Source organism: Macaca thibetana, chromosome 2 (genome assembly GCF_024542745.1).
Source record: "Macaca thibetana thibetana isolate TM-01 chromosome 2, ASM2454274v1, whole genome shotgun sequence".
In the NCBI taxonomy this organism is placed as follows: Eukaryota; Metazoa; Chordata; class Mammalia; order Primates; family Cercopithecidae; genus Macaca; species Macaca thibetana.
The window spans coordinates 90722859-90783806 of NC_065579.1; the positions used below are offsets into that span (position 1 = coordinate 90722859).

The 60948-nt window shown below is 42.8% G+C and overlaps 1 protein-coding gene and 1 pseudogene across 1 annotated transcript; one reads left to right on the top strand and one right to left on the bottom strand.

The window, feature by feature from the left end:
• The first annotated feature begins 1372 nt into the window (after window positions 1–1372).
• On the top strand, window positions 1373–3461 carry LOC126947573 (endogenous retrovirus group K member 113 Gag polyprotein-like; annotated as a pseudogene).
• A 29610-nt stretch (window positions 3462–33071) lies between these two features.
• On the bottom strand, window positions 33072–60397 carry DCLK3 (doublecortin like kinase 3). Its single transcript, XM_050778341.1, has 5 exons — window positions 60334–60397; window positions 57747–59623; window positions 42257–42389; window positions 38679–38846; window positions 33072–36163 (listed from the first exon to the last, which is right to left on the bottom strand). Exons 2-5 carry the CDS (start codon window positions 59196–59198, stop codon window positions 35970–35972), a joined length of 1947 nt encoding a protein of 648 aa, XP_050634298.1. The 5' UTR covers window positions 59199–59623; window positions 60334–60397; the 3' UTR covers window positions 33072–35969.
• Between the last annotated feature and the right edge of the window lie 551 nt (window positions 60398–60948).

Consider the following 60948-nt stretch of genomic DNA (forward strand, 5'->3'; position numbering starts at 1 on the left):
AAATCAAAGGACTTGAATTGACATTTCTTCAAAGAAGATATGCCAATAGCCAATAAGCATATGAAAAGATGCTCCACATCTTTAATCATCAAAGAAATGTAAATAAAACCACAATAAGATGTCACCTCACACCCATTAGGATGGTCACTATCAAAAGGATAGAAAATAATAAATGTTGGTTAGAATGTGTAAAAATTGGAACCCCTGTACAATGTTGGTGTGACTGCAAAATGGTATGATTGGTCTGGAACAGTACAGACACTCCTCAAAAAATTAAAAGAACTATCACAGGACCCAGTAATCCCACTTCAAGGTACACATCCGAAACATTTTAAAACAGGATCTCAAAGATGTATTTGTGTACTCATGTTCATTGCAGCATTATTCACAATAACCAAGATGTGGGAGCAACCTAAATGTCCATGACAGATGAATGGATAAAGAAAATGTAGTTGCCAGGGATTGCAGGTGGGGGAAATAGGGTGCTGTTCAATTAGTATAGAGTTTCAGTCATACAAGATGAAAACGTTCTAGAAATCTGTTTACAAAAATATGCATACAATTCACAATAATGTAATGTACACTTAAAATTAAGAGGCAGAAAACTAGAAAAAGAAAACCAAATTAAATTCAAAATTGTGGGGAAAAGAAAGAGATCAGCCAGTTACTGTGTCTATATAGAAAGAAGTAGACGTAAGAGACTCCATTTTGTTCTGTATTTGAGATGCTGTTAATCTGTGACCCTACCCCCAACCTTGTCCTTGCAAGAGACATGTGCTGTGGTGACTCAAGGTTTAATGGATTTTGGGCGTGCAGGGTGTGTCTTGGTTCCTAGAAAAGCTAGGTATTGTCCAAGGTTTATCCCCATGTGATAGGATGAAACAATGTTGCTAAAAGGTTTATCTCAAGGCACAGGATTTTCCTTTAAACTTATTCATGTCACAGAGAGATCCTTGTTCTTATGTCTTACTGCTAATTTCCTCCCTAAAAACGATCCTATTGTCCTGCCACTCCCTTATCTTTAAGATGGTAAAGATAATTATCTATAAATACTAAGGGAACTCAGAGGCCGGTGCCGGCGTGGGTCCTCTGTAAGCTGAGCGCCGGTCCCCTGGGCCCCCGCTTTTCTTTCTCTATACTTTGTCTCTGTGTCTTATTTCTTTTCTGAAGTCTCTCGTTCCACCTAACGAGAAACACCCACAGGTGTGGAGGGGCAGGCCACCCCTTCATCTGGTGCCCAACGTGGAAGCTTTTCTCTAAGGTGAAGGTACGCTGGAGCGTGGTCATTGAGGACAAGTCGAGGAGAGACTCCCGAGTACGTCTACAGTCAGCCTTGCGGTAAGCTTCTGCGCTCGGAAGAACCTAGGGTAACAATGGGGCAAACTAAAAGTAAATATGCCTCTTATCGCAGCTTTATTAAAATTCTCTTAAAGAGAGGGGGAGTTAAAGTCTCTACCAAAAATCTAATTACGTTATTTCAAACAATAGAGCAGTTTTGTCCATGGTTTCCAGAACAGGGAACTTTAGATCTAAAAGATTGGGAAAAAATTGGCAAAGAATTAAAACAAGCAAGTAGGGAAGGTAAAAACATTCCGCTCACAGTATGGAATGATTGGATCATTATTAAAGTAGCTTTAGAACCATTTCAAACAGAAGAAGATAGCGTTCCAATTTCTGATGTCCCTAAAAGCTGTGCAGTAGATTGTGAAAAAGAGGCAGGGATAGAATCCCGGAAAGGAAAGGAAAGTTCACACTGTGAATGTGTATCAGAGCCGGCTATGGCTCGGTCAACGCAAAATGTTGACAATAATCAATTACAGGAGGTAGTATATCCTGAAAGGTTAAAATTAGAAGAAAAAAATCCAGAATTAGCAGAGCCATCAGAGTCTAAACCACGATGGCCAACTGCTCTTCCAGCAGCTCAGATGCCTGTAACTTTACAACCTCAAATGCAGGTTAAACAAGTACAAACTCCAAAAGAAGATCAAATAGAAAAAGATAGAGTCTCTGTCATGGCAATGCCAATCCAAATACAGTGTCCACAATATCAGCCGGTAGAAAATAAGACCCAGCCGCCAGTAGCCTATCAATACTGGCCACCAGCTGAACTACAGTATCAGCAGCCCCCAGAAAATCCGTATGGACAGCCAGGAACATTTCCAGTGCCACAGGGCAGGGCACCATATCCTCAACCGCCCACCATGAGACTTAATCCTACAGCACCGCCTAGTACACAGGGTAGTGCGTTACATAAAATTATTGATGAGGCAAGAAAACAAGGAGATATTGAGGCGTGGCAATTCCCAGTAATATTAGAAGCAAGACCACCTGGAGAAGGGGCCCAAGAGGGAGAGCTTCCCGTAGCTGAAGCCAGATATAAGTCTTTTTCTATAAAAATGCTAAAAGAAATGAAAGAAGAAGTAAAACAGTATGGACCCAACTCTCCTTACATGAGAACATTATTAGATTCCATTGCTCATGGACATAGACTCATTCCTTATGATTGGGAGATTCTGGCAAAATCCTCACTCTCACCCTCTCAATTTTTACAATTTAAGACTTGGTGGATTGATGGGGCACAAGTACAGGTCTGAAAAAATAGGACTGCCAATCCTCCAATTGACATAGATGCAGATCAACTATTAGGAATAGGTCAAAATTGGAGCACTGTTGACCAACAAGTAATAATGCCAAATGAGGCCATTGAGCAAATTAGGGCTATCTGCCTTAGGGCCTGGGAGAAAATCCAAGACCCAGGAACCGCCTGCCCCTCCTTTAATACAATAAGACAAGGCTCTAAAGAGCCCTACCCTGATTTTGTAGCAAGACTTCAAGATGCTGCTCAGAAGTCAATTACCGATGAGAATGCCCGTAAGGTCATAGTGGAGTTGATGGCATATGAAAACGCCAATCCTGATTGTCAATCAGCCATTAAGCCATTAAAAGGAAGGGTTCCCGCAGGATCACATGTAATCTCAGAGTACGTTAAAGCCTGTGATGGAATTGGAGGAGCTATGCATAAAGCTATGCTTATGGCTCAAGCAATCACAGGAGTTGCTTTAGGAGGACAGGTTAGAACATTTGGGGGAAGATGTTATAATTGTGGTCAAATTGGTCATCTAAAAAAGAATTGCCTAGTCTCAAATAAACAAAATGTATCTACTCAAGCTACTACAAGAACAGATAAAGAGCCACCTGGCCTATGTCCAAGATGTAAAAAGGGAAAACATTGGGGTGATCAATGTCGTTCTAAATTTGATAAAAATGGGCAACCACTGTCGGGAAACAAGAGGAGGGGCCAGCCTCAGGCCCCGCAACAAACTGGGGCATTCCAAATTCAGCCCTTTGTTCCTCAGGGTTTTCAGGAACAACAACCCCCACTGTCACAAGTGTCTCAGAGAATAAGCCAGTTATCGCAATACAGCAATTATCCCCCGCCACAAGCAGCAGTGCAGCAGTAGATTTATGCACCGTACAAGCCGTCTCTCTGCTTCCAGGGGAGCCTCCTCGAAAAATCCCCACAGGGGTATATGGCCCATTGCCTGAGGGGACTGTAGGACTAATTTTAGGAAGATCAAGTTTAAATCTAAAAGGAGTTCAAATTCATACTGGTGTGGTTGATTCAGACTATAAAGGTGAAATTCAATTGGTTATTAGTTCCTCAATTCCTTGGAGTGCCAGTCCAGGAGACAGGATTGCTCAATTATTACTCCTACCTTATATTAAAGTTGGAAACAGTGAGATAAAAAGAACAGGAGGGTTCGGAAGCACTGATCAGATAGGAAAGGCTGCATATTGGGCAAGTGAGGTCTCTGAGAGCAGACCTGTGTGTAAGGCCATTATTCAAGGAAAATTATCATATATTCATGTAATAGTTGATACTTATTCACATTTCATATGGGCAACATGCCTGACAGGAGAAAGTACTTCCCATGTTAAAAAACATTTATTATCTTGTTTTGCTGTAATGGGAGTTCCAGAAAAAATTAAAACTGACAATGGACCAGGTTATTGTAGTAAACCTTTCCAAAAATTCTTAAATCAGTGGAATATTACACATACAACAGGAATTCCTTATAATTCCCAAGGACAGGCCATAGTTGAAAGAACTAATAGAACACTCGAAACTCAGTTAGTTAAACAAAAAAAAGGGGGAGACAGTAAGGAGTGTACCACTCCTCAGATGCAGCTTAATCTAGCACTCTATACTTTAAATTTTTTAAACATTTATAGAAATCAGACTACTACTTCTGCAGAACAACATCTTACTGGTAAAAAGAACAGTCCACATGAAGGAAAACTGATTTGGTGGAAAGACAACAAAAATAAGACATGGGAAATAGGGAAGGTGATAACCTGGGGAAGAGGTTTTGCTTGTGTTTCACCAGGAGAAAATCAGCTTCCTGTTTGGATACCCACTGGACATTTATTAGTTCTCCAAAATTAATACTTTTGTAATTTCTTATGTCTGTCTTTACTTTAATCTCCTAATTCTATCATCTTCTTTGTAAACTGAGGAGGATATATGTCACCTCAGGACCCTGTGATGATTGCCTTAAACTGCACAAATTGTTTGTGGAGCATGTGTGTTTGAACAATATGAAATCTGGGCATCTTGAAGAAAGAATAAGATAACAGCAATGTTCAGGGAACAAGGGAGGCAACCTTGAACTGGCCGCCGGTGAGCCGGACGGAACAGAGCCATATTTCTTCTCTTTCATTATGCAAATAGGAGAAATATCGCTGAATTCTTTTTCTCAGCAAGGAACATCCCTGAGAAAGAGAATGCTCTCTGAGGGTAGGCCTATAAACGACCCCCTTGGAGGCGTGCCGCCTTTTACGGTTGAAGCCGAAGGGATGAAATAAGCCCCGGCCTCCTGTAGCGCTCCCAGGCTTATTAGGACGAGGAAATTCCCACCTAATAAATTTTGGTCAGACAGGTTGTCTGCTCTCAAACCCTGTTTTCTGATAAGATGTTATCCATGACTATGCATGCCCAAAAATTTTAATTTTAACACCATCCTGTGATCTCATCCTGCCTCCACTTGCTTTGTGATATTCTATTACTTTGTGAAGTATGTAATCTCGGTGTCATGATGACAATGGTGGTTTTGTTGAAAAGAAAAGGGGGAAATGTGGGGAAAAGAAAGAGATCAGCCAGTTACTGTGTCTATATAGAAAGAAGTAGACGTAAGAGACTCCATTTTGTTCTGTATTTGAGATGCTGTTAATCTGTGACCCTACCCCCAACCTTGTCCTTGCAAGAGACATGTGCTGTGGTAACTCAAGGTTTAATGGATTTTGGGCGTGCAGGGTGTGTCTTGGTTCCTAGGTATTGTCTAGGTATTGTCCAAGGTTTATCCCCATGTGATAGGATGAAACAATGTTGCTAAAAGGTTTATCTCAAGGCACAGGATTTTCCTTTAAACTTATTCATGTCACAGAGAGATCCTTGTTCTTATGTCTTACTGCTAATTTCCTCCCTAAAAACGATCCTATTGTCCTGCCACTCCCTTATCTTTAAGATGGTAAAGATAATTATCTATAAATACTAAGGGAACTCAGAGGCCGGTGCCGGCGTGGGTCCTCTGTAAGCTGAGCACCGGTCCCCTGGGCCCCCGCTTTTCTTTCTCTATACTTTGTCTCTGTGTCTTATTTCTTTTCTGAAGTCTCTCGTTCCACCTAACAAGAAACACCCACAGGTGTGGAGGGGCAGGCCACCCCTTCACAAAATAAGAAGAATAAATAAATAATAATATTAAGTCATAAATCAATGAAATAGAAAACAGGAAATCAGTAGAGAAAATCAACAAAACCAAAAACTGGTTCTTGGAAAAGATACATAAAATCACAAACTCCTAGCCAGGCTAACTAACAAAAAAAAATGGAGTGAACATAAGTCACTAATAACAGAAATGAAAGAAAGACATTACTAAAAATCCTATGAACATTAAAATAATAATAAAGGAGTACTATTAATGACTCTATGCCCACAAATTTGATAACCTAAACGAAGTGGATCAATTCGTTGAAAGACACAATTTGTCAAAACTCACACAAGAAGAAATAGACCATTGGAATAGCCCTTTATCTATTAAAGAAATTAAATCAATAATTTATAACCTTTCAAAACAGAAAGAACCAGGCCTAGATAGGCTCACTGGTGGATTCTAGCAAGCATTTAGGAAGGAATACCAATTCTCTACAATCTCTTCCAGAAGACAGAAGCAGAGGGACTACTTCCTAGTTCATTTTATGAGGTCGGCATTACCTTAATGCAAAAAACAAAGATATAGGAAAATAAAACTACAGACCAATATCTGTTATGAACATAGATGCAAAATTCCTCAACAAAATATTAAGAAATCAAACCTAACAATGTATAAAAAGAATTATATATCACAACCAAGTGAGATTTATTCTAAGTATGCAAACCCTGTTTGGCAATAGAAAAACAATTAGTGCAATACATCATATCAACCAGCTAAAGAAGGAAACACACACAATAGATGTAGAAAAAGCATTTGACAAAACCCAACACCCATTCATGATTTTTTAATATCTTTCAGTGAATTAGGAATAGAACTTCCTCAAAAACTCTACAGCTAACATACTTAATGGTGAGAAACTGGCAGTTTTCTCACTAAGATCAGGAACAAGCCAAGAAAGTCCCCTCTCAGCATTCTGTTTCAGCATTGTACTGGAAGTCCTAACTAATGTAATGAGATAAGAAAAGGAAATAACTAACTACAAATAGTAGTTTAAAAATTCAATATCTACATGAAAAAGAATGAAGATGAACTCTTACACCAGGAAATAAAAGCTACAATGATTAAAAATAAATAAATAAAACTGTCTTGCTGAAATAAATAAAAGAAGACATAAATTAATGGAAAGACGTCCTATGTTCATGAATTGGAAGACTTAATTTTGTTAAAATGTCCATACTACCCAAACTAATCTACAGATTCAATGCAATCCCTATCAGAAGTTCAATAATTTTTGCAGGAAAAAAAGGAATATCCTAAAATTAATATGGACTCTCAAAGGACGCCAAATATCCAAAATAATCATGAGAAAGAAGAACAAAGCTGAAGGCTTCACACTTCCTGTCTTCAAAGCATGTTCAAAGCTGCAGTAGTCAAACCAGTTCACAGGTGACATGACTGTCTATGAAGAAAATCCAAAAGAATTCACAGGAAAAAAAAAAAAAACCCTGGAACCAAAAGGCAATTTTAACAAGGTGGCATGATACAAGGTTGATACAAAAAAGTCAAACACTTTCCTTTATGTCAGCAATGAACAAGTAAAATTAAAAATTAAATAATAATGCCATTTACATTAGCATCTCTAAAAAATAAAATACTTAAATATAAATCTAATAAAATATGTATAAGATCTATATGAGAAAAACTTCCAAACTCTGATCAAACAAATCAAAAGAGCTAAAGAAATGAAGAGATGTGTTAGTTTTGGCGGGTAGGAAGTCCCAGCAGTGTCATGATGTCAGTTCTTCTCAACTTGTTCTATAGATTTAATGAAATCACAGTCAAAATTCCAGGAAGTTATTTTGTAGCTATTAACAAACTGATTCTAAAGTTTACATATAGAGGGAAAAGACACAGAATAGCCAACACAATATTAAAGGAAGACTGATACTATCTGACCTCATGACATTATAAAACTTCAGTAATCAAGACAGTGTGGTATCGGTGACAGAATAGATAAATATATCAATTTAACAGAATGGAGAGGCTAGAAATAAGCCCACATAAATATAAGTAACTAATCTTTGACAAAGGAGAAAAGACAGTACAATGGAGCAAAGATGGTCTTTTCAATAAATGGTGCTAGAACAATTGAACATCCAAATGCAAAAAATAAAATAAAATGAATCTACAGACAGACCTTATACCCTTCACAAAAATTAACTCAAGATGGCTCATAGACCTAAATTTAAAATGAAAAACTATAAAACTCCTATGAGATAACATAGGAGGAAATCTAGATAACCTTGAGTTTGGTGATGACTTTTTAGATACATCAATGGCATTATCCATGAAAGGAAGAATTTATAAGCTGGACTTTATTAAAGTTAAACATTTTTGGTGTGAAGGACACTGTCAAGAGAATGAAAAAACAAGCCAACAGACTGGGAGAAGTATTTACAAAAGACGTAGTTGATAAAGGACTGTCATTCAAAACATAACAAAGCTACTCAACAATAAGAACACAAACAACCCAATTTAAAAGTGTTGCAACGACTCTAATAGACACTTCACCAAAGAAGATGCACAGATGGCAAATAAGCATATGAAACGATGCTCCACATCATAAGTCATTAGAGAAATAGAAAACAACAATGAGATACCCCAATTTAAAAAATAGTTGTTGCCCTGGTAATAGGGGAAGAGATGGTAAAGAGGTGGGGCCTCGAGATTTTAGATTCACAAGTTATTCTTCCTTGGATATTTTAATACACAGTGGCTTTTAGGTAGAAAAATCCAGTTATTTATTTGAACTGAAAATATTTATCATAATCTTACAGCATGTAGCAGAAAATAATAAGTTTATTTTTATATCATTCTTTTTGTCCTTTAAAAAAAAAAAAAGGAAAATAAAATCCAGGAAAAAAAAATATACCACAACTTGATATTCCCTTAAATAATTAAGTAGGAGAAAACACCGGGGTGGAGGGTGACACCTAGTAAGTTTTTTTTCACAGTTATATTATATAGCTGCAAAATCAAACATCACTGAGCACATGGAAAATTTTGATTCCACCTGGCTATTGTACAAGACTACTGCATGTTTTCCTTTCACTGCTGGCACATTTATTAGACCTGATCTCCCACACATTCTTATCACCTTTATCCTGCTTATAATCTACTTTGTGCTGCTCCACTTACTCCTCTCCAGCTTTTGTCCACCCTTCTCTGACCTGCTCTGGGCCCCAGCAGGCTGACCTTTGTGGAACGCATTTCCCAGGTTCATTTGCCCTCTGGCTTCTGGTTGGATTTGACAAATGGAGTTACCAGCAAACAACTGAAGGTCAGAGGGAAGAAATTTTGTGTTTATTCCGTGGCTCCCCCCACACTAGACAATAATTAGACATGGTCTCTGTTTTTCTACCCAAGGTCACATTGCCTTTTGAGAAGGCCCTCTCCAACAGCTATAGTTCTTGCCAATTTCACATCACCACTAACCCTTTGCCTGTCAGGAAAGGCAATGTCTTCTCAATGATTTTGATCCTACAGTGCCTCGCTACTCTTTGTTAGTGCCCTTCATCCTATCTACGCCCTTGCAAATACCTCTTCATTAAATTCTCCTAAATTATAATTGCATGCACCATCCGTTTCCTGCAGGACTCTGACCAATCCACCACTGTTAAGACAAACTGAGCACGAAGCCACTTCAACAAAGTATTTGAGTAGCAAGCAACAACTTTTTTCATATGTTCATGGAGGAAGCTCCAAGTTAGAATGAATATCTGTCCCCACATTGCATACTAGGCTTCCTAATTAATCTATCCCATCATTTCCAATTTGCCTTATGAAAGCTTGTGCTAAAGAGAAACTTTAAAGAGATCTACGTTGTGAGATCCTGCCATAGAGGGCAGAGTCTGCATAAAAGAAGAGCTATTCCAACATAAAAACAGAATAGGGGTGGCAGAGAGGCCCCGCTGGAGGGAGCCAGCCTTCAGCAGGTGGTGTCAGGGAGGGTCAGAACCAATTGCGAGAGGTTAATTTGGGTTGTTCTGAATGGCCGACCCCAAGAAGATAGTTCAGGATAGGTGACACCCACAAGTGATTGGGCAGAGGAGGATTCTCACGATGATTAATGAAAGTCTTGGCCTCTGACTCCTGTAAACTCACAAGGAAAATTAAATTTCCCACTAGATTCCTCCCCTGCCTGGGGACAGAGAAAGCCCATTGTTCAACCCCTCAGGATGCAGGCAGGCTAAAGAATTATTACAAAAAATATTCAATTACCTGGGTTCCTAGGCCTGCCTCACCTTTGTCTCCAACTTCAGAGCCTCCACTAGCCTGCAATAGAGGCGGGGGGAAGAGGGATCACCTGCACCAAGCCTCCTGCCTCATGCTGGGCACTTTACACACCTTCTTTCATGAAAGATGACTCTCTATATTACCCCGAAGGATAGATATAGATAAAAGGAGCCACCGACCTTCTTAATGAAACAGGTGTCAAGAGGCAAAGCCACCCTGGTTAATATACCAGGGTCTTAGAAGGTTATCCTGCCTCACTTAATTTATTTAACAAAATACAGTAAGGAGGTTTGGGGGATGGAAGTGGGGAAAGGATAAATAGGTGAACCAGTGAAGCACAGGGGATATTAAGGTCAGTGAAACCATCCTCTATGAAACCATAATGGGAGATACATGTCTTTATGCATTTGTCAAAACCCATAGAACTGTACAACTCGAAGAGTCAACCTTAATGTAATCTATGGGTTATAGTCAATAGTAATGTATCAATAGTGGTTTAATTGTAACATATGTACCACACTAATGCAAGGTGTTCCTAGTAGGAAAATTGTGTCCTTTGGGTGGAGGGGAGTGGAAGGATGAGTATATGGAACTCTCTACTATCTGCTCAAGTGTCCTGTAAATCTAAAACTGTACTAAAAAACAGCCTATTGATTATAAATATGATGATGGTGATAATAATGCCACACACTGAGCACCTACCCATCTTTATTGCCTTGGAGTGCATCTTGCCCTTCTCCCATCGGAGGTATAGGACACATTGTAGCTGGGTCTATTTGGCTGATCTGGACTTGCCAAGCATGAGGATAGCCCAATGCTAATGTGTCCAGCTACAACTGAGTGTCACAAGATACTAAGAACTCAATGAAAAAGGGGGCAGTAAACCTCCTGATGAAACACCTCTAAATGAAGGGCAAAGGCCATGGTGGCAAGAAGACTCCTCCCTGACAGTATCCCTAGCAGTCAGCAGAAATTCGGAAGGTCTGTGACATGCTCACAGTTATGTTTTGTTTTGTCTTTTAATGTGTTTGTGCATCATCATGAGTGAATACTTCTGAGGTAAGAAGGAGGTAACTACATCCAGACTTCCATGATGTAATAGTTATCATGGCATTCTAAAAATGCCTTAAGATACTGGGAACCTAAGATTTTCTAAGCCATTCCAAGAACCCAAGGAATCAAGCTTCTGAAAAGGGTGTGGGATTACTGTGGGTTCTCAGGAGGGCAAAGCATGAGACCTGGGAGCATAGTGTTTTAGGGAGGTGATCCCAGGAAGCAGAAGTGAGGGAGCGAGGGAGGCAGGAGAAAGGGGAAAGCCAACAGCAGCAGGGTAAAGGGGCCTGATAGCTGGCAACTGGTAGCTGATGACAATCTCCACAGAATATCAAAAATAATCAGACTGGCCACTTATAGTGGAACAAAATAAAAGCAAGGCCACCCATAATCATGACTGAATGCAAAGACAAGGACACTGAGGAGCCACAGAAATAATCAAACATTTTCTTTCTAACATGAATGAGTTCTGCCTCTTTATCAACAACAACTCTAGCTCCACTTCATCAGTCCTGCCTCTTAGATAAAAATTATTAAAATATCCAGTCATCAAATTCCCCTAATCCCCCATTCAGCACTCAATTCAGGGGAAAGAAAAACTTACTTCCTACAATCCTCTTCAAAATCACCTAGCACAAGTCTACCTTAACTCTTTATTACAGCTCCCCATGGTATGGTTCTCCCTCATTGCAGCAAACTGTAAACCCTTACGTTGTTTGACTTCAGATAGGTCCTGTGGCCTTTGGTTGATGGACATTTATACCGATGTGTATTCATGAGTATATTAGTGAGTGAATCACCAATGTGGGCAACTGGGAATCAATCCCATGTGGACCACTGAGAAACTGCCTAGAACACATCCCAGAATTGTGCCACCAGAAGGAGAGACTGAAGAATCCATCTGGGACTACCATTCTCCTTTACTTGAAAGTTGATCCTGGGGCATTAACTCCTCTATATTTCTGGATTGTGCCTGCATGAGGCTGAGTGAACTTTCACAGCGTCAGAGGACTCCCAGGGACAGCAACACAGAGAAACACCTTGAGTTGTGCTCTTAGTATACTCATTGTGGGTCTTATGAAGTGCATGGAATTATCCACCAGACATGTCCCAATACTAGGTGGTCCAAGGGGTGTGGGGCAGTGCAAACTTCTGCCACAGGTGTCTTGGTACTCATGATAATCCTGATTTTACAGATACAAAAAAAAAAAAGACTCAAAGAGGTTAGAAGTGTTGAACTAGAATCACATAGCTGTTTACTCAATATTAAAAAAACAACATTGCTGAGGTTAGGCATGGTGGCTCACACTTGTAATCCTAGCACTTTGAGAGGCAGAGGCAGGAAGATGGCTTCAGCCAGGAGTTTGAGACCAGCCTGGGCAAGATGGCAAAACCCTGTCTCTACAAAAAATACAAAAACTAGCCAGGTGTGGTGGCGTGCACCTGTAGTCCCAACTACACCAGAGGCTGAAGGAGGAGGATCACTTGAGCCTAAGAAGTAAAGTCTCCAGAGAGCCATAATCATGCCACTTCACTCCAACCTGGGCAACCTGGGTTTCAAGAGTGAAACCCTCTCTTGAAAAAAAAAAATGATTGTTAAAATTTTTCTGCCAGAGATGCATTTTTGCTCTTTTTGTTAGATGCATTTCTATGACATTATAAATAAGAGGGAATGTGTTAAGTTCTACTTCTCACCCTGTCAAGTAGTAGAGTGGTGTTTGTGAGTTACCAGTTACTGCAAGCCATCTTAAGGAATATGCAGAATCACATGGAGCAATGGTTTGCAAACTCTTTTTTAGTCACGGAACACTTTTCTTCTTCAGGGGGAATCTTATGAGGAACACATAGCAGAGATGAAAGTCCAGAGCTTCCCCTATTTGAGACATACCCCATGGCCTCAGCCAGCTTCTGAGACCCCTCCAGGAATGCCCAGGACTCTACAGAGCACAGAAGTAAATCAGGAGTAAATGACAGAATATTGGAGATCTAGGTGTCTACACCAGCCTGACCTATATCAGCCTGTTACACTGAGCTCATTATGTCACCATTCAGAGTCTTGCTGTCTTATCTATGAGATGGTACTCCTTTGGCTCTGGGATTCCAGTTTCTTTATTATATTGTAGAAATACTTCATATATCAACCTTTGATTGAAGGTTAACCCCAACCCTGCTAACATGATTCACAGCTAATCCTACTCATTCTTCAAATACAAAATTCAACTGTTTGATAGTCCCCATGCATCAGTAACACTGCTGTGACACCTACTCTCCTTTATTGTTTATTTGATGAAATACATTGTCTTGTCCCCCTGCTACCAGCAGGAGTGCAGGGTCCTTGATCCTGGGAGATGTGGGAGAAAGAATTCAGCCAAGAGACAATTAGTAATGCAAGCAAAAGGTTTATTAAAGACATAAGAGTACAATCCAAGAGAGGATTGGGCTGATGCAGCTGCAAAACAGCTTCAGGCTGGCCCAGTTGGAAAAATAGCAATAGCAGTGTCGTCGAGAAAGTGTTTAAAGAGACAGTACAAAAAGGAGTCAGAGTGGGCTGCCTGAAAGAGAGGTTGAGCCAGTAGCAGCTAGTGCCACAGGACTCTCTTTATGAGAATCCTACATGATTATTCATGTAAGGGCATGAGAGGGTGTCACTTGCAAGCACGTTTTAGGAAGTCCCCTTAGACATGCATGCTCTGTGGTTGTACATGCTAGTACACACATTGCATGTCTCACTAGCATTTAAAATCTCCACCAAGGGGTGTGTTTTTACTATAATGGGCAAAAGGGTACTCTATGGTGAGTTATTGGAGAAATGTGCATGCTTGACAGCAGGGAAATTCCCTACCATGGTTATCTCCAGCAAGGGCCCAATAAGTCCCCTTCAGGGTCAGAAGAGCCCAACCACAAGGCCAGAAGCAGCCAGTGTAGCCATTGTCTTTTTTTTTGCTGTCAATGGTCAGCATCTCCAGGACTTCTTTTCCCAGGGACTCCCTTGCCTGCTCATTTCTGGCTGTCTGCCTATTCTAACACCCCCATGACTTATCACAATAGGTACATAGCTGAACATTAGGACACGGCTAAGCAAAATCTTCTGTCTCTTGCTTTCAATTTTCCTTGGGAAACAAAGGAAAATCATGGCAAAGCTACATGATTAATTGCTAAATATACGGAGCAGAAACTAGAGAGCTTCAGGAACCCAAAGATCCATGGACAATGGAAAATATAAGGGGAACATTTTTCAACAGTCTACTACATGGATTTAAGGGTAAAATAATATAATGTTTGGGGTTGCTTAAAAACTCTCCAAAAACATAAAAAGTGGAAGGACTGATGAAACAAGATTGGCAAAATGTTGCTAGCTATTAAAGCTGAGTCTTAGGTACCTAGAAGTTTATAATGTTCTCTACTTTAGACTATATCTGAAATTTTTCATTATAAAAGGGTAGATTTTTATGGACACTGTGTATGATGCCCATCTTAAACATTTGGCACATTATATTGTTTAATCTTTAAAAATGAAGAATCCAAGAGTCAGAGTGATTAAGTAATTTACTTAAAGAGTGATGAAGACAGGATTTCCCTTGAGCTCTCTGACTCTACAAAAGGCCCCAAGAGGTGGACTTTGAATTGTTCTTTGACTTCTAGGAAGGTAAAAATATTCCAGGAGGACAGCAACATGAACAAACCCCAGGATAAGATCCACAAGATGGGACCAACAGCATAAGGAGATGGTTTCACAGCTCATAAATATATATTTTATTATCCAGTTAACACAAGCCAATTGTCTCATCACCTAATCAACCCTGAATAAACTAATAGAGGCAGATCAATAAGGCTGAAAATCAGGTACTGGAATAGAAGAACGATCAGTTTGAGTATTCAGGGAAATGAAAGTAGGACTTGAAAATACCCCATGAATTGCTCTATCTCAGCTGTGTCCTAACTCCAATGTGAGAATGAAAGGGACAGGGTACCCTGGATGAGGCAGAGGCTCTGGATCCTCTTAACTTTCCTTTCTCCTTCCTTTTTCACTCCCAGCTCCTGGAAAAAAAATTAAAATTAAAATTAAAAATTAAAAATAACTTACTAAGCAGTCAGCAGCATGCTAGGTGCCAGGCTGGATGCCAGAGGTTTGGAGGTACAATAGACCTGTCCAGCCCTCCAAGAGCTACAAGGAGGAAGCAGACCCTACATTTCACTATGAAGCAAGAATGGAGCTTAGGTAAACAACTAGAGAGGGCTGCCTAAGGAAAGGTAGGCGTGTTTAAGATGTATTTGGCTGGAAGGTGAAGGTGGGAAGTGTTACTGAAAGGTGGTAGAAAATAAGGTTATATAGGATGGTAAAGGATTGCCTTTAGACTTGAGTGCCAGGCTAAGGGTAGTGCAAAGCCATTGAGGTTTTTTGAGCAATACAAAGAAGTATCTCATATGCACTGTGGTGGATTACATTTTGAGGGCCAATTTTTTACAGCTCCCTATGTCCACACCCTTTCCCATGTGATTTTCTAGTTCCATGTGTTGACATTAGTGGAGTGTATTTCACCAACCCTTGATTTTGGGGTCAGCTCTGAAAGTTGCCAATGGGATCTGAGCAGATGTGTCACAAAGCTGAGGCTTGAAATAAGCTTTTGCAGTGGAGTATTCCCTGTGTACTTCTGCCATTGCCATAATAAGAGCATGCCCTGGATAGATTTCTGGCCCAAGAAGCATGAGAGACACTGCCAAAGAGACCTACAGACTTGCAGTGAGAAGTAGAGCTTCCCCAGCCATTGCAGTCAAAGCAGATCCACTCAGCTGTGTAAGATAAGTCAATCCTCAGCCAACTCATGATACACGGGCAAGCCCAACTGAGATCAACAGACACTTCCACTAACCTGCAGATGAATAAGCTAAATAAATGCTTTTTGTTGTCTGTTCCTGAGATTTTTGTGGTTGCTCATTATATGTAATAGCTGACTGATACACTACCATATTTCCCTCCAAAAAAATTATGGAATACTTTGTCAAGGAAACTAGTCACTCCGTGATCAACAGTGGGTGCTTGTGAGGTTAAGGCGAGGGAGAATTTCTCTCCTCTTTTTGTGGAAGGAAGGGCAGGAGAGTGCTGGAAACAACTGTGGAGAAGTCATGGTTCTGGGTGAGACAATGTGCTCATACCCCTCCGATGTATCTGATCCAGCCTAACTCTCCCAAACCTTGTAGAAAAAAAAAAAAATCTTAGAAGTTAGGAGTATTCTAGAGGGTTCTGGGAAGTGTTCAACCAATCCTGGAGAGTTGACTAGCAAACTGCCCTAGAAAAGTAAATATAAGTCACCAAAACATTGACACCCTTCCACACACAACTTTCAAACCTAAATATTTCTCAGGTTTTGCAGTTTGCATCCATAAAAAATACATTTTCATCATATCAGTGGAAATCTGGTTTATAACAAATTGATCTTTTTCAGCATATGCAAACCCACATATCTGAAGTCATAATCAACATGGCCAACATGTCCTGGGCATGTCTAACTCATTTTAGTTCTCTGATTTTAAAATGTTGGCTGACCTCAACTATTTTAAAAGGTTAAAATGGTATAGTCCTCATAACTGTCAGCAACTCCTTTATTAGAAAAAAAAATTGTACAATTTGAACATTTCAGTCCCAAGACCTTATCTTCTCTTCGTGACAGCTAGTTTCAGGCAAGCTTGGGCAAAGCAGCCCTATGCATTTATTACTACCCTGGTCCAGAAATTGAGGTTTTTAGCTGGTGAGAGAAAGAGAGAGAGAGAGAGAGAGAGACACTGACATTCAAACCCTAACAAATTTTCTGTTTCTCACAGACAGAGATGGGGCAGAAACGTACCTCGAGTGCTTTGCAACCCTCAAGTGTAGCCACAACCTCACAGCTGTCTCCAGGCCCCCAGGCCCTGTCCTTCCAGACATCCCTTTACAGCAGATGCAGCTCAGCTCACATCCTGGTTAATCCCGGAAAACATGCTCTCCATGGCTGGCACTGCCCATAGGATGAATCAGAAGATCTCAAAGCAGCAATTTTTTTTTTTTATTATACTTTAAGTTCTAGGGTACATGTGCATAACGTGCAGGTTTGTTATATATGTATACTTGTGCCATGTTGCTGTGCTGCACCCATCAACTCGTCAGCACCCATCAACTCGTCATTTACATCAGGTATAACTCCCAATGCAATCCCTCCCCCCCTCCCCCCTCCCCATGATAGGCCCCGGTGTGTGATGTTCCCCTTCCCGAGTCCAAGTGATCTCATTTTTCAGTTCCCACCTATGAGTGAGAACATGTGGTGTTTGGTTTTCTGTTCTTGTGATAGTTTGCTAAGAATGATGGTTTCCAGCTGCATCCATGTCCCTACAAAGGACACAAACTCATCCTTTTTTATGGCTGCATAGTATTCCATGGTGTATATGTGCCACATTTTCTTAATCCAGTCTGTCACTGATGGACATTTGGGTTGATTCCAAGTCTTTGCTATTGTAAATAGTGCTGCAATAAACATACATGTGCATGTGTCTTTATAGCAGCATAATTTATAATCCTTTGGGTATATACCCAGTAATGGGATGGCTGGGTCATATGGTACATCTAGTTCTAGATCCTTGAGGAATCACCATACTGTTTTCCATAATGGTTGAACTAGTTTACAATCCCACCAACAGTGTAAAAGTGTTCCTATTTCTCCACATCCTCTCCAGCACGTGTTGTTTCCTGACTTTTTAATGATTGCCATTCTAACTGGTGTGAGATGGTATCTCATTGTGGTTTTGATTTGCATTTCTCTGATGGCCAGTGATGATGAGCATTTTTTCATGTGTCTGTTGGCTGTATGAATGTCTTCTTTTGAGAAATGTCTGTTCATATCCTTTGCCCACTTTTTGATGGGGTTGTTTGTTTTTTTCTTGTAAATTTGTTTGAGTTCTCAAAGCAGCAATTTAACAAAGCCCTTCTAACTTTCAGGACTTTAATCTAGCCTTTTATAGCATCTATAACAAAATGGACCTTATCAAAGTGTAAAAACCAGTCTTTTATGCTTTTTTGTAAATGTGCATAAGCCCCTCCCACAACCCCACAGCTTCCTCCAGCGTCACTCAGCATCTGAGCCCTTTCCTGTCAACAACCCCATCCTCTGAGCCCCGACAGCCTCAGCTCATCCCTCTCCGGCTCCCTGTCAAAGCATCAGCCCATCCCTGGCCCTGGTCCACCCATATTCTCCCTCGCTGACCTCTGGGATGGAGGGAAGCTAAGCCAAGGAGATTGGGTGAGTTATCAGGGACCAGGTCTGCACATTTAGAGCTTATCCATGAGGCTTGTCATTGCCATGAGCAAGAATATCTTGTTATGATGACACAACCCTTATCTCGTCAGACAGAAATATCCCATTTTGAGAGACTAAACCTAGCATGGCATAAAATGAGAAAGATACCAAACACAGATTGTCAGGGAAAGCATTTATCAGAAGCCAATATAGCTCCAATCCCTCAGGTTTAGGGTCAGGGAGCAGGATGCAGGCCCAGGCATTGTGGCAGCTAACAAACCTCAGTTGCTGCCTGATCACAGCCAAGCTAGCTTCCCAGGCCAGACACACAGTGTCCCCTGGTGACAAGGATAGATTTTCTCCTTGCCTGGGATGAGAGGAACACGATACTGCACACGGCACCATATCCTGGCTCCTTGATGATGTGCCAAAATGCAGAGTCTGAAGACACCAGCAAAACCTAAACCAAAAGGGTATACCCTAAAAGTCAAAGCTTCACCCTGCTTTTAATTCTTTCTCTCACCTGCTCACTCTTGTTCAATTGCCAATATTTATCCGGTCCTGGTAATGAGTATAACAGGGAAAACTCAGACATATCCAAGTTCAATTTGAAATAAAGCAATTTATTCATTTTCTTTGTTGGGGTGCATTAGACATCAGATCAGCCAGGACCACTGTTGGAATGTGCCAAGATGTGTTCTTTCCACCCAGCTGGGTACAGGAAAGGACTATTTCCAGGTAAAAGTATTCATGAAGTCCCTGCCATGATAACTCTTAGTCTTACCAGGGGAACTCTAGCCGACAAAGAGGACACACAATGTTCTGCAAGTGAGCAGGAAAGAGAACCCTGCAGCGTTATAAGCAAAGCAGGCCATCAAGGTACCATAAACACTTGACAAAGAACACGTCCTTTGAGATATTAACCTGTGTTCTGCTCAGTGCTGTTTTCCTCTCATTGGATTTCATGCAAACAGCCTTTGTAAATCTTTGCCTTAGGGCATTTTTGCAGAGCCAGAGACAGAAGCTACTTGAGGTCAGAAACCTGTTCTCCTGTTCCCTGTAACAACCCCCTGATGAGGAAATACCGGGTGTTCCAAAGACAATGGAAAGAGGGATCCTAGGCTGGCAACAAGAAAGTGCAGTGCAGAACTCCTGATGGGAAAAATGTCTATGAACCCCATGAGTTTATGGGGACAGTACTCCAAGTAGGTCCTAAGACCTGCAGGGGATACTAGGGTCAGGGGACTGGACCGGTGACCCAAAGCACCAGGCCTCCTGGCCTCACCAAAGTTTATGGTGTCTCAAGTGGAATGTAAACAGGTCTCAGCACTAGCCAATGTGGACCCATGGCTCATGACTGGAGAGGTTTCCCTCTTTGAGTATCTCCATGAAGCACCCCCAGGACCGTGGAACAATCCCAGGGTGAAGAGATGCCCACAGTTATACCAGAAGTGAAATTTCCTGTCAGCCTGACAGAATGGGGCTTCTATATTACAACATAAAAAGGCCGGGCATGGTGGCTCATGCCTGTAATCCCAGCATTGTGGGAGGCCAAGGCGGGTGGATCACCAGAGGTCAGGAGTTCAAGACCAGCCTGACCAATATTGTGAAACCCTGTCTCTATTAAAAACACAAAAAATTAGCTGGGCATGGTAGCGCACGCCTGTAATCCCAGCTACTCTGAGGCTGAGGCAGGAGAATCACTTGAACCCGGGAGGCAAAGGCTGCAGTGAGCCAAAATTGTGCCATTGCACTCCAGTCTGGGCAACAAGAGCAAAACACCATCTCAAAAAAACAAAAGACAAAACAATATTACAACATAAAAAAGTTGATCCTCCCTGCACATCTTACATTAAAGACTCAGGTTTATACCACCCCAAACACATGGGCAGGAACAGACTTTGCAAAACCTGCTACTACAATTATAGTAGGAGGAAATATAAGATGGAGACTGAGAACAAAGACTCAGAACTAAGGAATTAAAATCCAAGCATTTAAAACCCATAGCCACACACAGTGCCCATAGTGGACCAAGACAAACCTGGTGTTTGGCCTACATTAGTGAAGAGTGACTGGATCCTTAGTGAGGGGCACCTGGAAACACAAATCAGAGCCTCTGATTAGCAGCTACAGCTGTTGTGTGTGGTCACTTTGCCCTTTGAGTTCTAAATAAAATTGGCTCAGGCATGTTTCTCGCAACGTATAGGAGGTTTGGTGAATTTCTGGAAACCCATAATCAGAATATTTTTCTTAAGAAGACCAAGAGAACTGGCAGGGTCTCTTAGATTTTTTTCTTTCCAGACAGGCCTTATGTAAGACTTAGATCTATAGTCAGTTTTGTTCTCAAAAGGCAATTACTCAATTGTCAAAACTCATCAAATTAAACACTTAAGATCAGTGTGTTTTATTTTATGTTAATTAGCCCTCAACATAAAAAAAAAAAAAAAAAAAAAAAGCCATACTTGCTATGGGAGTCCCTAAAATCTGGAAGCATAGACATATGTATGTCATCAAAGATATCTTCAATCTGATGTTATAATGTCTACGAGTCCCACACTTGAAGATGCCCTAGATTTGAGTTACATTATTGGAGACTGAATGTGTATAACATTGTCGGTCTATAGCATGAGTTCAATCTATTTCAACAATAGGGATTACCTGGGCGAGACAGACCCAGGTGAGCAACCCCTAGCACAATGCCAGCATGGCAATGTACATAGGTTTTGCACTATGGTGGGGGGAAAATTCTGGTGTTTTTAATAACTGGATTGGAAAAGACTTAAGCTGTGTTACTCATCCACTCAGCTCCCTTGAGCAAGTTTATTTCCCCTTCCTGGGCATTAGATATCCAGATGCAAGAGGAGTAAGGTGAACAAGATGATAGCTACATCTTAAACTTTATGATTCTATGTTTAATATCTCCAGAAAAACTCAAGGTGACTTTCATTATAAATCATATAAGTGAGATATCCTATAAATGAGCATCCTTAAGAAGATGCTGTTATTCCAAGATTCCAAATAGAAAAACAAGGCTCAGTGTGGTTGAGGCCACATAGCATATTGAAAACAAAGTGTCTTATGATCCCACACAGTTGAAGAGAAAGGTATGCTGGGATTTTCATGTTGCTAAGAGTAAAATTACCAGATTTGCATTTTAAAGACCCCTTTGACTGTTTGCAGACTAGAGCAGAAAGGACTCATACCTATGCCTTAGCATGAGAATTGACCCACTAGCCTACAAGTGTGGGGCTCTGGAGTGGACTAGCTTACAAAGATCCAGCCTGCCTGTATCTAGGGAGGTACAAAGGTCTCCCCAGCAAACCACTGGCTATCAGGCTTGGGCCAGCATTGCTTTTACAGCCCAGAAAAAAAAAAATATGTATATATATACGTTTTTCATTGGATATATATATATAGAGAGAGAGAGAGAGAACATAGCCCAAGGACCAAACTGCAGCCCAGCAGTCACTTGCTTGTGCTTCACTAGGCTAAGCTTGGCTGACTCGGCCCAGATAAGGTCATCATACAGAGGGTATTTTTAAAAGATTAAAAAGCAACAAACCCACTGCAATGCAACACCAGTAAATTATCTCATAGATGACCAACGCACCCAGAACGGCAGGCCCTGTGTGATTCCAATGTCAAGAGCACCACCTGCTGCCCAGGCTGTGCAAAGTCTGGTTTGTCCTTCCTTTCTCTTCAACGTCAACAAAAAGTGCTTCAATGGAGAGCGTCTCAAACTGAATGAGTATACTGGGGTTTCAAAGTCCAAGATGTGTGATCTGTTGCATTATTTTTCATTTTTATGATACATTTTTAAAGTTAATCAAAACATATGCCAGGTTGTCAGACTGATAAAGTAAAGGAAAATCATAAAACCAGATTCCAGACTTTATTTTGCATTGTTAGGATATTGCTAGGGGGTCAGGTCAGGTGCTATTATTTTAATTGTTGAAGTTTAATGAAACAGAACAGAAGTGGACTAACTCATTGAGGAAGCATTTATACCAACAAAAGCCAAAGGACTCAGCTGCAGGCTCCACAGTGATTATGGAAAAGTGATGTGAGACTTAAGTGAGGCAGGGTTCACAAGGGTGTAAGCACACCTAACTCAAAAGAACCTGAGACAGAGCAGTTAGGAGCTTGTTTGTAGTGCAAAAAATAATTTCATGAAAGAAAAGTATCATGTAGCCCATTAAGTTGACACAAATTATTCATGTAGTTTTGTTTTAACTTAATTTGCAATGTTATTTTGCTTTATGATTATTGATTACAAGGGTAAGAAATGTATACCTAGTATTGTTCGAAATATTTAGGTTTCATTGGAAAAAACGATTTAATTCCTTCTAACTGGTCTCTCTCTCTCTCTCTCTCTCACTGTCTATCTCTCGCACACACACCCAGTATTATCTGGTAAATGAATTAATAAGTGATATCAACACAGAGAGTTTGCCAGAATTTCTTTCCTCTAAAAAAGATCCATACATGACTCAGTATTAGTCGGGTTTTTTGGCTGAGATAGTGCTATGCTGTGTAACAAGCAGCTGCAATGTTTCATTGACTTACAGTAATAACCATTTGTTTTTCTCATTCACAGGTCTCCCATTCACTTAGGGCCACTCTGCATCAGTCTACAGGCCAGGTTCGTGTCTGCTCCATGTGTCTCTCATCTGTGAACCAGAACTTCTCAGGACATGCAGATGGCAGAAGCACAAGAGGTCAAACTAAACAGGCAAACATATGTAAAGCCTCTGTTCATATCTCATTGGCCAAAGCCAGTCACATGGCTAACATCAATGGAGTAGAGAAGCACATTCCCTCCCACGGAGGTTGCCTAGGATTAGGGAGAGGTGGAAAGGTAGAATCATGGGTAAATAATACATCTATTGCAGATCCACATTTTAGAAACACTGCTTTCAAGGAAAGGAATAATTCACATTCCCATGACTTCCTTTAAAAAATGTAGAACCTCCAATCCAAGTGGTAAGTTAAGTCCATGTAATTTATTCTCTTCCCCCATCAAATCTCCATCAAAATAAACTTAGGGTAAAAAATTCTAAATCGGCCGGGTGCGGTGGCTCATGCCTGTAACCCCAGCACTTTGGGAGGCCGATGCGGGCAGATCACGAGGTCAGGAGATCGAGACCATCCTGGCTAACACGGTGAACCCCCGTCTCTACTAAAAATACAAAACAATTAGCCAGGCGTGATGGCAGGCACCTGTAGTCCCAGCTACTCGAGAGGCTGAGGCAGGAGAGTGGCGTGAACCCAGGAGGCGGAGCTTGCAGTGAGCCGAGATCACTCTACTACACTTCAGCCTGGGAGACAGAGCGAGACTCCGTCTCAAAAAAAAAAAAAAATCTAAATCATGACAGGCTTCTTAATGGGAAGACAGAGAAGGGCTTTAAGCCTAAAACTTAAAAACTGAAATAGGGGTTAAACTGATATAGGGAACTTAGAAGAAGTGCTGTCCTTTTCACCATCTGCTGCATGGACGTCTAAGAAGGGCTCAACTGGACATGAAGTGATGGGATCCCAGGAACCTGGCTTTCACCTGAACTTGGGACCAAAGACACTAGAGATGGAGGTGGATGGTGCTTGCAGTCAGTGGAGAACAATGCCTTTCAGGAGTGGCCCTGTGGCCTGCTGCCAAAGTCCCATGGAATGGAACTGAGGGTGACCTCAGCTCTCATTGGCGATCACCCTGCATACACTGTACATGGAGATAGCCAGCCCTAGGGTGCATGGGCCCTGCTATAATGACTCCTGCCGTTGGCCACTGGGCTGGGTGGTGAGAAGACCTTGATCTTGGCAGCCTTGGGCTGCTGACATGAACTTGGAAGAGAAAATGCTCAAAGGTGGCACTCCTATGGTAAAATGCCTCCCTACATGGAGAGGAAGCCCTCCGCTGACCCTCACTGGACCTGCCCCAGTGACCAGCATTATGCAAATGAGATCAGTCTTGTCTATGAAGATGAACAATGGAAATAATCACAGGATGTGAGAAATGACTCCACAGCTCAAAAGAAGCAGCCCATCTGGGCACGGTGGCTCACTCCTGTAATCCCAGCACTTTGAGAGACTGAGGCAGGAGAATCACTTCAGCCCAGGAGTTTGAGACCAGCCTGGGCAGTGTGGTGTAACTCCATCTCTACAAAACGTGCAACACTTAGCCAGGCATGATGATGCATGCCTGTAGTCCCAGCTACTGGGGAGACCAAGGCGGGAGGATTGATTGAGTCCAGGGGGTCAGGGCTGCAGTGAGCAGTGATTGTGTTACCGTACTCCACTGTACTCCAGAATGACAAAGTGAGACCTGTTTCAAAAAAAAAAAAAAAAAGAGGAAGCCCATACTAACCAAACTGTTGCAACTCTGGCACATGGATTCACAGGTTAATGAAACAGAATATGGTCTAAATATAGATTTAATGCATAAGAAAATGTGGTATATAATAAATGAGGTATTCTTGAAATTTTTTTTTTAAATGAGTAGATCGATAAGAATTGTGTCAGGACAAGTGATGAGCTCCTGGAGGAGAAAAATAGAGCTGGATTCCCTGTTTAACTCCTTGCACCAAAAAAAATTCTGGATGGATGAAATATTTACTGTTTAAATATTTAATAAGTGTACACACAGGAGGGTGTTTTAATATTTAACTTGGTGTGGGGAAGGCCTCTCTGAGCAATCTACCAACGTCAGAACCCAAAACAGAAGGCCAGAGAGTGAGACTATCAGAAGATCATGTTTTCTTGAAAGGAAAGCTTACCGGGCTGTGCTCCAGAGTGATGGGCAGAAAGCAGGGAAGTGGCACTTAGGGATGGCACTAGACACTCTAACCATTTCCTACGCACCCAAGACCCTCCTCTTCTTTGAAATCTACCCTCACTCACTCTCCTCTAAAAAGGCCAGCCCATGTACCATGTGACCTGCCGCCACTAGCTGACACAGCTGATTGGACTGGAGATAGACACCTGATCCAGGCTGAGCCAGTTTCTTCCCCAGGAATTTGGATATGGAACCCTGAGAATTTCTTTCCTCTAAAAAAGATCCATACATGACTCAGGTTAGCTCTGAGGAGACAAGCTGTAAGGTCATGGAGGCTCGGGGGCCAGAGTGCACTGCATGACACCCATAAACGTGAGTGAACAAGACCCATGAAGTCGGTGTGAAACACACCAGCGTGCAGCAGAGAAACAAGAGAACACCCTGTTCCAAGGCCTTGCCGAGAGCCCACTGAGCCTCAGAGGGGCGGCGAGGCTGGAGAAGCCAAGCAGGTGACCTTCTTATTCTCAGGAAGATCTTTTCCTGGAGATTCCCGCCATCACCTTTCAATAAGCCCCCTTTCCAACTGAGTTGTTTGGGCTGTTCATCTTTCTGGCAACTCCCTGATTCCCAATGAAGATGCAGCTCATAAGGCATGGATCCATTGTCAGGAATAGTGGCATAAGCGGGAAGGAACAAAGCACAGGTAAGGGGAACCCGTGTGTGAGGGACGAGACCCGGCTGCTGCTTCTGTTCTGTTTGAGAGGGATGTGAGTCAGCCATGAAAGCACAAGCTGGGAAAACAGAACCATGAAGACAACACTCCATCACTCAGAGCTTATGGAAGGGAAGAAGTCTGTGTTGGGAAGCCTGGTAAAAGAAAAAACCCTCAGAAGCGGCAAATGTGGGACAAAATGTCCCATGGTGCTTCTATTTATTTTCAAGGAAGTAGACGAAGCAGAGAAACAGAGTGATGTTCAGCCCTTCAATGATTTTTATGAGGGCTGAACGAGTCAAGTCAGGCAGCTTGAAAGCAGCTGCCTCGCAGGAACAAAGACTCAGAATCCTCTGATTCCAGGAGGATTCTTGGAATCCTCTGCTGACTTTTCACAACCTTATATTGTTTCTCTGATTTTGATTTCTTCCTCCCTGAGGGGAAGTTTGAAGAGAGAAGCACAATAAAAGGAATCACCCTCATGTTTGAAGCCTCCACGCTCCCTCCTTAATGATAGCGCCGAGCTGGAGCCACTGGGCAGAAGTTGAGCCTTTTATAAAAATAGAATCGAACTTCACTGATCTCAATTTGGGGAATGGAGGCTCTTCTTGAAAAACTGTTTTTGGTTTTGTTTCTTAACGAGTCCAGAAGAACAGATCAGCCTAGGGCCACAGCCAGAAAGTGGGGAGTTGAGCCTCAAAGAAATAAGGAAAAATGAAACTAAGAGACACCCAGCAGGTCATGGGCCACTGTCATTTGTTTTTTATTTTTTATTTTTTATTTTTTATTTTTTGGGATGGAGTCCTGCTCTGTCACCCAGACTGGAGTGCAGGGGCACAATCTCAACTCACTGCAACCTCCACCTCCCAGGTTCAAGCAATTCTCCTGCCTCAGCCTCCCCAGTAGCTGGGATTACAGGCACCCACCACCATGCCCAGGTAATTTTTGTATTTTTAGAAGAGATGGGGTTTCACCATATAGATCAGGCTGGTCTTGAACTCCTGACCTCGTGATCTGCCCACCTTGGCCTCAAAGTGCTGGGATTACAGGTGTGAGCCACCGCACCCGGCCCCACTGTCATTTCTGTTGTAACTTTACCAGCAGTGAGACTGTCTCAGCTGGCTATGTCTCCACAGCCATGAATCTGAGCTGAAAAGCAACTTTAATTCCAGCTGATGATTGAGGTGGATGAGGGAGCAAGTGTCTTCCTTTTCACATACCTATCCAAGATATCAAACACAGCCTCATCCTCTCCCTGGTATTAGAAGCATGGGTGGGAGAGCATCATATATATATATATATACTCTTGAGGAATGAGCTCTTGAGATAAAGCCTATCCCTCTAATTCTATGTGTGGCTAAATAACATCCGTAGATAGTACTTACATGGTTTTTCCACCTTAAATTTCCCCTACCTTTCTCTCATTTCCAACTGGTTCTTAGGATACGTGGCAAGAGAGAAAGGAGGCGTGTATTAGTCCATTTGCATTGCGATAAAGGAATACCTGACACTGAATAATTTGTAAAGAAAAGAGGTTTATTTTGACTCACAGTTCTGCAGGCTATACAGAAAGTGTGGTGTGGGCATCTGCTTCTGGTGAGGCCTCAGGAAGATTACAATAATGGCAGAAGGCAAGGGGAGCCACCATGTCACATGGTGAGACAGGGAGCAAGAAAGAGAGAAAAAAAGAACAAAAGAAGCAAGAGAAAGAGACAGTGGATTCTTTTCAGCAACCAGATCTCAAATGAACTCATTACCAAGTTGAGAGCACCAAGCCATTCATGAGGGATCCACCCCATTCCCCAAACACTTCCCATCAGGCCCCACCTCCAACACTGGTAATCACATTTCAACATGAGATTTGGAGGGGACAAGCATCCAAACTCTATCAAGAAATAAGCCATAGGATCTACTGTGTTTGTTCCCAAAATCCACAACTGGAATTAAGGTGAGGTGAGTGAGGCACTATCCTCAGTTACAAATTTTTTTTTCAGACTGGGTCAGCCTCTGTTGCCCAGGCTGGAGTGTAGTGGCATGATCTTGGCTCACTGCAACCTTCACCTCCCAGGCAAGCCATCCTCCCACCTCAGCCTCCCGAGTAGCTGGGACAATAGGCACATACCACCATGCCTGGCTAATTTTTTGTTTTTTATAGAGATGAGGTCTCACTAAGTTTCCCAGGCAGGTGCCAAACTCCTGAGCTCAAGCAATCCTCCTGCCTCGGCCTCTCAAAGTGTTAGGATTACAGATGTGAGCCACTGCACCTACCCTCCTCAGCTGCAAAATTTAAGGAGCTACCAAAACACTCAGTAATCAAGATAAGTAATATTTTCATGCAATAGTTTAGAAAAACAAGATAAATACCAAAAGATATCTGATTTTTGAGGCACACCCTCAAATATAGTGGGTGAGGAGGATACCCTGATTCACCTCACCTGATCCCAGCCCTGCCCAGAGTAGGATTTGGAGGTCTGTGGAGGATGTATGAAGACAGAAAGGAGTTTACAGAGAGAAAAGAAGAAGAAAAGGTTCTCCAGAAACCATCCAAAGAGAGCCTTCCTAGCTCAAGGAAATTGAGAAAAAGAATTCTATAGGCTCTGGAAACCCAGGGAACCAAGTGCTGACACAGCAAGGGGTCAGGACAGCAAGGAGGAATCATCAGTGTGGCCATGGAAAGAGGGCCATGGGCAGTTGTACGAAGTATTATTTGACCCTAAAGAGACAAGGAAGCAGCAGGGAACCACTGGGCAGGAACAGTGAGTGAGTCAGTAGTAACCTCAGGGAACTAGTGACTAAAGGATGCACCCCACGACTTAGCACTTCTCAAGATGCAGGGACTGCAGTCCAATGTAAAATGACAGCTAAGATCACCGCCTGCTGGCCAGCAAGATGGAGGTACACAGTGAAAACATAATTAGATTTACAGAAAATAAAATTAGGCAATAATTAAGCAGCTTGATTTAAGACTGAATAATCTATATTTGCTGGAAAAACATATCAATTTAAACATGTCAATTTAAAAAGACATCCAAGGTTTAGGAAGAATTCCTATTAAAATCATACTTTCTGTTTCCAGAGTTACCTCCATGATGCTCCTGCATAAATCTCTCACTGTCAATCTCTCACTCCCACCAAAGTTCTTTTGGGAAGTTGGAGCTGAGAATGTATACAGCATGCTTCTTTCTATCCGATCAGGAGAGAGACCAAGATCTCACAAGTAAAATTTACTTTCAGATCGTGATGAAGTTACTGGCTTTCTGTTGACATAAATTACACAGGTACCACATTGGAAGACACATCATTTTCTCTGTGCTGAATGACTTTTATAATAGCAGCTGGATTTCTCAATGTAATTTTTCTTAAGGTCAAATTTTCCTCTCTGAGTATATTCAGAGATATGAAACTTGTCAGAATGAATCTAGATATATCTTTATGTTCTTTTATTATTTGATTCCAAGATTCTATCAGGAAGATAGACGTGGAAAAAAAATACACCATTAACAACAAAATAAATATCTGATGCTACTCTGTACAGTACCTGTGTAAAACAGAAAGAATACAATCCAAGGGAAAGGGAGAAATTTCCACTATTTATCTCAACTACCATTGCTTTCTGGAAAACAACTACAGGGTTTTCACTGCAATCCATTTCCAGATTCTAGGATGTTGTCACTGTAAGATACACCCTGGGTTTAATAAGATCTTTCAAGGGGAAAAGGAAACAAGATTAAGCATTCATAAACAGTAAAAGGCACTCCAACTGAAGAAATTCTAAAATGTGAAAAAATATTCATTCAGTTAAGGAAAAACAGCAATGGAGATTCTATCTCAGAAACTCAGTTGTTAGCATCTGCCATAGAGGAATGACCAGGGGGATTTTACATCAGGACTGAAGGCAGGATGCTAAAACTTGGGATCAAGATGCAGGAAAGGAGAGAGGTGAGTTTTCCAGGTTTCCTAGGCAGGGTGGTATGGAGGGAAGATCCATAGTCTTTGATAATTGTGAGTTCAGATCTCAGCTCTGCCATTTATGACCTGTGTGACTTGGAGCCTCAGTTCCCTCACTGATACATTTGGAATTGCTTCTTGCATACAACAAATATTTATTGTGAGCCTACATTTTTCTAGGCATTGATTATACAAAAGGAACAAGACAGAGAAGGTTCCTTCCTGTCCTCCTGAAGCTTACATTCTGAAAGAGGGAGTGGTGGGGAGCAAGCAGGTAGACAAACAAAATAAATGAGATTATTTCAGAGGCTGGGGAGTGCACTGGAGGAAACGAAACAAGGGGATGGGACAGCATCTGAGGGAGGCCGTCTCTCAGGGGAGGCAGTATTTGCGCTGAGACCTCAAAGAGCTGGAGGAAAATCATTCTGGAGAAAGGAAATGATCAGCGCAAAGGCCCCAAAAGGAGATGACTGTGTATGAGAAGCCACAGAAGCATTTGTGTGACTACAGCAGAACCAGCATGTGGAGAGGGTGGGAGATGAAATCATTGAGGTAGAGAGCCAGGCCATTTTTCTCCTCTAGGCCATGGTGAGGAGGCAGACTGAGTTCTAAAATGTATTGGGAAGCCATCTTAAGCTGTGGGCGACATGATTGAATTTCTGTTTAAAATTCATGCTAATGATGGTCATTCATGCAAGAGATGCTGGGGTGGGATAATAATGCCTATACAATGAGGTCGTTTGAGGATTCACTGAGAAAATGTCAAGGACCTGGCATATACTGGAAACTTGCCTGGCTCAAAACAGGACAGAAGTGGCAGGGAGTTCACACACCAAGAGAAACTCTCAAAGAACAAAGGACAGGAGTTGGTGGATACAATCCAGTTTTCTTGCACAGCAGTGGGACAGTTCTAAGGTGTGTTCTAGAGGGCTCCCAGTGGACGTGAGCACCAGTTGCCCACAGCGGCCCTCACAAGTGAATGCACCCTTTCTTGGCTTTCCTCTCTTCCTGGACTCACTTTCCCCATTCCCTCTCCACACTTCTTGGGTTTGCCTCCCAAATAAACTATCCACCTATGTCCTTGTTTCAGGGTCTGCTTGGGAGAACACCATGTCCCCAGATTTCTCCAGGTAGGCTCAGCTGCCTCCCACTCTGGCCAGCAGCATCTAGCACTACCTGGGTGAGCTGCTGTCCACTCCTCAGCACAGCTATCGGGCTGGACCCCAGTTACTCACACAGGCCCAGCCAGTCTTGCTCACACACTGGAACTCGTTCTAATCCCCCTTTTAAATAAAGAAAACCAGAATTATTTCTGCAAACCCTCTGAGTTTGCTGGCCCTGGATTACATGGCTAAAAACTTCCTCCAAGACAGCAGTCCTGGGACTCAGAGAGCCCTGGACCCAAGGCCAATCTGTACCGTGGTCCTCTGGGATCAGCTTCAGTCTGGGCAGCCAAGCATTAGGCAGGTCCATTCCAGTCAAGAGGGGCTAGATGGTCCCCAAGCTCAGTGGCCTCCTGCTCATTCTCAGTGGCTATGAGAAAGTCACAGGCTGGTTTCCCCAGGAAGCAGACACTGAGAGAGAGGTGTGTGCACAGGAAGTTTACTGGGGACTGTTCTGTGTCAGCACCTGCTGGGGAAGAAGGTATGAATGGCGTGAGACTGAGTAGAAGAAGGAGCTAACTGTGGTCTAGTTGAAGCAAAAGCCACGTCTGATCCCACATGGAGCTACAGGGTGGCCCTACGGAGCTGTCCTGAGTTGAAGCAAGGGGACTGGACCTTTTTAACCCAGTTCAACCAGTTATTGGATGTGAGCTTCCCCGAAGAAAGATATGACTGAGTGAGGAGACTCAATTCAGCCCAGGGAAGCACCAGGATAGCGGGTGCTTCAGGGATCGATAAGACAACCAGAGTCTCCACATCAGTGTCATGAGTTTTCAGAAGAGAGAATCAGAAACTCCCCTGCCACCTAAAGCAGGTAAGAAATACAAAGCAATTGCCTTATGATTGCCCAACTCAGGAGGAGCTGGAGCCAAGCCCTAGAAAGAACACAAGTCACTTGACAGTCACCCCTGAGGCTTCTTCACTGGAAGTGTCCCCCCTTGGAAGGACCAACCATGACTCCTAAGCCACCTCCACATTCACCATCAACTCCCAACCAATCCATAGGTGACTGGGTTGCATGTGATGCCCCTGGCCCCGCAGTACTGGCCACTGGTTTCAAACACAGCCTTCCAGGTCTCATGAAGTGGGAGGACTGGGGCTGGAGTTAAAGGAGCCTCTAGAAAAAGTACCTCTGTTGCGGAAAGGAGTCTTTTTAGTATTGCTCATCCACAGGCATTTGGGATCTGGCCTTGCGGGATCAGACACAGAGCAGAGGCTGGGAACTGAAGGGATGGTGCCGCTCTGCACTATGGTGCTTATCTGGCAGCTGGCATTTTTTGTAAACCAAGTGATGATAGGCAAGTCAGGTTACTTCTCTGCGTCTCGGTCTCCCCATCTGTAAAGTAGGGCTGAGAATCATAGCCAGTGGTGCCATTGGTCTGGGTGGAAATGAGATACGCACTGGAATTCACTCCAGGAGCTCTATATTAAATGCTACACAATTGTCAACGTTTTTAACACAGCTTTGTGGTAATAACAACACAGCTTCTGTGTTATTTCTCAATTATGTTCAAATATTATCATTTGGGTAATAAAAAGCAAAACCATGCAGTAAACCATGAGAGAAAAGAAGCTTTCATCACTGTTTATGGGAGGATAAATTAATTCAAAATCAAGTTGGCAATATCTTATCAAGTTGGAGATTTTCTCTCTAAGGAAAGAAACTCTCCTACACACGCACGAGGGATGCATATAGGATGGATGGTAAATACAACATGTTTGTAAGAATAAATAATTACTGCGAAACAGCCTAAATGTCCATTGGAAGAGAAACTAAGGAAGTTAAGTGGACAGATCCAAGCAACACTGAGGAAGTAAATCAATGAGGATGGACTGATTCAGGAGTCAGAGAGTGAGGTATCAAGGGTGATGCGTGTTTTGAACTTGCTGAACACCACCATTCCCTGAGCTAGGGAGAAATAGCGGAGGACCAGGCTTGGGGATTCTGCTGTAGAGGAACTTCGGATGGCTGTGCACGGATATGTTCTGTAGGCCGTTGGAAAGGTGGGCCTAGAAGTTAGAGAAGCCTTGGATGGAAACATAACTGGGGGCAGGGAAGGAGAGGTTCATCTGCAAATAGATAGTGAGTGTAAATGAAGTTGCCAGGTGAAATAGAGTGAAAATAGAGTCTAGGACTGAACTTTGAGGACCTGCAACTATATTTTTAACAACTTTATTGAGGTATAATTGACACACAATAAACTGCACATAGCAAAAGTATACAATTTGGTAAGTTTTGACATATATACCCCCATAAATCCATTATTACATTCAAGAAAACGAACACGTCCCTCATCCCCAAAGTTACCAAGGGTTCCCTTGCAATCCCTCCTCCCCGCTCTCCCCATTTCCATCTCCAGGAAACCCCTGATCACTTTCTGTCACTGGAGATTCACTTGTATTTTCTGGAATAGTACGTAAATGAAATAATCAAAATGTAGTCTTCTTTTTCTTCTTTCATTCAGCCTAATTCTTTGGCGGTCCATCCATGTTGTTCGTGTATGAATAGTTCATCCCTTTTTTGTGGCTGTTATTCATTGTGTGGCCATACAATCTGTTTATCCATGCACCAAATCATGCACACTCAAGCTGTTTCCACTTTGGGGCTACTACAAATAAAGCACCTATAAATATTGTGAAGTCTTCATAGGACATATGCTTGAAATTCTCCTGCGTAAATATCTAGAAGTGCAATTTCATATGGTAGGTACATGTTTAACTTTTAAAGGAACTACCAAACCGTTCTCCAAAGGAGAAGCCTCATTTTATACTCCCAGTAGCAAGGTGTGGGAATTCCAGTCACTCTGCATCCTCGCTAGGAGTTGGTATGGTCAGTCTTTTCATTTTAGTCTCTTAATTTTAGCTATTCTAATGGGTGTATGGTGATATTTCATAGTGATTTTAATTTGCATTTCCCTAGCCACTAAGGATGGAACTACAGCTTTTAGCAACTGGAGGAAGACTGAATCTATACAGGAGATCCAAAGGTATAGGAGAAAAAAAAAAAAAAAAAAAAACAGAAAAATGTGACATCATGGTAGTCGACAGGAGAAATTACTCAAAGAGAGAGTGGTCAGTAGGGTCAAGTGATGCTAATTTGAGGATTGAAAATTCTCTTTTGGATTTAGTGAAATGAAGGTTACTGGTGTCTTTATCAAACAATGTTCTAGTAGCAACTGAATCCAGCTTCCAGCCTCTTCACGTTTTCAGAATGAGTCCCATTACACTGCCTGCTGGGCAGCACCCTCTCCTCAGGGGTCTGAGTCCCAGCTCCACAGGGCCCCTCCTCCAAGCTTCTGAGGTTAAAGCACCAGCTGGTACTTCTTTGATGTGGTTTCAAGTTTCTAGGGAGTGTCAAGGGTTTGGTTTCCTGAGAAGCCAACTCTGAAATCCAGATTAGCATCCAAAAGGCTTATTAGGGAGTGGTCTCAGGATCATTACCTCTGGAAGGGAAAGGAAAGAAGCAGGATTGGGCAAGGGAAAAGGTAGGCTGTGATGCAGTCTCAGCCAACAGTTCAGCCAACCCCCATGAGCAGGTCAGTAGTTGGATGGCCCTTCAGTATTGTCCCTATTTGGGACAAAGGAGCTGAGCCGCCATACCCTACATGGACTAGTCATTTGATATGGCCTGCTTCAGGAGGGAGCTGAAAGGTGTCTCTTCCAGTGGAGGGTAATTCCTGTACAGGGTTGAAAGCTGAGGGCCATCATCCAGCAGCACCCCAAGCAGCTTATTCCCTTCATTCTTGGAGGACCTAAGTGGCATACTACAGTGTCCACTACAAGGAATTTCTCCTTCAATCTCTTAGGTTCTAATAACCCCAACTTCTTCCCTTGGTTCTCCACCTAAGAATGGGAGCCACTTCCTGCAGTTACTATCTCTAAATTATACCAGAGCCTCTTTTGTGCTTTTTCCATTTTCCAAAACCTGATTAAGCAATTCCTTATGTTGAATTCTCTAGTACTGTCCCTGTTTTCCTAACTAATACACCCCTCCACCCAGATGGCTCCAAAACTGTTAGGGAAGGTAGAAGTGAGAAAGCCACACTCTTGACTGGATTTGTGGCCTACTGACCAGGTCATTCATAATCTAGGAAGGTAAATTTGGGAAATATTAGGATATGTTTTGCTGTCAGCCCACACATACTCCCAGAGTCATCTGCAAAGACTAATATTTCAGCACAGAAATCTGGAATGTGTCCTGGGTGTATGCCCTGCAGGTAGGAATGTGCTTGAACTCTGAGCTCCTTCAAGTCCCTGTGTAATCCATTTACTGCATTTCTGACATATTAATGTACTAAATGGCTCCCTCGTGATCTGAAAATGTTAACACACAGTCACAGCCCGAGTGCCTGACTTCACATAGAAATGACTCAGGCTCAGGGATAATTGGGCTGAAAAGCAGTATAATGGTATTGCAGGAGCAAGAATGATTCAATAGTTTGGTTTTTTCTTTCCATGTCTCAGACTGCACCAAAACTGATTTTTGGTAAGACTGAAATGCTAGAGACCAAGAGTAGTACATCCTAAATAAACAGGTCTTGTCAACTAATCAAGTGTCCTTCACATCTATATGTAGTCATATCAGCCTCTGGAGATCATTCATTCCCTGGCCGTCATCACCAGCACAAAGAAGTAATTGGAATACAGGCCCACTTCTGTTATTCAGAGCACATTTTATTAACACAGAAAGACCACAATGCACCTTATTAATCTCACAGGGGGAGTTTAGACCCTGGTAAGCACCACTCCTGTAGTACAGAATAAACTTGGTTACAAAGAGGAAGCAAAACACATCATTATTACCAAAATTCCTCACTGATGACAATGCTTATCCCCCAAAAATGTATTAAAGGCTTTAAATATACAAATCTAAAAATATGTTGACATTTAACATTTACTTAATTTTTTTAATATGCTTTAAAATACACTGAGTGTCTCTCCCTCTGATTCGCCAATTATGTGAAGAAGCCTCTTTCATTGTTTTTCTCTCAAACTTCCATCCTTTTTTCTGTCCTTGAGCAGAACTGGGGGCTGAACAGATTCCCGAGGCGGTGACTACGATACCTGCTCCGCAACCCTCTTGTGCTGGCTCCGGAAGTGACCCTCACTGCTGGGGGACACCTGCTTCTGTCGTTTCACTGTATTGGTCTTGCCAGCCGTTTCAATCCAGGGGTGCTGAAGAACCTGATGAGCTGTGTAGCGCTTTTTGGGGTCTACCACCAGCAACCGGCTCACCAGATCTTTGGCAGCTGTTGGAATGAGAGAAGGGAAAAATGTGATGAATGCAAGTGGTTCTGAATTTTTCTTCCCCACACATGAAATAAGAACACAAACATTCACGTCAGCACCATGGCTGGCTGAAAGGCTCCTTCATATTCTAGAGCAGCACCGTCCAATAGAAGGCAGGAACATTCTCTATCTGCACTATCCACCTGTGATTATTGAGCATTTGAAATCTGGCTTGTGAAACTGAGGAAGTGAATATTTATATGATTTACTTTGAGTTAATTTACATTTGCATTTAAATAGCCATGTGTGGCAGCAGAGAGGGGGCTACCATGTTGGACAGCACAGCTCGAGAGGACGTTCATTCATTTATCTAGAATCACGGGGCCAGGCCCACTCTTAACATCCCAGGCACTCAGGACAAAGGAACAAATGGAGACCACATGCTATACATCTACATACTTTAAGATTCCAAATCAAAACTAACACATTGTTAAATAAAATATGTTCAATCTTCCCAAGTCAATACATATGTCTTCACATTGACAAAACTGAAAACCGCGTAAAGACATCTAAAAAGTAAATAGTGCAAATTCAAAATTAATTTTATTTTCTGCCCAAGACCATGACTGGATTAATCTTAGAGAAATGAGGGGCCAACTGGTGGGCCCAGCAGCAGGCAGAAAGCAGAAGAGATTTCCCCCTGGCTTGCCAGCTCTCCCAGCCTGGCTCATTGAGCCTGCTCTTTCAATCACTCAAGAATGCACAAGAAGAAAACATCCACTTTTTTCGTTGTTGTTCTTTGCCTTTATTGAAGGCTGTCTTTACTCAAGACCAGCCGCTCACCCACCAATCACCGCTCCCGTACACCGATGTCCAGCCACCTCCTGAGCACAGAAGGCCCAGATTCCTCCACCACCACCCAATTCAAGCTGGGAAAATTCTGCCCACAAAAAGCCCCAGCCCCACCACTGCCAGAACCACTCTCTCAGGGTCCTCAAATGACTCACTCAGAGGCTGGAAGGCCAGATTGAAGTTGAGAATCCTCAGACTCTTGTGTACAAGTGTGGACAACCAGACACCCCAGCCAACATGTCCAAGCTCTGTCTACCTGCTCCAAACAGCCACTCCTCGGCCACTTTATGGCATAGTGGGAAGAGGCTGGAAAGAGGTCTCACAAACCTTGGATGTGGGCTTGGGCCATTTGGACAGGGAATTAATGGGTCTTAAGGAAGTGACCTAGAAGAGGGGACCTGGGCTCTGGGGGCACATCCCCTAAGCCCTATACTGTCCTCACTCTGTAGAGAAGGATGTGACTAGCGCAGGCCCCAGGACGAGGGCCACCCGTGCCCAAATCTAAGGAATGCTGCACAGAACTTTCTAAAATGATTTTTAGTCCCTCAATTCCCAGTTGCCACTGCCTTGTCAGCTGAAGATCCTCATCTACTGTGACAAGCCACCCTCTCCCTACCTTATTTAGAGGGGGGAAAATGAAGATTTTCCCTTTCCTCATCTTCCAATCCCAGTGAGGAAATAGAGGCTAGGGATGGAGGCAGTTCAATAACTAAAATTAAACAGCATGTTTAGGGAAAATTGAAAAACAAAATGTTACCATTCTTATTCTACTTTATTTTTATTTTTATTTTGAACCAGGATCTCTATCACCCAGGCTGGAGTGTGGTGGCACAATCATAGCTCACTGTAGCCTCAAACTCCTGGGCTTAAGTGATCCTCCTATCTCAGCCTCCAGAGCAGCTGGGACCATGCCTGGTTAATTTGCTTTATTTTTTGTAGAGAAGGGGTCTCGCTAGTTGCCCAGCCTGGTCTCGAACTCTGGGCCTCAAGCAATCCTCCCACCTGGGCCTCCCAAAGTGCTGCGATTATAGGTATGAGCCACCACACCCAGCCTCCTATTCTACTTTTTAAGCGAAAGACTCAAAATCCCCAATTATCTAGTTCTCAGTTTTACAAGGACTGTGAGTAGTACAGACAAATCCGTAGAGACAAGGGGAAGGATTTCATTTGGAATCAAATGGAACAGAGGGCCAAAAGCAGGGAGGACCATGCATGCTCCAGGTCACTAAAAAATAACTAAGATCTTCATTGCAGAGCCCCTGTGCTCCAAGTGTGCTGCTATAGGACCCTTGGTTATGCACATGTAAAAGAAGCATTTTCAGTCTGTTCCATTCACAAACACTTCTGTATATAAGATGGCCTTTCTCTTTCCAAAGGAGAGTTATAATGATTCTGATATTTTTCAGTTCTAAGGTTCTTGAATTACCTTAAGGAAAAGTACTTGGTGACTGTAACTGGTGGTTAAGCTTTTTCACTAAATCTCAAAGTACTAAATTTTTTCACTAAAATCTCCAAGTTTTCAGAGTGCTACACAAACCTACATGAAGCTACTGAGGAAGTAAAGGATGAGACATGACATGGTGACAGTCCAACTCTGCACCGGGCACAGTGGTGGGTCCTCTACACATCTGACCTGAAAAATCCATCCCCTCCTCTGCTGTGTGAGGAAGCCCCAAATCTCACCATCAGAGATATTGTCCCAGTAAGGGGGGAGGAACTCAAAGTGGCCCAGCTGGATGATGTTAAAGAGCTCGTCCTGGTCCCTCTCAGGGCTGCGGAATGGCGGAAAGCCACACAGCAGGATATAGAGGATCACACCGGCAGCCCACATGTCCACCTCCAGTCCATAACCTGTGCAGACAGAGGCAGAGACACAAACAAACCTGAGACCAGGCAGGGTCAAAGGTGACGAAATAAATGATGGAGTATTGTGGTTCTAAATAGATCTAAGTTACAGACGATCCCAGCTCTCAGCAACCAAGAGCCACTTCCAAACACAGCTCCCTTCTAACTCCTATACATAAGGATTCTACACCATCGTTACTCAAAGTGTGGTCCATGGACCACTGCCACTTTGCAATGCCTTATTACTGGTCTGCAATAAAATGAGCACAGAAACACTTGAAAGCAAGTGTTTGGAAACGCTTATAGCAATTTAACAAGACTGTGACATTCAGTTGCATGATTGAACGGCACATCTCGTTGAACAGCACATACATCAGTTCAGGCGTTGTCATACACATGTGGTGAGTCACATGTGGCATGAGATGTGTTCTAGTCACATGCAGCAGGACGGTGAGTCCACACTGTACTGGAAATTTTAAAACTTCACCCTTCACCAGAGATAGTTAGAGAAGCCTGAGTCTACACTAGCAATCTCTGCTTCCTATATATCCATTGCCTTCTCTCTCACTTAAAAAATATAATTTACTGGCTTTTTAAATGATTTTTAAAAGACTGATGTTTACTAGCTGTATCCCCCACATGTGCACACACTGGTACACAACACACACACACACACATATGCACACACCCATATGGAGACATGTATTCTTTTCTAAATAACACTTTTATTTACTTTTCTACAGAAAGTTAGGATCACATTGCACTTACACTCTATTTTATTTACTTAATATTATATAATGGCATTTCCAACATAAGAATTTCCTATGAAAAATATAAAAAATATTTTTTACAAACATGATTTCTAACAACTATTAGTATCCCCTTTACATAATAAATTGCTATGTTGTAATTTAAGTTTTTACTAATTTTTTTACAACTGTAAGGAATTTTCTGATGAGCATTTATTAAATATTTGTGCACATATCTGATTATATTCCTAAAATAACTTTCCAGCAGTGAAATAGACAAAGCAATATAAAGATTATTAATACATATTACACATTGTCCTCCCAAAACTTATCACAGCAATGTATACATTTTCAAACACTTTCTAACTTTCTACAGTTAGAAAAAGAAAACACTTGACCGTTGTAATTTAGAAGTTAGATATTCATGATTAAGCCCCAGAGTAAGTTTGACAAAACACAAATCAGCAGGAAAACACTAAGAGAATAAGTCACTAACGACCCCTTGTGACCTTTTCTCGGTTCTCAACCGTTCACTGTTGAGAGGGACTGATTTTCCTGGGTCTCATCAATATCTAGAAATGTCCCTTGGCCTCCGTGACAATGCACTTTCCAGATCCTCTCTGGGATACCCACCCTTTTCTCTACTGACCCCTCCTTCCTTCTCTCATCTCTGGGCTGTTGGCCTCCTCAAGAATACGTCCTTGACTCTCATTCCTGGCATTACCAAGGAGCCCATTATCAACCACCTCTCTGTTGAGGAGTCTCAAAGCCACATGTTCAGCTCACAGCTTCACCTCCTTGCCAAATGGACAACTCCACTATCCATCCTGATATCTCTACAAAGTCAGTGTGTTCAAAACTAAACTCACCCCATCCCCCTATCTCCCAAAAGAGCTATCCTTTCCAACACCCTGTTTTAGCTGGTGCTACCACCAATATGTGATTTTCCCAAGAATTCATGTTGCCTATTTGCTTTCTTTTCTTCTCTTAACCAGTTCATCGATGCCACACCAAGTCTAAACACCTCTACCCAGCTTTCCCATTTGTGGAGAATTTAAGCTCAACCTACCCAACTGATATAGTTTGGATATTTGTTCCCTCCAAATCTCATGTTGAAATGTGATTCCCAGTGTTGGAGGTGGGGCCTGTGGGAAGTGATTAGATCATGGGGGTGGATCCTTCATGAATGGTTTAGTACCATCCCCTTGGTGACAAGTGAGTTCTCACTCAGGTACTTCACTTAGGATCTAGTTGTTTAGAAGTCTGGGATCTCCTCCCTCTCTCTCTCTCTTGCTCCTAGTTCCACCATATAACATGCCGGTTCCCTGTCACTTTCCACCATGAGTGTAAGCTTCCTAAAGCCCTTACCAAAAGCAGAGCAGATGGCTGGCACCATGCTTGTACAGCCTGCAGAATCCTGAACCAACTAAACCTCTCTTCTTTATAAATCATCCAGCCTTTGTTATTTCTATAGCAACACAAAAACCTGACTAATACACCAACCAATTGTATTTCTCTCTGGTCCACTGAAGCTAGTCTTCTCCATGTCTCTAACACCTGACGTCATGCATGTCATCTCCTCATCTTTTGGTGGTTTTTTTTGTTTGTTTTTTTGTTTTTTTTTCTGACACGGAGTTTCACTCTTGTTGCCCAGGCTGGAGTGCAATGGCGCAATCTTGGCTCACTGCAACCTCCACCTCCCGGGTTCAAGCCATTCTCCTGCCTCAGCCTCCTGAGTAGGTGGGATTACAAGCATGCGCCACAACACCCAGCTAATTTTTTTGTAGTTTTAGTAGAGACGGGGTTTCACTGTGTTGGCCAAGATGGTTTTGAATTCCTGACCTCAGGTGATCCACCCCGCCTTGGCCTCCCAAAGTGCTGGGATTACAGGTGTGAGCCACTGTGCCTGGCCATCTCCTCTTCTTAATTGTCCTGATGGTTCTGCTGCTGGGAAACTATCCGTCCATCCCTCCTCCCTGTCACCAACCCTGCAACCCGATGAAGGTCTTCCCATCTTACAACGGTGGGTAAATTGATTTCTCCTGAAGTGCCACAGTAGTCAAATAGTCATTCATATAGTTAGAGCCATACCATAACTATTATTTCCTTTTTAAATGTTTTAGAAAGTATGTCACTAAAACAACTCATTGGATCTTTGCATAATATACAAGTAGGTAATAAATATTCATAGAGTTCATGGAGGAAAATGGGATCCCCTTTTCCTTTAAATGGAAGGTTGGTGAAGAAATGTTTAAACCGAGTACCATAAGGACTACTTCAATTCTCTCCTGTTAGAGACAGCCTTGGGTCAGTAGCCCAAATGGTCTTGCTTGCTTGAGTTCCCCATCCAATTCTCCATCATCTTTCATCTCACTGTCCTGCCTAAACACACTAAACACACACGTACACACACAAACACACACACATACACACACACACACACACACACACACTCTGATCCATTCACTGTAACAAGGGCAGCCCTGATGAGGAGAAAGCTCTCATGCTTTGATCAAGCCTACTTCAAATATTTTCATTGAAGTCCAAATCCAAGCCTAAGCATCAATTCTCTGAGATTTATTCCATATTGAAAACTAGTAAATATTACAAATGAAACATTTGTTAGTAAGGGAACTAGAGTCCCACAGATCTATGTGTAACACTTACCTTTCTCAGAAAGAATTTCGGGAGCTACATAAGTCGGGGTCCCACACACAGTAAATATAGGTCTCACCACATGCTTTGCAAGTCCAAAATCAGCCAATTTCAAGGTAGTAGATTTGTCCTCATTTCGTTGAACCTGTAAGAAACCAAAATCCCCAAACCACCACCAAAATTGTGATTAGAACAAAGAAGAGATACTAATGAAACAACAGGCTTGCAAGGTCAAGATAAGCAAACGATAAACCTATGTGGGATTACAGCTTAGCCCAACACTGACAAAGCTAACTTGACCTCAATGACAAGGGCTCACATTTTCAATTAGGGAACCAATGAGTTAGATTTACTATGCCGTCCAATATGGTAGCACCATATTGTCAAAAGTGGCTACTTAAATTTATTGATTAAAATTAAATTAAAAATTTAGCTTCTCAGCTGCATTAGGCACATTTCAAGTACTCAAAAGCCACTTGTGGCTTGTGGCTACTGTATTGGGAAACACAGATAGACACACTTCCACTGTTGCAGAAAGGGCTATTAGGCAGCATTGAGTTAGAACAAGGATCAAGGATACTTTGAGCACAGTCTAGCTTTCATGAGCATTAGAAAATGGCTCTGGGCAATGCAAAGGCTGGGCAGACGTGAAAAAGAAAGGAAAAAGACTGGGAATGAAAATGAAGAAGTATGGGGCAGGGATGGGGGGAGGTGGGGATGGTTAATTGGTACAAAAAGAATAGTTAGAAAGAATGAATAAGACCTATTATTTGATAGCAAAACAGGGTGACTATAGTCAATGATAATTTAATTGTACATTTTAAAATAACTAAAAGGGTATAACTGGATTGTTTGTATTAGGTTGGTGCAAAAGTAATCACACAAGGATAAATGCTTGAGAGGATGAATACCCCATTCTCCATGATGTAATGATTATGCATTGCATGCCTGTATCAAAACATCTCATGTACCCCAAAAATACATGCACCTAGCATGTACCTTGATATGGTTTGGCTGTGTCCCCACTCAAATCTCATCTTGAATTGTAACTCCCACAATTCCCACATGTTGTTGGGGGAATCCGGTGGGAAGTAACTGAATCACGGGTGTGGGTCTTTCCCATGCTGTTCTCATGAGAGCGAATCGGTCTCCCGAGATCTGACAGTTTTAAAAATGGGAGTTTGCCTGCACAAGCTCTCTCTTTGCCTGATGCTATCCATGTAAGACATGACTTGCTCCTCCTTGCCTTCCACCATTATTGTAGGAAGGCCTCCCTACCATGTGGAACCATAAGTCCATTAAACCTCTTTTTCTTCCTGGTCTCGGGTACAACTTTATCAGCATCATGAAAACGGACTAATACAGTAAACTGGCACCAGTAGAGTGGGGCACTGCTGAAAAGATACCCAAAAATATGAAAGTGACTTTGGAACTGGGTAACAGGCAGAGATTGGAACAGTTTGGAGGGCTCAGAAGATAAAAAAATGTGGGAAAGTTTGTAACTTCCTAGAGACTTGTTGAATGGCTTTGCCCAAAATGCTGATAGTGATATGGACAATAAAGTCCAGACTGAGGTGGTCTCAGATGGAAATCAGGAACCTGTTGGGAACTGGAGCAAAGGTGACTCTTGTTACATTTTAGCAAAGAGACTGGTGGCATTTTGCCCCTGCTCTAGAGATTTATGGAACTTTGAACTTGAGAGAGATGATTTAGGATATCTGGTGGAAATTTCTAAGCAGTAAAGCATTCAAGAGGTGACTTGGGTGCTGTTAAAGTCATTCAGTTTTATAAGGGAAACAGAGCATAAAAGTTTGGAAAATTTGCAGCCTGACAATGCAATAGAAAAAGAAAATCCCATTTTCTGAGGATAAATTAAAGCTGGCTGCACAAATTTGCCTAAGTAATGAGGACCTGAATGTTAATCCCCAAGACAATGAGGAAAATGTCTCCAGGGCATGTCAGAGGTCTTCACAGCACCCCATCCTATCACAGGCCCAGAGACCTACAAGTAAAAAGTGGTTTTGTGGGCTGGCCCCAGGATCCGCATGCTGTGAGCAGCCTAGGGACTCGGTGCCCTGCATCCCAGCCACTCCAGCCATGGCTGAAAGGGGCAAACATAAAGCTCAGGTTGTGGCTTCAGAGGATGCAAGTCTTGGTCACTTCCATGTGTTGGTGAGCCTGCCAGTGCACGGAAGTCAAGAATTGGGGTTTGGGAACCTCCGCCTGGATTTCAGAGGATGTATGGAAATGCCTAGATGTCCAGGCAAAAGTTTGCTGCAGGGGTGGGGCTCTCATGGAAACCCTCTGCTAGGGCAGTGCAGAAGGGAAATGTGGGGTCGGATCCCCCAAACAGAGTCCTTACTGGGGCACTACCTAATGGAATCTTGAGAAGAGGGCCACTGTCTCCAGATCTCAGAATGGTAGACCAATGACAGCTTGTACCATGCGCCCGGAAAAGCCACAGACTCTCAATGCCAGCCTGTGAAAGAAGCCAGGAGAGAGGCTGTACTCTGCAAAACCACAGAAGCGGAGCTGCCCAAGACCATGGGAATCCACCTCTTGCATTAATTAGCATGACCTGGATGTGAGACCCAGAGTCAAAAGAGATCATGTTGGAGCTTTATGATTTGACTGCCCTGCTAGATTTCAGACTTGCATGGGGCCTGTAGCACCTTTGTTTTGGCAAATTTCTCCCAGTTGAAATGGCTGTATTTACTCAATACCTGTACCCCAGCTGTATCTAGGAAGTAACTAAGTTGCTTTTGATTCTACAGGCTCATAGGTGGAAGGGACTTTACTTGTCTTGGATGAGACTTTGGACTGTGCACTCTTAAGTTAATGCTGAAATGAGTTAAGACTTTGGGGAACAGTTGAGACATGATTGGTTCTGAAATGTGAGGACATGAGATTTGGGAGGGGCCAGAGTGGAATATGGTTTGACTGTGTCCCCACCCAAATCTCATCTTAAATTATAACTCCCACGATTCCCACATGTTGTGGGAGGAACCCAGTAGGAGGTAATTGAATCATGGGGGCAGGTCTTTCCTGTACTGTTCTCATGATAGTGAATCAGTCTTATGAGATCTGACAGTTTTAAAAATGGGAGTTTCCCTGCACAAGCTTTCTATTTGCCTGCTGCCATCCATGTAAAATGTGACTTGCTCCTCCTTGCCTTCCACCATGATTGTGGGAAGGCTTCCCCAGCCATATGGAACCATAAGTCCATTAAACCTCTGTTTCTTCCCAGTCTCAGGTATCTCTTTATTAGCAGCATAAAAACAGACTAATACATACCCAAAAAAATTAAAAATTACAAAAAATGAAGAAGTAGACCAATAAGCAGGAGAGAGATGTTAAATACAGGCCCTCATTGGGCGAGGTGAGGGATTAAGAATCAAACAGGCCAGGAGTCTTTGAGCAATTCCAACTCCAAGACTTGCAGCTGAATGGCCTTGGACAAATTTCTTTACTCATCTGAGTCCCTGTTTTCTCATTTGTTTAAAAAAAAGGGGGGTGGGGTAGGTGCAGTGGCTCACACTTGTAATCCCAGCTCTTTGGGAGGCCAAGGTGGAAGGATCACTTGAGTCCAGGAGTTCAAGACCAGCTTGGGCAACACGAGGAGACCCCATCTCTACAAATAGTAAAAGTATTAGCCAGGCGTGGTGATGCATGCATGTGGTCCCAGCTACGTGGGAGGTTGAGATAGGAGGATCACTTGAGCCTGGGAAGTTGAGGCTGCAGTGTGCCATGATTATACCACTGCACTCCAGCCTCAGCAACAGAGCAAGACCCTGTCTCAAAATAAAAGAGGGAAGAATGGGAGTGACAGTTTCCAGCAAATAGGCTTATGTCATGAGTTTCATTCAATGTCTGCAATCTGCCTAGCAAAGTATTAGCTCTAGAGTGACCAAAAGGCCCAGTTTGACTTCCACCAGGTTTTAGAAAAGGGTAGAATTGGTCAATTTTTAAAATAGAGAAAAGGCACACTCACCTTCACTCTGAATGAATACAGAATCTGAAATGCTCCCTCCTTTTTCCCCTTCAAAACTTATCCCACCTGTCTCATTCCTTCAAACAAGTCCAGGTGACTGACTTTCTCATCTCTGGTAAGCCAATTCCCATTGCCAAGTTAGTATGTTCTGTCCTCCTTCCCCAACAAGTGATTTGATATAAGATTATGACTGTTAGGAAAAGCTGGACCTTAACCTAAAAGAAACTAATCTCAAGAGGTAAGTGTGGCAAGTATTTAGGTCACTATGCTGGAAAATAAAACTAAATTTCACAGGAAAAAACTAAACATGAGGGCGCAAACCCAGCATATCTCGCAGCAAGTAAAAGATGCATCAGTGCCCCTGCCTGAAAGAAGTTTTCCAGTTTGAGGGAAGGTTAAACAATCAGACACAATTCAATACTCCAGCATCCTTCCAGACTATCTGGTACCTGCACACATAAGGTCCAAGGGTAACTGCCCTGTTTCTCGTGGTAGAAGGTGATTGCTCAGACGAAGGTGAACTAAGCAGTTAGTTAGACCACTGTGTGAAAAGTTACTAGAATTTGGGCAATCTTATCCAAGCAAGAGACTCATTAGTGCCACCACAGCTATAGGAGACACTATCAATTTGTCTGCAGGCATACGCCCTCACATCTCTCCTGGAACTGGGGCAAAGGCTCCTACCAGTGCCTGGACAGGTGGGCAGTAGGGGAACTCTGCCTCTCCCTGGGACCCATCACAGCCATGGGCAACACCTAGAATGGCAGGGTGGAGCCGCCTTTCCCCTGTCTCTCCAGACCAGAATAAATTCTCCACACTTGCTTTGGTTTCTGTCAGTGAGCTTACATCTCCATAAGCAGCATGTGTCTTAATTACTGAGCCCAAGTCACCACCAGACAATCTAATCAATGTCTCCATAATTAACCTCACCAAATGGAAAGTCATAAATTTAGAACTAAAATGAAATTCTGCTTGGTCTGCATATAGAAACTGACATAGCCCAAAAGGAGACAACAGGGTAATTACCAGAATAATTTAAGAAAACCTTGTTTGGAAGGGAAGGAAAACAAAATAATGTGATACCTAGAATGACCAGATGGATCATATGCATTAATCATAGTTGCTGGGTGACTGCTGGAAAAATATGTCTTTCACAAATATTTATAAATTAGCAGCATTAAAAGCATTTGGCTGACTGGCCGGGCATGGTGGCTCATGTAATCCCAGTACTTTGGGAGGCTTAGGCAGGTGGATCACTTGAGGTCAGGAGTTTGAGACCAGCCTGGCCAACATGGTGAAACCCCATCTCTACTAAAAATACAAAAAGAAATTAGCTGGGCATGGTGGTGGGCACCTGTAATCCCAGCTACTATGGAGGCTGACTCAGAAGAATCACTTGAACCCCGGAGATGGAGGTTGCAGTGAGCTGAGGTCGAGCCACTGCACTCTAGCCTGGGTGAAAGGATGAAGCTCTGTCTTAAAAATAAACAAATTAGTTTTAAAAATAAATAAATTAAATAAAGCTTTCAGCTGACTTAGTACACCAGAGTAACAAGTGTGTTCCTATTGTGAAATAAATGAAACATTACCTTCCTCGTGGAAGCCCCCAATTCCAAAACCTGGCTCCACTGAGCTTGTAGCAGATTAAACGTTTTGGAAACTCACATTTTACTTTGAAAAGTTATTATGTTAACTATCCAGAGACTGAATGATATATTTTCAAAATGCCAAATCTGTTTTTAGAGTATGATATGGATCTATGTGAGATATATTATGCCTCTTCTAGTTTCTTCCTGCTATAGCTTTTCTCTTTCAGTCTTAGGATCATCCCCTGAGTATCAACAATTGCATAAGCAGAACCGGGGGGACGGTTAAGATCAGTGGCGCCACTTGTCCCTTCCAGAAAGTGGCCCCAGGTGGCCCGATGTCTTTAGTTCTTCTGTCTCCAGCTTCTACTGTCAAGAGTTATTTAATATTCTTCAGTGTTGTCATTTATTTCCTCTACCTAAGCAGCTTAATTACTTTTAAGGTCGCACACTGTCTGCAAGTTTTTTGGCTTATTTTTGCAACAAGCACCTCACATATTTGGCTTCAGAACAGTTCCTATCTTAAACCTTGAAATTAAATGAGTGATGTTGTCCTAGAATAATTCTTCCCAGAATCTGTGGGACATCTGATACCATCAAACCCAAACCTCCACCCAAGCAAAAAACGTGTCTCAAACATCCTCCCACCAGACTATCGTTCATGTCTGAATGAAATCTCAAAATGGAAAAGACTCCACAACTCCATGCTGTAGTTCATCCCATTTATGGCACACTTAGCTTGTGAGGAGATTCACCCCTATGTTGATTCAGAATTCCTTTCCCATTCCTGTTTTCTAAATCTGCGCTCTCCAGTGATGCTGAATAAGAACACATCCCTCCAAAGATGGGAAGCAAATACCGTGATCCCCAGCTTGCCTTTGGCTTCTCCAAGCTAGCCTCTGTGATGATTAATTTTAGATGACAACTTGACTGGATTAAGGAATACCTAGTACTGGTAAAGCATCATTGAGTGGGGGTCGGGGTCGGGGCAGTGTCTGTTAGGTATTTCCAGAGGAGATTGGTGTGTGAGTCCAGGTGGACCAAGTGCAGAAGATCTGCCCTCAATATGGATGAGAGCAGCATCCAGCCAGCTGGGGCTTGGATAGAACAAAAGCAGGGAAAAGGCAATTGGTGTCTCTGTCTCTCTCTCTCTCTCTGTACCCCCTTCTCCCCCTCCTCCTGGGACATCAGAACTCTAGGCTTTCTAGCCTTTGGGCTCCAAGACTTATACCAGTAACCCCTGGGTTCTCAGGCCTTCAGACTTAGACTGAGCCATGCTACTGGTATCCCAGGGTCTCCAGCTTGTGGACAGCCAGTCATGGGACTTCTCAGTCTCCATAATCATGTGAGCCAAGTCCCCTAATAAATCCCCTCTCATACATCCCTATAAACACAAATCCTATTGGTTCTGTCTCTCTAGAGAACTCTGGCTAATACAACAACCAAGGATACTCTAGTGAATCCTTACAGGACCTGGTGTCCTGGTCACCCTCCCTCACTCATCCCTTTTCCCAGTGCAGCCCCTGGACCCTGGACCAGCACCATCAGCATCTCCTGTGAGCTTGTTACAGCTCTCAGCTGCCCCAGATCCCCTGAACCAGAATCTGCATTTCCTCACAACCTCAGAGAGATCTGTGTACACGGTAAAGTTCTGGATGGCCCCCATGTCATTGATGCCTTTCTTAACCAAGAATGTCCAGCACCAAATGCCACACAGCAGGTGTGATTTGATCAGAGCAGAGGACCTCAGGACTCTCGGTTGACCAGGCACTCAGGTGGTCATCAAGACAGCCAAAGACCCCATCAAATGACGCACTTCAATGTCCCTGCCTGAGAAAACCTTTCAGGGCTTTCCTGGGTTGTGTGGTGGGGGCGCACAAAAGCCCCCTTTGAACACATCTCACTTTGCCCTCACCCTACATCTCCCTGTATCTATTTTGCAGCCTACCTAAACTTGCTGCTCTAGGCCATGTTCCTGCTGGGGGCTCATTTTCGGTTGTTCTCTAACTGAAAGTGTGTAAGAGATTACTTTACATGACACTGTAATGACTGTTATCTGCCTGCATCTCTCACCCTTTTCCAGCCACATCAAAGTGTCATGCTTGGAATCCAAGTGATCTACATTATTTACATAGGCATTCACATAACATCTGGATAATCTCAAAGCTTCAAGAAGAATCTTTATTTTTCTCAACAATTTGCCCTCTCCTTCAACGGTACCTCAATTTAAATGTGATCTTGCAATTCTCATCTCTGAACAGAAGATGGCAGCAGAGTCCAGCCCAAACAACAAGTGGCTCCCTTAAGGATTAAGACATGGATAAAGTTTATTTATCTTTGCCACCTTCTTACTTGATCCATCATGGTTTCTCGTACTTTTTCCCTCCAAGGTCCATTTTCAACTGGCTGTGAAGAATGAAATGATCTTAGAAACCAATTCACATTAAAATGCCAATACCTAAAATCCGTTTATATTTCAACGACAGCAAAATATACCATAATACAGGCTGGGTGCAGTGGCTCAGTCCTGTAATTCCAGCACTTTGGAAGGCCAAGGCAGGTGGATCACTTGAGTCCAGGAGTTTGAAGTGAGCCTAGGCAACATGGCGAAACCTCATCTCTACAAAAAATGCCAAAATATTAGCCAGGTGTGGTGGCTCATACCTGTGGTCCCAGCTACTTGGGAGGCTAAGGTGGGAGGAGTCTGGAAGGCGGAGGTTGCAGTGAGTTGAGATCACACCCCTGCACTCCAGCCTGGGTGACAGAGTGAGACTGTCTCAAAATATATATACATACACCATAAATAACACTTTTATATATATATACACACACACACACACAAAAATAACACCCTTGTGTATATATCTACACAAAAAAAAATACAACCCTTATTTTCTCTACATCCCTCTTTAGCTACTGTTCCATATCTATGATCCCCTTCGTGCGTGCGCACACACACACACACCCTTGAAAGAGGTGTCTATACACACTGTCTACATATATATGTGTATATATGTGTATATATCTATATATAGATATATACACAAACACATAAACATACCATAATACAAAAGTATGACTGAAAAAAAAAATCAGTGAGGAAAAAGTCTTCCCTGGGACTTGTCACATGGCATGCTCACAAAATGCTTTTGGTGTCTGTTTATTGCATCCGCTTATTTCTACTTAATTAAAATCCCATGTTCATTCAACAAATATTTACACACCTACCATCTGCTAGGCAGTGTTTGCAATATTAAGAATAAAGTATTGAATGAAGCAGATAAAGTTATTTTTCTTATGAAGCCTCCTTTCTATTAATGAACAATATTCAAATAAATATGTAATGTCAGGCAGTGATAAGCGTTTTGAAAAAGTAAAAGTGGGATAAGGGCTGCATTGTCTAGTACAGTATCCACTAAGTACACATGGCTATTGATTTTTACATGAAACTTAAAATGCAGTTCCTTAGACAGGAGGAACTGCCCATGTGGCTACAGGCCACCACATTGGGCTGTGGAGATACAGGAAATCTGTATCTCGATCATCACAGAAAATTCTACTGGCAATGCTGGCACAGACAGTGGCAGGGTTTTTTTTTTTTTTTAATAAAGTGGTTAAGGAAGGACTCACTGAGGAAGTAACATCTGAATGAAGGCAGGGGTGAGCCATATTAAGATGTGAGGAGCAAGTTTTCAGGTAGAAGAAACAGTAAATGCGAAGGCTGATGGACATGCATGATTTGATGTAGCAAGCAGGGGCAGGAGCAGGGCGAGTGAGGAGCTGGGTGGCTGGAGAGTGGCTTTGAGAGGAAGACGGAGTCCACATCATATAAGACCTTCCAGGCCATGGAAATGACCTTGGCTTGTATTCTGAATGTGAATGTGAAGGGAAGCTAATGGCAGCTCTGAGCATAGAAGTCACTGTGATGCACTGTCTTTTTAACCCAATGTCTGGTCAGAGGTGGCCAGCCCAGCTGATGAAGGACTTTGGACTGTAGGTGTTTTCTGAACTTGATAGCCTCATATTTCACAGCACACTTTACTTCACCACCTAGTCATCCAATCGGATGATCATCTCAAATTCAACATGCTGGAAACCCTCGACCTTGCTTCTCTCCCACAGTTCCCCAACTCAGAGAATGGCTCCATCATCACATAAAGATGCTGTCATATCTCTCAACTTCAAAAAAACACAACCCTTATTTTCTCTGCATCCCTCTTTAGCAACTGTCCCATATCTATGATCTCCTTCGTGAGTGCACACACACACACACACACGCACACACCCTTGAAAGAGGCGTCTCTACACACTGTCTACAGTATTCCACCTTCCATTCTATCCTAACTCAGTCAGACTCTCATCATCATAACTACACAGAAACCACCCTCCTCCATTAGAAAAATGGGGCTGCGACTGATCCAGCTTCAGGTCAGAAACATCTGTCACCCTTGAGTCTTCTCTTTCCTCATCCACCGCATTCAATCCACTCACAAGTCTTGTCTTTACCCTTAGGATGACCACTTCTCCCCATCTGTACTGTAGTCCCCAAGACCAAGCCACCATCATCTCTTGCTGGGACCATGGCAGCAGACTCCTCACTCCTTCTTTTCTCCCTCCCCTCACATAACCCCTAACATGTGCAACTTCCACAAGAAGATGAACCAGAACCTGAGGGTTTCCGTTGCAATTAGACAACTAGACCTTAGATCTCAGAAACTTGAAGAGATTTACTGAGTTGTTTCCTCAGCTTAAGACCATTTTCCAAATGCCCTTAAAGAGGTTTAAGAAACTTAATCTTAGATCTTCAAATGACTCACAAGAATATACTCTTTTAGAGAGGTGATAACATACATGAACACACGGATTAAGTGGACTAAAGGAAGGTGCTGTTATTTTCCTTTACCAAATGACCAGATCTTCAGGCCTCCTTGATGAAATGAGGTCACAGTTTTAGAAGATATCCACTCAGTTGATAAATAGGAATCATACTTTAAAATTGTCTTTGTTGTTGATAACTTACTGCAGACAGTAACTTATTAGACACCTATCCTTTCAGGTGGATGTTTCAAAAGGAACTTACAGAGGAAAGAAAACCTCAATCCTCAAGATGACCCAGTACCTAGACTTTTGAAGACTATGAGAAATTTCCTGTAACCTCTGCCTATGTGGCCAAACCCTGGAAATACATAAGTTCATTGAGTGTACAAATACTATTATTGTCCTGGAAATTGCTGAAATGGATACTGAGAGTCTGTCTTACCAATGTAAACCTACAGTCATAACTGCAATGATTTCTGACAAGAATATACCCCGCAGTTCTCTAGAGTTCAATCTCTTATGTAACAGTATTCTCAATGACCAATCAAAATGGGCCAATGACCTAAAGACTTGTGTCACTGTACTTTTTCTTTGGTAATTTCATGTTATTACTGAAATTAATATTTCTTTATTTTATTAAGTAGAGCTTAAGTATACTTCACAGTTGTTGCTAGTTTTTTTTAAATGTGATTGGGGTATAAATGCATTCATGAATACTTGGACTATTAATGAGAAGCTAAGGGAAAGGAGATTGAAACTGAAGCTGGTAGAAGAGAAATCTTGCTGATCAAGGAGAATTATGCATTGCAGAACCAGTGACTACCACAGCAATAATCAGTGAGTCCTTCTTATATATCAGAGTAGAAGGGAAAAAGAACTTACAGAATTCAGACCAAGAAAATGATTGAACAGGTTCATTGTAAAGGGAGAATGAGCGGGAAGTGTGGTTGGCTACTTTTTATCCTTCTAGATTTTCCCTGCCACCTTTAGGGACACCAGTCACTGCCCTGTCCTAGTCATATTCACCAGTAAATATATAGACAAGCCTGTTTCTTCCTAGAACCAGCAGGAGACCAAAAAGAGGGTACAACCTTTGTCCTTGACCAAGCTGAGACCTGTTCCCACTATCCCCACCACCATCTCTCCTGGATTTCGGGGATCTCTGCTCCCAGCACTCCAGGGCTATACCAGCTAGTCTGGGGGCAGTAGCAGAATTAGAGACATGAGCACCCTATATGCTAGTGGAGGTGTAGCAGCATGCCCACCCTACTCATTCCCTTCCACTCTATTTCCAGGCAGGAACACATCCTTCTCTTCCCCTTATTCTGGAAGAAATTTTCTCAAATGACCGTGCTCAATGCTCATGTCTGACACCTCCTCAGTCTCTTTCCCCCTCCCGCTCACCCAGCTTTCTTTGCTGAATACAATCTCTCAGCCATCAGCTATAAATAACCTGGCCTGTGCCCTTCCACCGTGTGTGTGAGCTGGTCTAATCATCATCACTATTCCAGCTCCTGTTTGCTTCTCCACTTCCTTCCACAGAGCCCAGCCAACACCACCCAGCATATTCCAACTCCTCCTAGGAGCACACACTGGCAGAAGCAGCAATTAACACTGGTATTTCTGCAAGCTGGAAATTCTTATAATTAAAACTTCTTTTGTAAGATCTTAGGAGTCTAAATAACCCTAAGGGAAGAAGAGCACCATCATCTTATCAGGAAATGTGATCAGTAGAAATAGATAAACTCAGTAACGTAGGCCTAAAGTTTTACTCTAGGGCCCAATTATCAGATATAAATATTTCTGTTGATTAAAACATGATAAGCTTGCTATATTCATGAGGAGCTTTTAGCACATATAGATAGTCTCTAAAAGCAGCAACACTTGCAATCAGCCGTGTAATCAAAAGTTAGTTCTGACGTAATCACTTCCCAAAGCTTAACAAAGACAGGTCTTAGCAGACACAGCAGCCATCCATTAAAGGCAGAAACAATTAGTTTGACAATATAAAGCTCAACACAAGTGCAAAACACTAAATTAAAGGCAATTGAAGAACACCAACTTATGGACAGTAGTCACCAATGTGATATTTATTAGTATTTTAAATCTTAGAAGGCCAAACAAATTTGCAATGTAATTATATCAGCAGCTTTAGAGATGACACCTTGCTAAACCCAGATGAGTCAACTGTCAATCCAACATTATCTCTATCTCTTTCTGAAAAACCAAAAAGCGCTGACATCAGATAGCATTTAGACTTCTGACATAACAATATGTTAAACTTTACTCACCCAGAAAAAGGATAAACATGTTTTATAAATGTGCCAGACCTGTCCAGTTTGATAAATGCAAGCTGACAAATTATCCACAGGAAAACAAATATATTAACCTATTCCACATAAGATGGCTCAAATATGTAGCTTTCTACAGTTTCTGAAGAAGCCATAACAGCACAAAAAAGATTTTTTATTTGAAATATATGTATATAGGCTTTCTTCAAAATCAGAAAAAAGAAAGAGTCTACATATCAATTGGGATCAATTCCAATAAACAAAAACTCATGCATTTAGAATGAAAAAAATTACACCACTTTGTAGTCTGTCTTCTCTCTCTCTCTCTCTCTCTCACACACACACACACACACACACACATACATACACAATTCCATTGCCTGCCCCCAAGCACTAAAACATGCATGTACTGGCATTTAAACCATGAAGAACTACCCAGAGGCAAGTAGCTTGTCCATATTAAACATATTCCTTGCTGTTTTCCTACTTCCTTAAACCACCCTCCATGTGATCTATAACAGTGCTGACTTTCTCCATCTCAAAAAGAGCTGATAAACCCCTCCACATAAATGAGAGCTTCTATTGCCCAAGAGATGGGTCGACTCAACTGACTGGTGCCAGGATCTTGTTAGAAAATGCAAACTAAGCTAACTCTCTCCAAAAGACAGTGATCTCATTCCACATAGCTGAGAACTTGTTTAACTGTTACAATGCTATAGTAGGCACATGTCTGAAATGTTCAGCTCAGGGGACCTCCTTAGGCCTCGAAAGGGATCTCTCCTGCTTAGGCTATTCAGTGAAAGAAGCAGAGAGTTGTTAAAGAACACTGCTCTGTTGCAATTCCAAAGTGTCCATAATAAAGAGCATACAGTACATTGCACATAGAAGAGATCAGGGCTCAGACCCAAAAGACAGGAACAATCAAAAAGTGAGTAAAGAAAGGACAAGGACATCCAGCTAATGCAAAAAATGAAATTGTTCAAAGAGAGTAATTCAGACCACTCATCCAACCAGTCAAATTGCTTCTGTAATTCTATGAGTTACAAAAACACAAAAACAAGGTTGCTCGACTTAGTGGTCAACGTAGACCTAATTTCACCGGATAATTAGTTTGACTCAGTGTTTCACCTGCTTGTGAGAGCAGTTTACAGACAGGCAAATGCACTGGGATGGTGTCTCCAGGCTGAGTCTACAGCCATGGAAACTAAAGAAAATAGCATAAATCCCTTCCCCCCAGGGGACCTTCCCAGCTCCTCGCCAAAATATGGCCCATCAAAATCACTGTGTCCATTCACTATTGCTTTATCCGCAGTGATGTGACTTTGAATGCTTACTCATGAGACTCACCTTGATATCAGGGTTGTTTTTAATGTAATAATAGTGATAGTCTCTGCCACTGATGGAGTTCTTGCTGCTTCCCAGGCAGCATGGTATGGCCTTTAGGCATTCATACAACTAATACGTATTAAATGTCGACCAAGTGACAGAACTGTTCTGGGTTTGAGAGCACAATCTGAATGAAACAAAGTCCATGGTGTCTTAGAACTTTCTCTCCAATAAGAGGAGGGAGACAGAAAGGTAAATATAGATTCTATCAAGTGGTGATCAGGGCTATAAAGAAGAAAGGGGGTGAACATGCCAGAGGGTGACAGTGTCATCATGACAAAGACCTCCTGGCACACACTTGTACTCAAACACATTAATACACCGACTCATTGCAATAAGCGAGAACACACACGGTTGGGATTTGGGAATCAAAGTAAGAGAGTGTTTAAAGGACTCATGACAATATGTGTGTGGGCTGTGTTAGATGATTTGGGGGAGGATTCGTGAAAGCAGGGTTTTGCTCTGGGCTGGATAGTGTCAGCACATGGGGGTAATTCTACAATCAGGTATCTTAATAATTCTTACATGAAGGTAGGAAGGATGAAGCAATGCACTCAGTCACTCACAGCAGCCACAAAGGGGACACGTGACCTTATTTGTGGTTTGGACAATATTCTTATTTTTATCTGCTTTTGGACATCAGCATAAAGGGGTTTTGCTTTTGTCTTGATCCATTATGGTCACAGAGTGGCCTTATCTGATGTTGTGATCTGTGAAATTGCTTATGCTCAACAGGAGAATGGCATAGCTGAGATAAGAGTGTCAGGCCAGCTCCCAGCTGTCAGGGGCTGTTTTTCTTTTTCCCATACTCAAACTGCAGGCAACCTTCCAAAATAGGCACTATTACCGTTTCTCTTTTACAAAATGATGAAACTAAGGTCCAGCAAGATAAAGGGCTTATCTTAGAGCAAGCAACTAAGAAAGCCAGGATTCAAACCCAAGTTATCTGACTCCAGAGCCAGCCTCATCAGCACTCCTTACACAGACCCTTACAGCACTGCACCTTTTGAGCTGCTCAGCAAAGCAATTATCTTCAAAAAGACCAAAGTGGCATCTCAGTGGGAGGGTGGATGATGCACACAAAGCCTCAAGTGGAAGCTGCCACCAGTAGGCATCCCAGTACCTAAGTACCAAGAAATTAAGTTCACGTGGTCATTATCAAGACAAACACATTTTTCTCCCAGAGATGAGGAGACATTTTCCATTTTATTTAAATTGGAAGGTTTCTTTTTCCATAAGTTAATCAAAACTAATTTATCTCAGCAACTTATGACCTATAACCATAGCTTTAAATACTGGAACAGTATGTTGTAATAACATAAAAGTAAAGTTCTAGTGTGTAAAGGTGACAGAGTATAAAGCAATTGATACCAATTTTATCCCATATTCTAAAAACACCCTCTCCCATATCATCCAAAGTCAAGGCTTACCAAAAGGTTTTCCGGCTTGAGGTCCCGGTGGACAATGCTCTTGTCGTGCATGTGGACGAGGGCCTTGCATAAGTCCATGATCATGAGGGCCGCATCAGGCTCCGGGAACTTCACACTTTCTATGATGGCGTCAAAAAGGTCTCCTCCCTGCACGTACTCCAGGATCAGGTAGATTTCCGTGTCTGTTTCATAGACTTCATGCAATTTCACGATGTTGGGGTGAGAGAGGCTCTGGATGATCAAGATCTCACTGTCCACCATGTCCTCCTTGCCCTTGAGTCTGGACTTGTCAATGATCTTCATCGCATAGGCCTGCCTGGTCTCGCGGTGCCTGCACTCCTTCACGACAGCAAAGTTCCCGTCCCCAATGACGCGGCCAGTTTCATAATGCTTCTCCACATTGGCGGCAATGATGCCCATGGGTCGCAGCTTCCGACCGCTGGGCCGCTCTGGCTTGTTCTCTTCTGGCCTCGTCTTGGGCTCCTTTTCTAGCTTTGCAGGTTGGTCATCTCTGAGAGTTGTCTTTCTGCCTCCAGACATACATGGCTTTTTCTCCTTCTCTGCCTCCTTCTCTTCTCCTCGGGTCCTGGGGAGCTTCTCAAAGCCCGCCTGATGCTCTCTCAGGAGCCAGCCACCATGCTTGCTCCTGCTCATGGGCCTGGTGTCTTTCTTCACCTCCCTCATCCCTTCCTCTGTGACAGGAAGAACTTCCGCAAGTTCCTTCTTGGACTTGGCTGCTCCCTGAGCATGGCTTTCTTGATCCTCTGGGCCTCTGTCCTCTTTCTTGTCCGTGCTCTTGCTGGGTCTCCTCAGCTCTTGAGTGGGATTCCTGGTGCTGCTCCTGTGGCTGTCACCCTTCCACCCTTCCTCCCCACCTGCAGGATTTGCCTCGGGAGACCTCCTGCAGCTTCTGGTCCTCACCAGCTTCTCCACCTCATACATTGGGCCCTTCCCCATATCCAGCTCACTGGTCCCCAGAGAAAGCCTCTCGCGCTCCAGGCTCTGCTGAAGCTCCCTCTCTCTCTTGCACTTCTCACATCTGATAATTTCACCCGAGGTCTTTTCAATCTCCACCCCGAGATGCTTCTCTCCCCTTGCGTGCCTCTCTTCTAGAGTGGCTTCCCTGGGCAGCTTGCTACTGGGTTCCGGCTCCCGTTTCCCCCTCCCCCACTTCTTCTGGGTCCTTGCTCTGTCATCTAGTGAAAGCTCTTCGGGGATCTTCCCCTGGTGCCTCATGGCTGCCTTGCATCCTGCAACCTCGCTGCAGCTTTTGGGGGTCTCGGTCTCCCCACAGCGGTGGTCTCCTTTCAGAGCCTTGCTAAACAGCCTGCTCCTCAGCCTTGGAGAAGGGATACGGCTGTGCTGGGCCAGTGTCAGGGCCCGGGCTTTGTTGGGGTACAATTCTTCTACAGCCACCTGAATGCTCTTCAGTGTCAGTGGTTCTTTGCCCATAGCTATGAAAGCATCCCCTTCCCTGAAGAAATCAGAGACGCTCCTGATTTCCCTGCCCTTGAGGTTAAACAGTTTCCTCACACGGTCATTCTTCCATCTGGGAGAGCCCAAGGCTTCTGAGATGTCAGCTAAGAGCTGCTCGAATGTCTGCACTGATCGCCTGTTGAGGAGCAGGGTGATCTTTCGGGGGCGCTGCCCACCCAGCTTCACCACGGTCACGACCCTGGGCTTCAGCGGGCTGTTCTCAGGATGTGCCGAGTGAAGGCCATTCCGAGGGCAGAACAAGGGCACGACGGGGCCACGCGGCCCCAGGAATGGTTTCTCCAGATTCCCTCGGCTGGCAGGCAGCCAGGAGCCTTGCAGCTTCCGCTCTGTGATTCTCGAGCTTAAATATTTTAGAGAATGGTCACATAGGCCTTGCTGTCCTGCAACAGGAAAAGGACAACAGAGTGTTAGTTAAGATGGGTTCAGAGAGCCCTCAGCCTTCACCGAAACTTTATTAAAGATGACTGATTCTAGTATTACAGTTTATAAGTGTGGTTCCCGAGAGTCTTAGAAATGACGGAGCCTTTATACTTAGGTCTAATTCCCAGTCTCCGCTACACCAAGAGTGCAGAACAGAGTCAGCGTCGGGCCTGCAGTGATTCCTGTAGGCCTCATAGAGGCCCCCAGGATGGGCCACACCTCGGGAGCTGATACAGTTTGTCTCTATGTCCCCACCCAAATCTCATCTTGAATTGTACTCCCATAATTCCCATATATTGTGGGAGAGACCCGATGGGAGACAATTGACTCATGGGGGCAGTTTCCCCCATACTGTTCTCATGGTAGTGAGTAAGTCTCAGGAGATCTGATGGTTACATCAGAGGTTTCTGCTTTTGCGTCTTCCTCATTCTCTCTTTGCCTGCTGCCATCCATGTAAGGTGGGACTTGCCCTTCCTTGCCTTCCGCCATGATTGTGAGGCTTCCCCAGCCATGTGGAACTAACTGTGAGTCCAAGAAAACCTTTCTCTGTAAATTGCCCAGTCTCAGGTATGTCTTTATCAGCAGCATGAAAACGGGCTAATACAGGAGCCCTCTCAAGGTGAGGGCTGACTCTGTAAACACAACTCCAGCTACCCCAAAGTGAACTGACCTTCAAGGATCTACAACAGAGATAAAAAGGGCCAGTTGTGCTGCCCATGAAACACCAACAAGAGGAACATTCTAGAACTTTGAAAGGCCAGGTTTGCTGCCCATGAAATACCAACAAGAGGCAGGAACATTCCAGAACTTTGAAAAACCCAATCTTACCCATCTCCGTGCCAAGAACAGTTTTTTTTCAGCTTGATTTTGAACTCACTCAAGGTTGAGTAGTATGCGAAGAGGTTATGGTCACAGGGTTTAAGACAGATCTGGATTTTAATCCCGGCACGGACACAGACTACTTGTGCGAACTTGGGCAAATTATTTGTATTTCAATTTTTTTTTTCATTTATAAAGTAAGAATGCTACACCTCTCTCCCAGGGTTTTTGTGAAGAATAAATGATCAAATTACAACTTACCTAAGAGAGTGTCTGACACATGGTAAGGACACAATAGTTGCTAGTTATTAACACCATCCTTATGATTTTAATATCTATTTTATATTATAATTTCACTTTATTAGTAGTATAATCTATCAATAAGGTAGAAGTCTACTGTGCACAGCTTCACCTGGCATCACAAGAACTCATGGGCCAACATGATATGGTAGTTATTTCTTAAAGC

Excerpts from the sequence above, each read along its gene's own strand:
- DCLK3 (XM_050778341.1), bottom strand. The coding sequence starts at position 59,198 with ATGGGCAAAGAACCACTGACACTGAAGAGCATTCAGGTGGCTGTAGAA. Across the intron at positions 38,847-42,256 it reads CGAAATTCTTTCTGAGAAAG|GTTATGGACTGGAGGTGGAC; the intron begins GTAAGTGTTACA and ends CTGTCTGCACAG. Across the intron at positions 36,164-38,678 it reads CTGGGACAATATCTCTGATG|CTGCCAAAGATCTGGTGAGC; the intron begins GTGAGATTTGGG and ends TCATTCCAACAG.